The sequence below is a fragment of the Pipistrellus hanaki genome, assembly GCF_964339955.1.
Source record: "Pipistrellus hanaki genome assembly, chromosome: 7".
NCBI classification, from domain to species: Eukaryota; Metazoa; Chordata; class Mammalia; order Chiroptera; family Vespertilionidae; genus Pipistrellus; species Pipistrellus hanaki.
The window spans coordinates 35,858,313-35,920,434 of record NC_140509.1 but is presented as its reverse complement, the minus strand read 5'-3'; the positions used below and the strand labels follow the sequence as shown (position 1 = coordinate 35,920,434).

Genomic DNA, 62,122 nt, shown 5'->3' with positions numbered 1-62,122 from the left:
CTTTGATGTATTCTTTAGAGTTTTGTAGTTCCCATATACAGATCTTGTTTATAATTAATTTAGATTTATACTAAGTATTTAATTTCTTTAGATGCCATTGTAAATGGTATTGTTTTAAATTCCAAATTCCAATTGATCATTACTGGCAAAGCAATTAAGTCTTAAATATTACCTTTTTATCCTATAAACTTCCCATATTCACATATTAAACCATTAAGCAATAGTTAAATAGACTGGTAATCATTTACAAAGCATAGTTAAATTCAGAAAGGTGAATGAGGTGTGGGGAAATAAGCACACATTTATAAGCTTTGGTGGAATTGTGAATTAGCACATTTCTGGAGGGTAACCAGGAATAATGTATCAAATTTTTCAACTAAGACTTCATAATCCAAAAATTTCCCTTGTAGAAATTTATGCCAAGAAAATAATTAGACAAGTTCACAAAATTGTGTGTATATAAATATTACTAGTCAAATCAATATAATAGCTCAAATTAGAAATAATATAAATGCCTGTATTCTGTAGTATAGTGACCAAATAAGTAATGGTATATCCATGTAATGGAATATTAAGTAGTTGGTATTCTTATATTAAAAAGTGCTCTTGATTATTACTAAGTTTTTAAAAAGCAGACTATAGAATAGCATTATAAAAAGAACCATTTTTGTAAAGAAAAATGAGTTTATATAATCATCTGGAAAAATATTCTATTAAGAATGAAAGATGAGATTATGGGGAAATTTTCATTTCATTGTATTGTTTGTTACTTTTTAAAGTACTTATGAATTATTAGAAGAATCCATATCCCTTTTATATAATAAGGTAACAAAAAAGTAAACATCTTAAAAATTTAATGAAATATAACTTACCTAAAGTTTTCTTTTTCCATTCCCAAACAGTTATAGATCTTCTCCAAGCATTGGATGTGGCCAACATGCTAGAAATTATTCCTCAAATTGAGAAAGATAATAAAGAATATGGTCACACTTTTCACAGTGACCTGAAAGAAGAGATTATGATGCTCATGGCAAGGTACCAGCATCCATCAGAGCTTCAGGTGGAGCTCAATGATTATGCTGCAGATATCAAGTCTACTTATGAAAGTCAAAGATGCCAAATTGCTCCTGATTGGCCAGCCAACCCTCTGAACTGGATAGCTGTCCTCTTCTTGGGGGAGGGGAGAACCCAGGAAGCCTGGAAAATGTTGGGGCTTTTCAGGAAACACAAGAAGACCCCTAGTAAGGAGGTGCTGGATGAGTTTGTGGATAGTGCAAAAGCATCCAACAGCCCTGCCCAGGCTATTGAGACAGTGAAGCCGCAGAATGCCTTCAGCTTACCTATTTGTGAGGGTCTCACCCAGAGAACAATGGCTGACTTTACAATCAGTCTGGGACAAAAGGAAGCTCTGGGACACCTAACTATATTATAGGCCTGACAGTGGCAGTGACATTAGCGAAGGCAAATAAAAGTGGGCCAGTCAAGAGCAGCTATGGCTAGCATGAGGTGTTAATAATTAAAACCATGGTATGAATAAAATGAGAATATAGATTTGGTGAACTGTGAAACACAACCGATATAATACTGACTTACTTAAAAGTTAATTTCCTTATTTGATATCAACTAAAACTTCCATTCAGAGTTAATTGTTTAAACCAAAGCAGTAATAGCATTGTCAGTTCTTTGGATACGTACTGTGACATGCATAGCTCCTGATTTCAGCATAAGCTCTGCACACCTGCTGTCATCAGTGGAGTTTACCCTCCCCTGTTCAGAACTTTAGCTCTTGTTGGCTGATGACACTGGTACTTCTTTATCTTAGAGAAGGTGCCTACAGGAGGTTTTGATACCATTACATCACAGTTGATATTGATTGGGTCAATAGTATCCCAATATTATGGGTATTTACATGTGGGAAAAATATACATCTTAGAGTTGATTAAATGACAGCGGCAGTTTAGGTTACACAACTGGGGAAATGAAGACTGTAAATGAATATTGAATGAATGTAAATTCATTGTTTTGCAGATACTTTGGATACTTGTTTTTTATTTTGTTTTGTCACGATGTCTCGGGTAGATGGCTGTCACTCCAGGGAGAGAACATGTAGGTCTCCTTCCCTTTGTACAGACAGACTAGGTAGGTAGGTTTTGGTATTTGTAAACCACTTGGGAATTGAGTATTGGACTGATCGTCTCCGGGCTGGGTGATAGGGCTCCAGAGTGGGTAATTTCTAGGGCTCTAGTTCTTAGGCTATATGTAGATATCTATAAATGTCAATAAATGTACTATTCTTCCTGGTAGAGTATGAGATATGAGATGTATATTCCACTCTTGACATAGTTGTCATCACTTGTCTAGGATTTTCTTATATGTGACAGGCGCCCCCTAGTGAACAGTGGGACTTAGACTGGCCTCCTGTTTTAACAAATTCATATTTATTAAACAAGATGTTGTGTGTGACTGAGGGTGATGTTGGGATGTGTTCTTTGTAAAAAAACATGTGTTTCACAAAATAGACGTAGTAATCAACTCTACACAAAGTTCAAATTAATATGAACTTGGCTAGATCAATGATCTTTATCAACTCTTCAAATGTAGAGGCTTGGCTGAATTCTTTTTATGTCGTTACTAAAATCTGATAATTTGGGGTTGAGACTTGAGAAACCATAATTTTAATCCAAAATACTTAAATCTGGTAAGTATATTTGATAAACTATATTCTACTTGTTAATTTCAAGATGAGAACATTTAATGAAAACTGTGATTGTTTAAATGATACATCGTTACTTTAAAAAATATATATGCTATTGATTTTTTACAGAGAGGAAGGGAGAGGAATAGAGAGTTAGAAACATCGATCAGCTGCCTCCTGCACACCCCCTACTGGGGATGTGCCTGCAACCAAGGTACATGCCTTTGACCGAAATCAAACATGGGACCCTTCAGTCCGCTGGCCGATGCTGAGCCAAACTGGTTAGGGTTACATCGTTACTTTTTAATATATCTTATTGATTTTTTACAGAGAGGAAGGAAGAGGGATAGAGAGTTAGAAACATTGATGAGAGGGAAACATCGATCAGCTGCCCCCTGAATACTCCCTATTGGGGATGTGCCCACAACCAAGGTACATGCCCTTGACCAGTATTGAACTTGGGACCCTTGAGTCTGCCGGCCAACGCTCTATCCACTGAGCCAAACCAGCTAGGGCTACATCATTACTTGTATTTACTTTTTCACTCCCTAAAGCTCTTGCCACTTGTAACAGTCCATACTATGTTCTTATAAAAAGGGTTTAATTTTTACATCATCATTCTTATCATTATTTATAACACTGAGTTAGGTCCTCAATGAGGAACCCCAAATTCTTATCCTCTAACTTGCTTCTAATATAAAATAAAGCCAAATAATATGTAACTGGGTCAATTGGAAAATAAGTCAAATAAATATAAGAGAAAATATTCACATTATTTTAACAGTGTCGAAAGAACCGAAGCAATCACACACCTGACTCCGTGGTGTCTAAACCAACAATTAGAGAAAAGGTAAACAAGAAGCAGGTGGCATGTTTTAAATAACAAGTAGGTGAAAAGATGGTTGGACTATCTTCAAAGATCTTGGTTGATGCCAGAAATTATCAAGTTACTAACTGTACATAGTGTATTTTTACTACTTTCCAGAGGCAGATGATCATGTTGCCTCCCACCTTCTTCTTATCTAAACAATTTTTTAAAAAATAAAAAAAATTACTTCATCTTCTTTTGCCTAGATGGCCCTTTGTCTCCTGACCAGTCAATCCTTCCAGATTCACCTCATTTCTTTCAGGTCCAAGCTGACTTCTCTAACTTGAAGGCAGGTCCCTTTTTGTCCTCATTCTCCACTGTACTCCTAATGGCCTAATTTAGCACCATTATGCCTCTTTGATTACTATATATATATATATATATATATATATATATATATATATATATATATTTTTTTAAGAGCTCTACAGAACATGTGCAAGCCTTCATTCAAATTACAGCTGACCCTTGAACAACATGGGGGTCAAACCCACCTATTAACCCACGTCGTCCCTCCACCTGCACGGATTTCCCCCCCATGTTCGCGAGTAGCCAGATCTCCAAATGCATTCTCCCATCCCTACAGCTTCCCGGCTTTAGAGGGATAACGTGTGCCTGTCCCTGGTCACCAAGGCGGCCTGCACGCGCAGACAGGGGGTGAAGGAGACAGAAGAACCCAGGGGAAAGACAAGTCAATGACAGGCTAAAGGACCAAAGCACCTCGTCCGCCTGCCTCATCCTTCGCCACAGAACGCCCATGCTTCCTGGTCCTGTTTCCTAAGATGCAACCTGGGCGGATGCAAGGTCAGCCGTGGGAGGCGGCGCCCTCCTCCGCGGGCCCGATGATGATGCCAGGAGGGAGGGTGGCACCCGGAGGCGCAGGTGTCCTGCTCCGGCGCGACCCCGGAAGCAGGGGGGGGGGGGGAGGGAGAAGAGGGGTCGAGGGGGCGGGACGCGCCTGCGCATCCCTGGCTCCCGCGCCCCCCGCCCGCAGCACCCCTCCGCCCGGGGCCGGGCGCGGGCGGGAGGAGGGGCCGCCGGCCCCCGCCCCCCACGTGACGCGGCCGAGGACACTGGAGCGGCGGCGGCGGCGGCGGCGGCAGACTGGTGCAGCGCCCGGCGCTTACGGCTGGAGCTCCTCCTCCGCCTGCTGCTGCGCGGAGCCCCGCCGGTCCCCGCTCCTGCTCCCCGCCGCCGGCCGGTCCCCCCCGCCGCCGCCGCATCCCCGCCGCATCCTCGGCGCCCGGAGCAGGAGGAGGAGAGGACGCCGCGGAGCCGCCGCCGGTAGAGGGGACCCGGCCGCCGCCCGCCCGCTCGCTGCCTCGGCCGTCGCCGCCGGGGTCTGCCCTCCCTCGGGGTCTCCGCCGTCTCCTCCCCCCCGCCGCCCGGCCCGCCGCGATGGGGCTCCTGGATGCAGAGCCCGGCAGCGTCCTGAACGCGATGTCCACGGCGCTCAACGACACGGTGGAGTTCTACCGCTGGACCTGGTCCATCACAGGTAACGCCCGGCCCGGCCCGCCGGCCGCTGCCCGCGGCTGTAGGGATGCTGCTGCGGAGGAGGAGGAGGAGGAGGGAGAAGAGGCGCCGGGCGCGGGGACCGCGGGGGGCACTGGCTCCCCCGGCCCGAACGTTAGGGCCTCTCCCTCCCCGCGACGCCCGCACGGTTTCCCTCGGAGCTGCCGCCGCCTCCTCTCGCTTCTCGGATGCGGGAGCGGGCGGTTCGGACGGAGCCTGGGCTGCTCAGAGCTCGCTGTCGCAGGAACCGCCCTGCGCTCTGAGCCCACATCGCCAGATCTCCGCCGACGCCCCTAAACGATGCACAGGATTGCGTCCAACCTTCAGTAACAGTCCGTGCGGAGAGATGGCTGGGGGCGCGGGGGACTCCAAGGGTAGCTGTCTTTTTTTTTTTTTTTTTTTTTCTTCTTCTTCTTCTTCCGCCTCCTGGGTGCTTCGACACATCCTGCTAACCTGCTAATATTTTTGTCCAGCTCATTCCTCACCATGATAATCTGGGAAGAAAGATAAAAGAGCCATTGTTTGGCTCCTCGAGTCTCGAAGAATGTCAGTTTCTGAAGCTTTTCAGTAGCAAATACGTTCGAAGTGATTGTCCGTATTGGCTTTGCGCAGTGCAGTGCAGCCCGGGGGATGGGGATGCTACAGCACCCGGAAAGAATTGTCTTAGGAAGGGGGGGTCTCGACAGCAGCACCTAGAGGTTGTCCTAGAAGCCTACATGTGTACAGTTTTCTTAAAATCTGCAAACTTTCCCCTCTAGTTTTATTTGACAGGACATTGGATTGGTTGATACATGCAGGTCTTCTAGCAGAAGCAGTGGTGGTATTATTTTGACAGGCCACCATTTATTTTATCCAACTGTTCCAGTTGTTTTTGGCTTTAAGGCATTTAAAAGTTTTGAAGTGAGAAAATTAAGTTAACAGGATTTTATAAGTAATCTTAGGATTTAAATTTTATAGCCCTTTTGCAGTACCGCACTGCATCCCAGCAGGAGAGCAAATTTACATTCCACATTAGGACTTTGCCTCCCTAGAAACGAAAATGTATTCCTGTAGTTTTTTGTGTTGTTAAGAGTAAATGGGGGAGTGGTTACAGCACGAATACAGTACAATGTGTGGGATATATGCTGTAGAGAAAATGAGTTGCTGGAATTATTTCTGGTTGAGACAAATAATTCTTTGACATTGATGTAGCTTTAACTTCTTTGGAAAAGTGTGTTCTTTTTCAGAAGCTCTCAAGTTTGACACTGAGAAGTAAGCTATTTTAAATAGCCATTGCAATTGAAAATGGTTAAAAGACAGTTTTTAATGAGATTTTTCCCTTTAAAATTTTTCTTCTGTGTTCTGTTCACTGAGGTTATGCTCTGCCTGTAGGAGCTGGGAAAGATGTGTCCTTCCCTTCATCTCAGGAGTGATTTGAGTTATTTAGATATTGCATCAGGGTTTCCCATTACACAATTTTGTAAAGCTCTTTAGCAGGTAATTGCACTTGCATACTTTAGAGTTCAGACATTGTCAAGGTCCTCCAATCTCCATATAGTCCAGAGCCACACCCAGGAGTTCCCATTCCTGCCTGTCATTCCCTTCCCACCTCTTGAGTCTCAGAGGGAATTGAGAACAAGGATAGAATATATCTTTGTGTCATAGTTAAACCTTTTCTAATGATGCTTTTGGTAAAACATCACCAATGAAATAGGATAGGGTTATGCAGCTGCCTTATTTGAAAGCTTGCATGTCTCATGGAAGACATAAAATAATATAATATTGTGAGCTAAGACGGAGGAATGAGAGTAGCCACTGGGACACAGGTGACCTCTCACTGGCAGATGGAGGAAAGGTGCCCTGGCTATCCACTTACGAAACCTGAGACTGCTTCCTTGCTTTCTGTAATCAGCTACCTAGTGTGGGTAGATGGTATTTCTTAACTTAGAGGCTTACTGGGATGTAGCCTGCTCTGCCTTGCTGCTGTGTAAAGAGGAGTATTTTTCAGATTCAGGTGGATCAAACCTGAAGCCTGTGGTGTCCCATTTCCTTTCACGGCCTCTCCCCCTCTCTTCCATGCTCTCCAGGTACCTTTTCTTGGACTCATTAGCACTGATCCAATTCCAAGATGATCTCTTCTCACTATAATTTTATGAAAATCTGGGCGAAGGAGTTTGAGGGTAGAAAACCATTCTCTTAGATGAGGCTGAAGAGAAAGTTGATGAGTCTGAAGTTTGGGAAGGGGGAGAATAAAAATGGGTGGAGAGAAAGATGGCCTTGAGAAATAGTGGTGACTGTTGTGAAAGGACACAAATTACTCAGGGAGAGCAAGAAATGAGCCAGACTCTGTGCCTTTGCGTGCTGTCATCCCCAGAACTGGAGCTATATGCTTCTATCTTTCTGTGTTATTACTTAATTGAATATTTCTCTCCGCTGATGTTTCTATCTTCTAGAAATAACGTATCTATTTTGGACTGCTTATAACAGAAATAGTTACAGTTTTATATTTGATGATCTAAGATATTTTTGTTACAGTTTTATATTTGATGATCTAAGATATTTTTGTTCTAGGGCAAACAGTTTCTGCAAAAATACTAATTTGAGCTATTTTATCAAATGGTGCTATTTAATAAAACATGTCTAAAGCAATGTATAAAACTGGGCTTAACAGCACATATCTATCAGATACAGCACATGGCCCATAGCTTATCAATACAGAAGATGTTACTTTTACTATATCATTGATACTTCATATATTGAATTGAAACTTTGAAAGAGCTGTACATTTAGAAAAACAATAACTTTTTCCACTTCCTTTTTTTTAATAGCTTCAGATATTTTAAACAAGTAAACTAATCTTGGTTTATATTATATAGAGAAGTATAGATTGATGTGGGACTTTTTGCCAGTTGGTGGTATGAGAGTAGGAGGTACACTGATGTCATTGTATTTATTTTCTCTTCTATTACTTTATGAATATATTAAAATTATTAGGACTGGTATCCTTGACTCAAAGTGAAATCTAATCAAGAGATGTAAACTGATGAATCTAAACATTCCCGTCGGTAAATACCCAAAGTATTTACATCATTCAGTGTGTTCATTTATTATTTTAATAAATGTTTATTAGTAAACTTGTGTAACTGATATTTAGCAAAAAAAAAACAAAACAAAACAACCCCCCCCCCAAAAAAAAACAAACAAACTGAAGAATTAATAGCCAGCATCCCCACAATAAGGCCAAATGTCTCCTGAGCCACCATATTTCTTTTTAATTCCATGTTTTCAAACAGCTATTGTTCATGAAGTATGTATGCGTGTGTGTGTGTGTGTGTGTGTGTGTGTGTGTGTGTGTGGTTGACACTGCTCTCTGTTCAGAGATATAGTACCCAACATTTTGGTGAAATATTCATGTCTACTTGGGAGTTGAAGCTAGAGCATAAAAGACCAGCCTTGCGGGGTCCTTAAATTAACTTTGGAATGGGTAGAAGGGAGAGAATGATGAACAGTACAGAAGGAGGAAGAATGATGGTGAAGTTTGGAAGCTAGGCTTAAATAATCATTCATTCTTTCCACATGTGCAGGCACAGTACTGGGCCCTGAGGAGAGGATGAGAACACTTGATGATTGCCCCCATGCAGCTTAGGAAGTCTAGAGGATCAAGGCCATGGTCTGAGGGTAGTGTGATCTGTCAGGCTTACCTGGGGCCTAAGGAAAGTCAGAGAAGCCCTTCTCTACTCTTCTCCTACTTCTACCTTTATTGCAGTCTTGTGTTGCAACAAGAATATTAAAGCTCTGTTTCAGAATATGTTTCATCATGGGAAGTTGTTTTGGATGTTGTTGAAGAGGTACTGGGAACTGGCAGTGTGCTTAACGGTCAGTATATCATCTGGTTTGCCAAAACTGGGGGCTTGTAGGAGGGGATCTTTAACTCAACTCTAATAAGCTGTCATAGAGAAGCATGTGTCTTAAACATTGTTCAGTATATTTACACAGTTAATGTGTACATTTTTATGTATTGCTTAAAGTAGGTTTTGTTTGATTGGATTAGTCTTGGAACCTTGCCAGTCACCATTTTCAATGTTTCTCAGGAAAAGGCATTCCAAATGCTAGGCAGCCAATTAAAGACAAATAAGTGTAGCATTACCAGTTCCTAACATGGGATCTCCTGTGGTCAGTGTTTTCCATGAGGTTCTAGAGCAAGCATGTCAAACTCAAAGGCTAACCTGGGCCAAATCAACTAGGCATGTGGCCCGAGGCCCTCGAGTTTATATGCTTGTTCTAGAATCATCTCTCTCTCATAACCTCCCTGAAGCTTTCAAGAGGTCTGTGCAATTTTAAGGTTTTCTGGGGTTTTGTTTGTTTGGTTAGTTCCTGTTTTGTTTTGTTTTTTATTTATTTTTATTTATTTATTTATTATTTTTTTTATTTCACTCTAGTGTGGTTTTGTTCCTTTACCCAACAGCATACAACAGAAGTTCATTCACAGGTGGAATTCCGAGAGGATAAATGCAGATTCTAAAACTGTTGTCAGGACATAGTTTTATAGTTAGTTTCTTTGGCTTAGGGAGAAAGGTTTTAAGAATTACACAGATAATTACTCCAGACAATGCTTTTGTGATGTTAAGAGCCACAAAGAAGTTGGTATTTATATATATATATATATATATATATATATATATATATATATATATATGTATATGTATGTATGTATTTCAGAGAAGAAGGGCAAAGGAGAGAGGATAGAAACATAAATGATGAGAGAGAATCATTGATCAGCTGCCTCCGGCACACCCCACACTGGGGATGGAGCCTGCAACCCCAACATATGCCCGGACTTGGAATTGAACCATGACCTCCTGGTTCAAAGCTCGATGCTCAAACACTAGCTGTGCAGAAGTTGGTTATCCTTTAAAAACTCAATTTGCTTTAGTTTTTTTCTCAAGTCATCTGATATTGTCATTAATGAATGCTTTATTATTATTAACATAATTATTATTTTGGATTTAGATCATTTATTATTTTGAGTCACTTATTTTGAGTTAAACATGTGTTGAATAAAACACAGAAATGAGTTGTGTAAATAGAATTTGTCTTTTCTCATTTTGGATGGCTCTTTTTTATCCTTTTTCATTATCAGGACATTTCTCCTTAAGTCAAGGTGCTATTGTTTTATTTTTCATTGGAATGAGAATATTAAAATATATATTTTTAATCACGTGGGTTTGAGCTTTTATTAAAGAGAAGGGAAGAAATACCTGGCCTTTCAAAACCAGCTTCTAAATTTACTTTCTAACCTGGCCACTCAGTGTTTCTCTGCCCACAGACCCGTAGCTCTAGCCAATTTGGCGAGTTCATCCTTGAGTAAAATTTGTGCATGTCCAACTGCCCTTCCCCAGATTGCCTCTACAGATGGCCCTTTCCCTGAACCCAGCAGTTACCCTCCTTTACAAAGCCATTCTTGGCATGGTACCCTAGGCCTAGAGCCTTTATTGCTTTCTGTGATCCCATTTCCTTTAGCAATTACCCATGTACTTCCTCAGACCATCCTTTCTGTGATTTCACAATATTGAATTGTTAAAGTCATTATATTTACCTTTTCACTTTGTATTTTTCCTCCAAACACTAGGGAGTGACACATGTTAATTTCATATTTATTGAGAAGATGACCCCCTTAACCTAGCATAATTTCAGATAGTGAGATATTCCAGTTACTAATTAGGTTTTGGACCACACTAAGTCATAGAACACATTTTTAAATTATTTTGATCATAAGTTAGTCAGTTGATGTTGACTAAATTTAATGAAGGAATCAAACCATTAAATTGTTTATTAGCACTGAACAGTTATTTTCAAGAGATATAAAATCAGACATAATTCTTCTCTCTTCATTGCCTATGCAGCGTTGGGAAGTGTGTGGAAGTGTTTTTTGTCTCCTTTGCCCTTCTATAGTTGGAATAGAGAATAGAAAGAATATTTGACTGGGATTTAGATGATTTAGGCCAGTGGACGGCAAACACATTAGTCAACAGAGCCAAATATCAACAGTACCACGATTGAAATTTCTTCTGAGAGCTGAAAAGCGACTTCTGCGCATGGGCCATGAAGTTTAAATTGCACTGTATGTGCGTGCCCGCATGTGGTATTTTGTGGAAGAGCCACACTCAAGGGGCCAAAAAAACACATGTGGCTTGTGAACCACGGTTTGCCGACCGCTGACCTAGGCTTTAGTCCTAGATCTCCTGCTAATTAACTTTGAGAGTTTGGTCAAGTCTATTTGCTTTTCCTACCTCAACTTTTTTCATGTGTAAATAGAGAGAGTTGAATTAAATAATCTCTAAGGCTTACTCAGCTCTAAAATTCTGATATAGATGCAATTTTAAAAAATTCTTTAAATAGCCCAGCCCATGTGGCTCATTGATTGTGTGTCAACCTATAAACCAGGGGGTAACAGTTGGATTCCTGGTCAGGGCACATGCCTAGGTTGTGGGCTCGAACCCCAGTAGACACCATGCAGGAGGCAGCCAGATCAGTGATTCTCTCTCATCGTTGATGTTTCTCTCTTTCCCTCTCCTCTCCCTTCCTCTTTGAAAGCAATACAAGTATATTTTTAAAAATAAAATAAAATAAAATTCTTTAAATACATAAAGCAATTTCAGATAAACATATTGATCAATAATGCAAAAACCTCATTCTATGCAATAATTGCTATCTTTCCAAATAGTTATCAGTACTGCCCAAATAGAAGTAACATTTATATTTAGTCTTTTTTTACTTTCTCTGGTATTTAAGAAATAAGTAGAGGAACAGAAAAAACAAAGGAATAAGATATTTAAGCAACTGCATTGACATAGCACTGTTATAGCACATAGTACTGCTGTAATACTGTACCTATTTAATTATCTAAATATTGCTTGACTAACCAAGATTAACTATTTTGCCAAGAGTAATAGCAATAATATTAAAGAATAGGTTCATTATACATTATATATATAATGTATACAATCATACATTACATTTATTATGTAATATGCAACTGACGAGGATGCTTGTTACAGGGTCTTGGGCAAGTTATTCATGGTTCTTTGGGTCTCATATTTCTACCTAAATCATGAGAGGCTTGAACTTACTCTGATCCAGGGGATAACAATTTGATTCCTGGTAACAGTACATGATCTTTTAAGACCACTTTATTGAATCTTCAGAATATCTCTAATGCAGTGGCTTCTATAGTTGAAATTTAATCTTTATATTTTTTCTATAAAAATGTAAAATTTTATCATACATCATTCCAAAAGATTTCCAGTTATAGACACTTAATCTTTGAGAATTTCTAATTTATATTTGGAAGTGTGACATGAAATTTTTGTAAAAATGTGTAGGTCTAGGGCCAAACAAAATAAACTAAATGGCTTTGGTGTGATTTGTTATATTTTTTTTTTCACTAAATATTGTCATTTATTCTATTTTAATTAGTATCTAAGTCTTTTTTTCCTAATAAATCCTTATTGTTCAGATTATTACAGTTGTTCTTCTTTCCCCCCCCTATAGCTCTCCTCCACCCGGGTCCCACCCCACCCTCTGCTTTTATTCCTCCCCCCCCCCCAATCCTCATCCATAGGTATACGATTTTTGTCCACTTTCTTCCCATACCCCCCCACACACCTTTTCCCCCAAGAATTGTCAGTCCATTCCCTTTCTATGTCCCCAATCCTATTATATTCATCAATTTATTCTGTTCATCAGACTTTTTATTCACTTGATTTTAGATTCACTTGTTGATAGATATGTATTTGTTGTTCATAGTTTTTTGTCTTTACTTTTTTCTTCTTCTTCTTCTTCTTAAAGAATACCCTTCAGCATTTCATATAATACTGGTTTCGAGGTGATGAACTCCTTTAGCTTGTTCTTATCTGTGAAGCTCTTTATCTGACCTTCAATTCTAAATGATAGCTTTGCTAGGTAGAGTAATCTTGGTTGTAGGTTCTTTCTATTCATCACTTTGAATATTTCTTGCCACCCCTTCTGGCCTGCATAGTTTCTGTTGAGAAATCAGCTGACAGTCATATAGGTACTCCCTTGAAAGTAACTGTTTTTCTCTTGCTGCTTTTAACATTCTCTCTTTGTCTTTTGCTCTTGGCATTTTAATTATGATGTGTCTTGGTGTGGTCCTCTTTGGATTTCTTTTGTTTGTGGTTCTGTGCGCTTCCTGGACTTGTAAGTCTATTTCTTTCACTGGGTAGGAGAAGTTTTCTGTTATTATTTCTTCAAATAGGTTTTCAATATCTTGCTCTCTCTTTTCTTCTGGCACCCCTGAAATTCCGATGTTGGTACGCTTGAAGTTGTCCCAGAAATTCCTTACACTATCTTCATATTTTTGGATTCTTTATTCTTTTTTCTTTTCTGGTTGGGTGTTTTTTACTTCTTCATGTTTCAAATCTTTGACTTGATTCTTGGGATCCTCTATTCTGCTGTTGGACCTCTGTATATTATTCTTTATTTCAGTCAGTGTATGCTTAATTTCTAGTTTGTCCTTTTTCATATCCTCAAGGATCTCATTAAATTTATCCGCGGTTTCTTGAGTAACCTTATAACCGTGGTTTTGAACTCTATATCCAGTCATTGCTTTCCTCCATTTCTTTCATTTATGACCTGTTTCTTTGTCTCTGCATTTTGGCTGCTTCCCTGAGTTGATAGAATGGCTTTGTGTGTTAGGTGTCCCATAGGGCCCAATGGCTCAGCCTCCTTAATTACCTGAGGTGGACACTCTTGGTGCACACTTTTGTGGACTGTGTGCAAAGTCTTGTTGTAGTTAAGCCTTTATTGTTGGTATTACTGGGAGCAATTGACCTTCAGGCCAATTTTCTATGAGGATCAGTTGTGTCTGATGGGAGAACTTCTGTGCTAGAGACACCCTTATGGGGCAAGACTTGCTTTAGTGTGGCTTTGACACTCACTGAGTCTGCCCTTGAGTGTGTCTTTATGGATCTGAAGAGTTTAGTCTGGATAGTCTCTCTCTGACCACTGGGTATACTGGCTCTTGAATCTCCAAGGAGAGAGGCCACCCAGCAGAAGCTACAGAGAGATCTGCAGATTCCTTCTCTTTGTTTGTAGTTTGGAGATGCCCAGATGAGGCGCAGCTGTGAAGCAATGAAAGCTGCTGTTGAGCCTTGAGTCTTCTTTTGGAGGCTCTGGGGCTCTTTGACCCAGCTGCAGTATGTTAAGTTTCAGATTACAGAGGGCCAGGGCATTTATAAGCAAAAGCCTCTGTGCACAAATTGGTTGGGACGGATTCTCAGGGAATCACCAGGGTGGAGCAAACAGCAGTGGCTGACCGTCAGCCCTGCCTGAAGAAGTCCTGTGTCTTTGTGTCCCACAGCATCGAACAGGAATAATGATTGCTGCAAGCACCTCTGAGATAAAGCTGCCCTCCTGTTCTGGCACAATGCCAAACAGTCCAGTTTTCCCCCTATGAGTTTGGGTCCCCAGAATCTCACCTGGAATTGGAGTTCAGAACAGTCAGAAGCTTGTGTCTCCCTCCCGAATGAAAAAGATAACAGCGTACTCAGTTGCCAGCCCTTTCTGCGCCCCCAGAAAAGTCTCATTGTGCTTTTCTCTTTCCTTCTAGTTGTAGAATTTCCACTCAGTCAACCTTCCCATGGTTCTGAGTGATACCCATTTTGTCTTTTAGTTGTAGTTTTTAAGTGGTTGTGCAAGGCAGCAAGTTCAGGTGTTTACCTATGCCTCCATCTTGGTTTTTCCCTAGAATATAAGTCTTAGAATTTGAAAGTAAGCTTCTTTGTTTTCATTTTTATTTGTTTATTAACTGAAAACTTAGGCACAAGATATGTATTAAAGAATTTCATAGATTTTTAACATACACATGTTCATAGCAACATTATTCTTGATAGTCAGGAGATAAAAGCAACCCAAATGTTCAGTGATGGATGGATGGATAAACAAGACATGGTATATACATACAATGGGATATTAGCTAGCCTTATAAGGAAGGAAATTCTGGTATATGCTACAACATAAATGAACCTTTCTTCATTATGCTAAGTGAAAAAAGCCAAGCACAAGAAGACAAATTCTTATATGAGATCTTTACAGTAGTCAAATTCATAGAAACAGAAAAGGGCTAGGGGAGAGGAGGAGATGGGGAGTTGTTTAATGGTACAGAGTTTCAGTTTTGCAAGAAGAAAAAGTTCTGGAGATTGGTTGCACAGCAATGTGAGTATACTTAACATTATTGAACTATACACTTAAAAATGGCTAAGGTGTTAAATTGTAAATGTTTTTTTTATCACAATTAAAATAAATTTACCATATGTAATTAATATGATAGCACCTCTCGAAATTATCTTTATTTAGTGTTCAGTGATAAATAAGTTGATTCTTTTATTTTTTTCAGCTTTTAGTAAAAATGGCTTTATAAAAAGTGTGCATAGCTGTTGCCTTAGCAGAAGTCCTCTGGGGCTAGAGAGTAGCAGATAACAAGGAAGACAACCTTGCCTTTGTATTTTGCTTTCCAGTTTTACCAAGAACTTCACAACAACCTGGGAGGTAGACCTGGCAAGCATTGTTATTTCCATATGTGTGGAAATCATTGAGAGTCATAGAAGCTAAATAACTTACTGATGAACACTATGTTGGAGATGGGTCTAAACAGATCATTTTGTTACACTAGCTAAGCAGGAAAGCAAATATATATATATATATATATATATATATATATTTATTTATTTATTTATTTTTTTAATCCTCACTTGAGGAAATGTTTTTTATTGATTTTAGAGAGGGAGTGAGAGAAAGATTGTTTGCCTCCTGTATGTGCTCCAACCTAGGGGTCAACCTACAACCTAAGTATGTGCCCGGATCAGGAATTGAACTCAACATCCTTTGGTGTACTAGATGATACTCCAATCAACTGAGCCACCCAGCCAGGGCTATTTTACTTTATCTTAACTGCTATCTCATCTACAGAGTATCACTATTTAGAATACTAAATCTGAGCAAAGTCATTATACCACCAGAGATAATCTAAAGAAAGACATCTGAAATGCTCAAAGAGACTGTAAAGACTGTTGTATAAGATTAAATTAAAAAGTGGTATTTATTTATATAAATTTATATATTTACTAGAGTCCCGATGCACAAAATTTGTGCAAGAGTAGGTCTTCCTTCCCCCAGCTGCTGGCACGAGCTTCCCTCTGGCACCCGGGACCCAGGCTTCCATTGTAGCTCCCACTTTGTCTGGAAGGTTGTCTGAAAGGATGTCTAGTCTAATTAGCATCTTATGCTTTTATTATTATAGATATCATATCTATGAATATATTGTATAATTTATATATATACACTAATAAAAGAGAAACATGCAAATTGACCATCACTCTGCTACGCCCACCAACCAATGAGAGCAAGTAACCCAACAAAGATAGAGGCTAATTTGCATACATAGATGCAGCGTGAAGACTGAAGATAGCATAGAAGGAAGAAAAAGGGAAAGCAGAAAGCAGGGTGGTGGTGGCAGTGGGAGGGAAAGCATGGGGTGGGGGGCAGTGGCGGTGGGAGGGAAGTCCGCCTGAATCTTCCTGCAATGGGCCTCTAGTAAAATATAAAAAGTGGTATTTAGCTTGAGAAGATGAAGTTGATTTCCATATGGTGGGATAGCTAGAACCTTAAAAAATATATCAAAGTGAATTATGAAAGTGTTTGCCAAATTTTATAATATAAAAACTAGAAGCTATTGTTAATTAGTGAAAAGGAATAAATTTAGGATGTACGGTGGATGTTCAGTTTATAGAACTGTTAGCAAGAGAAGATTTGGGCCAAACTTTCCATTTAAATACATATACACACTCCAATTGTACCTTCAGTCTTTTATTGCTAGAGGAAAACACCATTTCAATCTTCTTAAAACCTTAAATTAGTATCAGTGAGAGCACGAAAGGGGATATATTTGGACTCTGAATTCCCAGATTAGCACAGGGAGGAAGTTTCATAAATTTCTGAAAATCTCAGCAATATGTGAGAGCTGAGTGAGAAGGAAATTATTTATCTGCATTCTATCTTGGCTCTCAGGATATGAGGCATTATTATTAGTATTCTTCTGTATCTAATATAATATACATCTTTCCCCCAGAACTCTTCTTGTACCACATCTCCTCCCACCTGGGTATTGTTTCCTCTTTCCCTAGGAACTGGCTTTTCTGAATATGCATTTAAAAAATATATTGGGGTAGCATTGGTTAATAATATGTTTCAAGTCTACAGTTCTATATTGCACCATCTGTACATTGCATTCTGTGCTCACCACCTACAGCCTAATCTTCATCCTCCCAATCCCTTCTCCTCTTGTCATTTTTTAAAGCCACACATTTATCTATAATCTGCACATGGTGAAACTCACTGCTACTTATTGAGCTTCCATTATAGTACCATATGGACTATAGAATGCATTTTATACACCTTATCTTATTTAATGTTCATAGAACCCCTGTAAGGTAGGTAGTATTTTACTATTCTATGATGAAGAAATAGACTTAAAACTACACAGTTGGAAAGTAACAGAGCTGGATTGAATCTTCTCCTTTGTGTGAGTGACTTTTTCATGCAGCGGTACAACCTCTCTATTCATACAACAAATACTGCTTTATTGCCCACTGATAATAGGGAACATTTATTGGATCTTACTGAGTTCCAGGCACTGTTTCCAATAATATATATATATATATATATATATATGTGTGTGTGTGTGTGTGTGTGTGTGTGTGTGTGTGTGTGTGTATATGTGTGTGTACATATATGTGTTATATATATTACACACACATATATATTATTATTATTATTATTAATATTATTATTATTATCATTACATTTAATTCTCATTTTCCTTTCACCTAGGTACTATTATTCTCATTTTCCAAGTGAGTAAACCAATTTTCCCTGGATTATTCATTTTGTACCTACTCTCTCAAATTAATGAATCATATAGTCACTCAACCTATCTGTGTTACTGTTTTTTTCTCCTGTACAGCCTCTGAATGCATCCTTATTTACCTGCTCTCTATGGGAAATCCTATAATTTCTTTCACTTTCTACTTTTATTCCGATCTCTGCTTAGGCAAACTTGGAACCAAAATTCTCTTTTACTCTGCTTTTTAACTTCTCCCTTCATTGTTTTAGGCTCTTCGGTGACCGTTAGAAACTGAGTTACATGAAACATTCTTTGCCCTCTTGTTCTAATCTCGTGCTGGACTCCTCTCAGACCATTTGTTCCCTCCTACTTCAGATACCGCAGTTTACCTTTGCCTTGTTGGTGACAATTTCTTCCTGTCTGCCCATCACACACTGACCTCTTTGTCATTTTGTAGCTCAGTTTCTGCCTGGACCACCTCTACATTCTGCCAAAGCTGCCCTTTCCTTAAATTCATCCAGGTGCTCTTCCAAGCACAAGCCCTCATCTCTTCCCTGTGAACGTAGGAGGTTAAAGCAGAATTTCCCTGCTCTTCACCTGACTCGGTAGGAAATTGATCTGACTCTCATTTATCCATTACTTTCAGAATCTCTAGAGTATATTTCAGGTTATTAAATGGAGCAGAAGTTATGTGAAGATCTTTTCTCCTCCATTTCTGCCCATTTTACCTCACCAGATGCACAAGCTCTTACTTGGCTTGGAGAATATATTAAGCATCATATTTTAGACTAGAACCTAGAAGAGTCCTTATGGTGTTATTTAGTTTATTCCTGTCATAGAGATAAGATATTTCTCAATCTCTTCTTGACAACAGTTATTTACATTTTTTATTAAAAATTTATTTTAACAAAGGACTGAGGCTGCTTATATATTACCAGTTATTGTTAGAGAGATGAAGGGGCCTCATGACATTATAGCAAATGGAGAAAGAAATGACTACCTTTTTAAGAAAAAGACTGTAGTTTGCCTTTGAGGTGCTTTTCAGTGCAGTGTCACATGGAGTAACTATTATTTTTGTGTAGTCTGTAAAGGAAAATGGATTTTTAATAATATCACTTACCTATCAATTATTAATAGCCAGGTGTAAAGAAAATGGAGTTGATTTGACACTGTTGGTTCTAACTTAAGGATGATGAATAGTTTCAGAGAATGTGTTGTATATACTTCTTAATGTCTTGAATACCAATATCTCTAGTTGGTTGTCAGACTTGTGTTTTGCTTTTGTTTATGGTAGGTGAAATAGACTTGCTAGAAGAGAAAGAAGTGGCTGATATCAGGTAGATTCTAGGAAAAATTAATCAAACTTTTATGATTTGGTTATATAATATATAAAGTAGGCCCATATTTCTTTATACATATATTTATTTCAGAGAGAGGAAGGGAGAGAGAGAAACATCAATGACAAGAAAGAATCATTGATTAGCTGCCTCTTGCACAATTCCTACTGAGGATCAAACTTGCAACCCGGCATATGCTCTGACTGGGAATCGAACCCTGACCTCCTGGTTCATAGGTCAATGCTCCACCACTGAGTAACACTGGCCAGGCAAGCTAGCAGTTCTTCTTAGACTTTAATATGTAAAATCAGTTGGAAACCATATTAAAATACAGATTCTGGCTTAGTAGGTCTAAAGTGAGACTTGAGATTCTGCTAGCAAGCTTCCAGAAGTTGCTTTCTGCTGTTGCATGGACCACACTTTGAACCAAAGGGTATATTCCTAATTTCTTTGATAATCTGCTGCTCGTATTACTATGGAAGAAGACAAATTTTAAAATGTTCTTCAGCTATTGATTATAAAATATACTTTAAAAAGCCAAATAGCCGAATCCGGTTTGGCTCAATGGATAGAGCGTCGGCTTGGGGACTAAAAGGTCCCGGGTTCGATTCCGGTCAAGGGCATGTACCTTGGTTGCGGGCATATCCCCAGTAGGGGGTGTGCAAGAGGCAGCTGATTGATGACTCTCTCTCATCGATGTTTCTAACTATCTCTCTCCCTTCCTTTCTGTACAAAATCAATAAAATATAATTAAAAGAAGTAAAAAAATAAAATAAAAATAAAAATAAAAAGCCAAATAATGGCATGAACTTTTATAGAAAATTTAGTTATGTGTTTTTTACCCCAACAGGGACTGTATATCTTTTAAATATACTTTACTGATTTCTTACAGAGAGGAAGAGAGAGGGATAGAGAGCCAGAAACATCGATGAGAGAGAATCATCGATCAGCTGCCTCTTGCATACCCCCTACTAGGGATGTGCCCGCAACCAAGGTATATGCCCTTGACCGGAATCGAACCGGGACCTTTCAGTCCGCAGGCTGACGCTCTATCCACTGAGCCAAATCGGTTTTGGTCGGACTGTATATTTTTTAGAATCATTTTGATCAGTAGCTGTTGCTCATTTTATCTGAATCAAAAGGGCAGTTTACAAAAGTCCTGAATGCCTATTCTCATAGAAGCAGTAGCTATAATAAAAATAATTTATTTTCTGGATACGTTGTGACCTTCATTCAGTCTGCTAGTCCTCAGCCATTTGCTTGGTGCATCCACTGTACAAGCTTTTGTGCCTGTAGAGAAAACATTTTATTAATTTTGGGGATGGGAGATGATGGCCAGCTTACACTAATTGGCGGAGAAAGTTAATGCGGACTGGTAGAAATCCTGAGTTCTAAAAGCTTTAAAAGATATTAGCCCTTCAAAAAAAGGAGGAGGTCTGTTAGAGATATTTAAGGAAGTTGCTTTATTATATGCACTGATCATTGGTTGTGAAAATTAATTATAGCTGTTTACATATAAATAGATGTTTCTAAAGAACTTGAGTTATTTCAAAACTATTGGATGGATTAGAATTATTTTATTATTTATTACATCTGGTTTACATTTTCTTTAAAACAAGGTGTGTTTTTTTAAAACAAACAAAGAAAACAACAACCAGCCTCTCTTGCCTGGCATGGCTTAGTGGTTGAGCATTGAGTTATGAACCAGGAGGTTGAGGTTCAATTCCTGGTCAGGGCATATGATTTGGTTATATAGTATAAATATTGCCCTTTCCATTCCTTTCTGAAATCAATAAAAAATATATTTTAAAAAACCCAAAACAGCCTTTTTAAGTAATTAAAAATTCAGAGTTAGAATTGCTAGGCATTTGCTCCTTTGAATAAATTATAAAATGTCCTGGTTTCTCAATTTAAACTTTTCCCTAATATTTAGTGTTGATGGTAATTTTTCTTTAATTTAGTTTAACTCCTCTTGGAAGAGTGGTTGGATTATTGTCAATAATAATGATTATTGCCAACATTTATGGAGCTCTTATTCTGTGTCAGACACTGTACATGGAGTATTTTATTTCTCCCAACAACCCCCCTTCTTATCCACAAGGCCAGAGAGACTAAGTAACTTGCTTAGATTTATTCAGCTGGTAAACAGGGGAGGTAGTATTCTAATGCTGATGGCCTGGCTGTGGAGTCCATACTCAGAATCTTGAGAATTCCTCTAGGTTAGGAAGAAAAGGCCTAGAAGATATCAATGGGCTTGACTTTTAATGAGAGGGGCTCAGATTGTTCCCGACATAAGATACCTTTGTGAAGATTTGGAATGGAGAGGGAAATGGGTGGCACAAAAGGAGTGACTTGGTGATATCCATGTTTACTAGGAACTTTAACATTTAATCATCAACTCTATGACATATTATTCTTCACTAAAAAGAAAAGGACAGTCGATTCTCCATCTGTAGTGTCTGTTGCCTACCCCATCATTTTGGAAAAATCTTACTCTCTTGGTCTCCATGATATTATTCTCTTCCTTCTTCTCTGGCTACTTTGATACCATTTGTTTCTCCCAGTCTTCCCATAAGTCTTCCCCAGGATTCATTCTTTGCTCCTTTTACTCTATGTACTCTTTTTGTTCTATGTGCTCTTCTTGTGACTTCAGACACTGGTGAGATTTTCATTGTCAGACACCTATGTGTCTGCAGCCCTGGCAGACCCCTGCTGCTGAGAGCTCATTGGATACTTCCTCCTACGTGCCACACAAGTACTTCAAACACAAGATGTTTAAAAGTTTACCTGATCATCTCCTTCCAGATCTACTCCTTTCCCTTTATGCTCTGTCCTGGATCATGTCTTCACCATCTGTGCCACCAGCCATTCCAGAAATCTGGGAGTAATCCTGAACTTTCAGTCTCACCTCTTATATCCATATCAGTCACCAAGTCTATAGATTTATTCTTGTAACTTTCTTATCTGCTCATCTTTTCTATCACCAGTGCAGCTTCCTGAATCAGGTTTCCATCATTTCTTGCAATTTAGTGTCTCTAAGTCTGGCTGCCCATCAGAATCACCAGGGGCTCTTTGAGTTATAGTGTTGGGTCCCACCCACAGAGATTTTGATTCAGTAGATCTGGGGTGGGGCCTAGGAATCTGTTTTTTTAACAAGCAGATGATTCTTATCAGACTCTCCCAGGTCTGATCTAACCTGTACATCCTCAGCAGTTTCCTGCTCTTTCTCCTTGTATAACCCCTACTTAGTCTTGTTTGGTTGCTAAAATAAGTGTTGTTGTTTTTTCCTTTTGGGCTATTTGTATATATGTTTTTCTCCTTCCCTATTTGCTCGACAAATTTCTCTTTTATTCTTCAGGAATAAACATTGTTTATTCTTTCCTGTCCTAACATTGTTCTTTAGACTAGCCTCTGATATTGTTTTCATTATCCTGCACAGCAACTGACTTTTCATGTCTGTCTTCTCCTCTAATAGATAATGAGTTTTGAGAGGTCAAGGAACAAGTAACCTGCCCCAAATCACTTAGATCAGAAGAGGTGGAGAGACTGAGTTGAAACTCTGTCCTATTTAACCTTAAAATCTCTGGGTTTTTAAGATACAAATCAGGTTAGGAATAAAAGCCTCTAGAGGAGTCATGGATACAGACAACAGTATGATGATTACCAGAGGGAAGGGGGCTGATGAAGGCAGGTGGAAGAGGGTAAGTGAGAGATAAACGGTGATGGAAGTAAACTACACTTTGGATGGTGAGCACACAATGTAATGGGCAGAGGACGTATTGTAGAATTGTATACTTTGAAACTACATAATTTTATTGACCAATGTAACCAATAAATTCAATTTAAAAAAACCTTTTGGTGGAGGGTTTTTTAAGGGAAGCTCCACTTTAGATAGATGATTTTTCTTCCCAGTTTTTATAAAGATATAATTTACACATAATAAAATTAACTCTAATTTGTGAGTTTTGACACATATACAGTTGAATAAACATTACATGGCTTTAATACAGATCAAATTGTATAATGTTTGTAAATAAATCAGTCCCACTTGGCATGAACTTTATGAAACAGTCACAATGTTCTAAATAGAAAGTATTTCCCAAGAAAAAAGGGTCTGGAAGGGTTAAAGTAATGTGTTTTGGTAATCCCCCCCACCTCAATTTTAAAAAATTGATGAGAGAGAGAGAGAGAGAGAGAGAGAGAGAGAGAGAGAGAGAGAGAGAGAAACATCAATGTGAGAAACATAGATGTGAGAGAAACATCGATGGGTTGCCTTCCATACATACCAAACCAGAGCTCCAACCCTCAACCTGGGTATGTGTCCCTGACTGGGAATCAAACCTGCCACCTTTTAGTGTATGGGATGACACTCTAATCCACTGAGCCACACTGGCCAGAGCATGTCCTGGTAATTCTTATTATTAAAATAAAGACTCTTGCTCATGAACTAGACTTGCTTTATTTAATATTTAGCTTTAGGTTGCTTAAATTTACTTTAAAACCAGGATAGGGAACTCATTACCAAAAAATAAAATTCTTTCTACTTACAGAGAGAAAGATCCAGTAGTTAGAATTTACTGAATTTAGGAAAAACTTAGTTCCCTAAAATTTCTCATTGGTTCTAATTCTATGCTCTGAAAATAGTAAATCTAGTCTTATTTTAGGTCCTTGGGTATGTGATGAAGTTTCTTTTTTTCCAGGCTAGACATCCTTCCACCCTCCCATCACTCCTGGTGTCATGGTCTCCAAAGCATTCGTGGTCCTAGGCCAGGTCTGCCAGATGCAGCATCTAGGAAAATGTGATACTTGGTTTCTTTGAGTATCTCTTGTTTGTTTGTGTGTTTTTTTCTGCTAAGAGAACTTATGTAGGTCTCTCATTTTCTTTCACTTGAATTCTATCTTAAAATATCATTTGTACCTATAATTTAGAAAGCAATTGGGAAATTTTCTCCCTTAAATTTTTTTCTTTTTATTAAGTTTATTGGGGTGACACTGGTTAACAAAATAGGTTTCAGATGCACAATTCTACAGCACATCATCTATACTGTATTATGTGTCCATGACCATTTATCCCCCCTACACCCTTCTCCACTTCCCTCCACCCTTCTCTCCTTCTGCACACTGTTGTCCATGTCTATGAGTTTTTTCTTTTTTTGCTCAGTATCTCAAAATGAACGGACATGGTGACTGAGTGGTGCTGCAATAGCTGGCAGGATACATGAGGCTATTGCCTTCTTGGGCAAGTCTCTTAAGCTCCCTGAATCTCATTTTTAAGATAAAGGGATGATTTCTAAATCTAAAGTTCTACACCTCTAGTTTAGATAAAGGTTTAACATGCAATGTGAAAGACTTGAAATTATTAGTAAACTAGAGGCCTGATGCATGAAAATAATGTAAGAGTAGGCCCTTGCAGCAGCAGCTGCCTCGTGGCCTGTGGGCTCCCCTTTGCCCCCACCTCCACTGGTCCTTTCAGAAGGTCATCCGGAAGGTCATTCCGGAAGGTCTCCTCTGTCCAGTCTAATTAGCACATTAGCTCTTTATTATATAGGATAAGCTCAAAATAAGAGCAAAATCACTAAGACACAAAGGCATACACATATTAATAAGCCTATTAATACTATAAGGTATCAAAATGAGCCAAACAATTTGACTAGTCAGTTTATATGTGAGCCATATAGACATCCTCCAAAAAAACTTTTCAAAGAGAGAATTTCCAAGAATGTTACATAAAAGTCATTTGAATCTTGATATTCCTTGATGGCAGAATTTGACTATAGTGGTGGCAGGAGGGACAGGCTTTTTTTTAAATTTTTTAAAAAATATATTTTTTATTGATTTTTTACAGAGAGGAAGAGATCGGGATAGAGAGCTAGAAACATCAATGAGAGAGAAACATTGACTAGCTGCCTCCTGCACACCCCCCACTGGGGATGTGCCTGAAACCAATGTATATGCCCTTAACTGGAATGGAACCTGGGACTTTTCAGTTCGTAGACTGACACTCTATCCACTGAGCCAAACCGGTTTCGGCATGGGACAGGGGTTTTTTTTTGTTTTTGTTTTTTTATAGAATTCCCCCTGCCACTAATAAATTCATGGTATTGGATCCCACCCATAACTGTGTAAGATTAGGATATTGACAACATACTAGAAAAATATATTCTTTTACTCTAATATGCATAATCTATATTTGGATTCAGTGTAACTTAAATGAATAGGGCAAATAATTTATAATTATGTTATTTAAACATTTGAGTTAATGAAAAACTGGATAATGTAATTTTTAAAATTTTATTTTTATTGTTGACACTATTACAGATGTCTCCCATTTTTCTCCCTCTTTGCCCACCTCCTCCCCTCTCCTTCACCAGACCTTTGTCTGTGGCCATGGGCTGTGTATAAATGTTCTTTGGCTAGTCTCTCTACCTTCTTGATAATTCATTATGTTTAGGTAATACAAATTATATAAAGCTTCAGTACTCATTATTTTCCTTGTCTGTTTTATTTCCTTACAATTTTTTGTTTGTTTTTTTGTTTGTTCAAGACTTGAGGGAACCTGTTGGTAATAATTAGTTTTCATGTCATTGTATAACACTATTGTGATGCACTCAGTCCTTCTTTTTTAGTGGAAAAGGGAACATATAGAAGAAGCATAGGGCATTTGAAAGTTGTTCAAGTACTAAATGAAATATTAATGCAAGTAAATTCAGAAGGACACAAATAACTGCAAAGATGGGAAATTTCATGGAAATATCATAGGATGGGAATTGTAAAGGCTGCTGTTCAGGTCGCTGACAGTTACTACAACTTTCATAATAGTCATTGGAAGTGGAATTTTTGAGAGCTGAAAGGACTAATTTGAGAAGGATCTGGTGTGAAATGTGCCTTTCTATAGGCAGAACACAGGGTTTGTTAAGTGGTTGCTGCATGAATGCATGACTTGGTTGGGCAAAGAAGTAAGTGCATTGCCTCTTTTCTCTTGGAGAAAGCACTAAAGACATTGAGCCTCACAGGGCACACTTGTACTCACTGATACCTGGTTGAGGTGTTGTTAACTTAAGGTTACAATTGTGTACCGACATAGAGGAGTATCTGGCAATAGCTGTGGGAAGGGGTGGTTGTACACTGAAGAAACCTTGAATATCAGTAACTGTACAGTTGGATTTCACTGAAGGGATAGAGAATAAAGGACTGATATGAAAAAAAAAATCCACTCTTTGTTTATTCATTAAATAAATATTTAGACTCCTTGATAGGCCTTGCAGTGTAAGAATGAAAGACCCAGCCCCTGCCTTCAGGGAGATTACATTTTAAAGGAAGGTGACTGAACAAGGTGATGAGTGCTCTAATGGCACAGAAACATGTGCAGGTACTCCGGCAGTGCAAAGTGGGTCCCTGGTCAGGGAAAACTGCCCATTTTCTTGATCTGCTTTTCCTCACCTTCAATTTCATTCTTCCTTCTAATTATTATTTTAAAAAGTAACAACTTTCAGAAGTTAAAAAAAACAACAAACACTTAAGGGATCTCCTGGTTTCTTGGTACTTAAAAGTTGGTCCATGGAATATTAGCATAGCCTCTAGTTGCAGCTTTCTAGAAAATGCAGGATCTTCCTAAAAATGGGCTGCATCCTAGCCTTACGGAGTCAGAGACTGCATTTTAGCATCTCCTCCCTCCCCAGGTGATTCTTTTTCTTCTTCTTTTTCATTCAAGTTAGAGAAGCACTAATCTAGTTTGCCCCTATATCCGGTTTTATAGATAAAGGACATGAAGACATTGTGCCCTATGCACATAGCAGAGCTGCCATGAAAACTCTGTTCACTGATGGAGTCTTGCATGATTTCTGTCATATCTATTAATTCTCATCTACACCCCTCCACCTTTTCTCTCTTCTATTGGCCTCTGTTAGTGCTTTATATTGTCAGATATTCAGCTTCTTACTTCTCTCTCTTATTATTAGTGTTCTCTTTAAAATTTTCTGTTGAATGAGAGAATAGTACAGGTTACTCACAGTATATATCAAAGAGAATACATTTTTATTTATTCTTGATTTCTGGAAATTTTGAGACCTATTTCTCTAATTTTTTATTTATTTTTTTAACTTATTGTTCAGAACATCCTGTGAAGACAGTAGGAATTCTTTATATGGATTAGAGTGAGCAATGATCTATGATGTTAGATTATTCCTTAAAGCAGTCCTTTTGCTATTTGTTTCAATCTCATGGAAAAAAAAATAGTACCTGCCTTCAAGTTTATGGATAAGAATAGCACACTACAGCAACTCCTTCTTTAGTCACCTGAAGGAGAGAGGCTCTAAGGTTTTCTATAATGTAGAAAAATAAACTTTTCTGTAATGTAGAAAAATAAAGATCTAAATAGATAAGTACTACCATGTTTTAAGGGAGCCTTTAGCATAGAAAGATATAAGCAAAGAAAGATAAAATGACAACATTAAGGAAAAGTGTACAATCACTGATAGGACCATAGTGACACAGTGTCTTCAAACAAAAAACCACTCCCCCTCCTCTGAGTGAGTTACTCTCTCTCCTGTCCTTTTAAGTGTTTTAGTTCATTTTAAGTCTGGAATACGTTTTGATTTAAGTGGTAAAACCATAATTTCCATGAATAGACAGATAATAGGCTTCCTAAAAGCTATGAAATAAAATCAGTTTTTCTTGTTCTCATATTTGTTTTTCTTCCAAGTCACTATTCTATCTTTATAGCAACTCTTATTTTGTAGAAACCATAATTATTAAATTACTTCCTGACTTTGGAGACTGTGATTAAATATTGTTCCACTTGTGTTTTATGTCTTGAATCTTATTTTCTTTTGATAGTATATAAAAACATTCATTTAGTTTTGAGTAAAATATTTTGAAATATAATGATCTAATATATAGTTTTATTAAAATGGACAGTTTAAAATACTGGACATTGTAATGAGCAAGTAAATTAAATTAATTTGGTTAGCTTTGGGAACTGGTTAAAAGGTAGAATTTTTTTTTTTTTTTTTTTTTTTTTTTACTATTTTAAAAGTATATAATATTCTGAAGATAAAACATAGAAATACTTTGCATTACCAAGAAGAAACTAGATATTAGTTTCACACCTTTTAAATGCTCTTTAAATTTTAGAAATATAAAATTTAATTTCAATATCTTCTTAAAATGTATTAGAAAATTAATTTTTGTTAACCGCATATTTCATTTTCATGCTTGTCTTAGAAATATTTTACTTCTTTTTTTTTTTAATATATTATATTGATTTTGTACAGAGAGGATGGGAGAGAGATAGTTAGAAACATCGATGAGTCATCGATCAGCTGCCTCTTGCACACCCCCTACTGGGGATATGCCCGCAATCAAGGTACATGCCCTTGACCGGAATCGAACCCAGGACCCTTCAGTCCCCAAGCCAACACTCTATCCACTGAGCCAAACCGGTCTCGGCAGAAATATTTTACTTTTGTTAGAACTATTGTAAAATTGATTCATGGATGTATATTTAAATAGTAAAGACACTTCATTCATTTTCAATGAAATAGTGTATTTTATATGTATATTTTTATACATCTGTAAGGTAAATGATTTATAACTTTAGAGAAAAGCTATAAATTGGTTATGTTTATGGGTAAAAAAATAGACTCATGTTCTCAAGGAAAATTTTAGAAAAATGTCTTGAATATGATGATTCCCATTTAAATAATTAATAGACTTGTAATGATCTCTAAGTTAATGTCTCAAATATAACTATATTTTTGTCTTCAGTATCCAGAAATAGCCCAGGAACTGGCTTTCATTGCTCCACCCCTCTTCAGTGTACTAATTCTTTCCTGTCTTAGACATAGGAGGATGCAGCTCCCAAACTGCACTGATAAATTTCACGTTTAATATGGAAGACATGTTTCTCCTTACAGTGTTTTTCTGTCTATGAAGTGTCTCATTGATTTCTCATCTAATCCCAAGAATTTTCTATATCTTTAGTGAGCTTTATGTCTTGTCTTTGTTCTCGAGGTTCTCTGTAAAACATAATGTGCGCCATATGTAACAAAACTTCATTTTCAAAAGCTGCTCACGAGACTCAGTCTTGTTTCTTTGGTTTTTATGTCATGTATTTTTGTTGGGACTCACAGGAGAACGATCTGTATTTGGTCAATTTAGGAAAACCAAGTTGAAACACAATTCCCCAAAAATTCATTTTATAAAACATTGTTTGATGAATTTTATGTTATTTTGTTCTCTCTGTAGATAAACGTGTGGAAAATTGGCCTCTAATGCAGTCTCCATGGCCTACGCTTTGTATAAGTACTCTTTACCTGCTGTTCGTGTGGCTGGGCCCAAAGTGGATGAAAGCCAGAGAACCTTTTCAGATGCGCTTAGTGCTCATACTCTATAATTTTGGGATGGTTTTGCTTAATCTTTTTATCTTCAGAGAGGTACGTTTACTAAATTCACTTTATAATTCCCCTGGGTTATTGGAAATTAAAAAAAGAGAATATGTAAAACCATCATTGTAGCATTGTACCACGAGGTAACTAAGTTACTCAAAAACATGTCAAGCTCAAAGGCTAACACGGGCCAAATAAGCGAGGCACGCGGCCCGTGGGCCACGAGTTTGACATGCTTGCTCTAAAAATAAATTTTATATTATTGACACTTCATTTTTGGATAACAAAAATATAAAACATACATAAGGTATTGGACAAGTGTTTAAAAGGAAATTTTGAAGTAGGCAGACTGGGTTCTAAAGTAAACCTTATGAGTTGTTCTGACATTGGAAATTAATTAACTTTTCTGAGACTCCTTTTCCCATTAAATGGGGAAAACACCTACCTTTTGGGTATCAAAGATAAAAGTGAAGTAACTTTTGCATAGAATTTAGTACGTATTAACTACTCAGTAAATAGTTGCACATATTTATTTATAATTCTTACTCAGCAGCTTCAGGTTCATGACTGATCAAACTATGCAGAAGTAAAATACCAATTTCAAATTAAATCCTATTATATAATATCATTGTAATTTGGATTGAAGGTAAAATGAGTTCACTGTTATACAACTATTGCTACTAATCATTGTATACTTTTCTGGGCACTAGCAAATTCTTTAATTGACAACTTAGGCTACGGAATCTCAACTTGGTAAAAAACTTTTTTACCTAATTGGTTAAATACAAACCATTTGAGATAAAAAATAAAAATCAGCCGAAACTGGTTTGGCTCAGCGGTAAAGCGTCGGTCTGCGGACTGAAAAGTCCCAGGTTCGATTCCGGTCAAGGGCATGTACATTGGTTGCGGGCACATCCCCGGTGGCGGCTGTGCAAGAGGCAGCTGGTCGATGTTTCTCTCTCATCGATGTTTCTAGCTCTCTCTCTCTCTTCCTCTCTGTAAGAAAATCAATAAAATATATTTAAAAAAAATAAAAATCAGTATAACTCTTAGATCTGAGGCATGGTCAATCAAAATTTCTCTTAATATTAAGAAGTAGATAGAATTAATGTCTTAGTCTAAAAGTGACATGTGATTTTTTTTTTTGCCAAAACCGGTTTGGCTCAATGGATAGAGCATCGGCTTAGGGACTGAAGAGTCCCGGGTTCGATTCCGGTCAAGGGCATGTACCTTGGTTGCGGGCATATCCCCAGTAGGGAGTGTGCAAGAGGCAGCTGATCGATGACTCTCTCTCATCGATGTTTCTAACTCTCTATCTCTCTCTCTGTACAAAATCAATAAAATATATTTAAAAAAAAATAAAAAAAAATAAAAGTGACATGTGATTTTTAATTTATTCTAAATTTCAGAATAAATTGAGACAGTAAATTGTAAAAATTCTAACACATTAAATGTTTAATGCATTTGAAATATTATAGGTAATATTACTTTTAAAAATAATTTCAAAGATTGCATATTGTATTTAGGACTCTTAAATGCTGTATCTATCAAAACTTGACTACAAATATTATTCCCTTTCTTCCCAGTTATTCACAGCATCCTACAGAGCAGGATATAGCTATATTTGCCAGAGTGTGGATTATTCTGATGATGTTAATGAAGTCAGGGTAAGTACATTAACTTTTAATCAGTCAAAGAGAATCTAATTTTATAGTCCCCAGTCTGTGAAAAACATACTTTTATATATAGTGCTAGAAATGTACTGGATTGTTTTGTGTCAATAAAGCTATTTTTTTAAAGTACATAATTTTAAAAATCTGTTTTCTTACCTACAGTGTTTTTCATTTGGTGTATGAGTGTGATTACATGATGGATTACTAGATTGCAGTACTTTAAAAAAAGTTCTATGCTTAATGTAAAAATTTTAGATGTTTGCTGTTTTTGGTCAAGAATAGAAATTCATAAAGAGATTCTAATTTTTTGTTAAGAAAGTTTGAGGAAAAACAAGTGTTTTATAAACTATGTAATGTTTAGTAAATTAAGTACAGCACAATTTGTATAGATATAAACTAGTTTTTATTATATTTGCAGAAAAATAAACCAATAGTAATAGAATGTTATCATATTTTACTTCCCAATAATCTACATTAATAAATTTACCATTTTACTCAAATGGAAAAAAACTATAGTTATTTTATTAAGTATTTATCAAACTGCTTGTGTTCTGTGGTTCATATTTAAAGATATAAATACATAAAACATGTAAGCATGTTAATACATTTTATGTTACATGTAATGTATGTAGTAATAGTGTGATATGTAGTAGCTTCCCTTGAAAACACTAACATTCTGGAATTGGGATTGGATAATATAAATATCAATATTCATCAAGATCCAAGATCACACTGCTTTAATGTACTTACCATGATATGTCCTTGCCTTCATTTCCTTATTAGAAGACTTATGTGCCGATGAAAAAAATCGGCACATAAATTGGCTGTCATAATTTGTTTTATTCCTTTAACCTGGGTACTGAATAGCAATATGCAGATAGTGTGAGGGGCACTGAAGACACGGAAAAGACAGGGGAACCCTGCTTTATGGAGTTGACATTCTTGTGAAGAGGGGGAGAGGCAAACAGTAGTCATGAAACAAATGGTTAGCAAGGAAATCAGACCTGTGGTGTGACTGAAAAGAATGCGGGGAGTAGTACTTTATTTAGATTTCTTGGCTAGGAAAAAAAATATTTTTCTGATAACCATATTGTGAGACAGTCTTCTCAGGAAGAAGAAAAGGAAAGTGTTTAACTTGCTTTCTTTTAGGACTGCACTTAGAAAAACCCTTGGGTAAAACAATGAACTAATATTTTTAGGATAAAGTTTTAAAATACTGCCCTGGTAATTGTGAAACTACAGTCCTGGCCTGCATAATCAGTCACTTCTTCAAAAAATTAGCTATTGTGAGACTGTAATCTAGGAGGAGGAAGAACCAGAGATTCTCAACAGATGGCATGTGACATTTTCCTCCCTGTCTCTTCTCCTCCTACTATTAGGTGTAGTAGAATAAATATTTTACTCAGTGACTTGTTTTTGTATTTGTTGTTATGTAGCCAAGAAGTATCACTTTTCACTTTAATGTAGCTATTCAAAGGTATCTAATACAGTTTACAAATAAAAGATAGGAATTATTTATTACTATTCATAAATTGCGGCTAATTTAGAGGCCCAGGTTTTTTTTGTTTTGTTTTGTTTTTTGCGGGGGTGGGGGGGTTGTGAGGATAAGACATTATATTTTTCCTTATAGATAAAGTTTACTATGCCAAAATGGTTACTTTATTTTAAGGTACTAACATAATAGTGAATGTTAAATATATGTGTTACTGTGAGTAGTTAACTATTTTAACCATATTATTACTCAAGCAAATTCAGTGAATAATTCTCAATCTGTAAATAAAAGGTTTTATTTTCTCTTTGGCCCACACTTTATGTAATTTTGTTTTTCAAAGGAAAAAACAAACAACCAAAATCCTGTGATATATCAACAGGTGCAGGGATAAAATGAGGAAGGGATCTATTACCTCAAAACATCCAAGCCTACGAATGAAAGTGTTAGACAGCGCCTGAACACACAAAGGTTTATCCAGTTATGTACTCCCTGGAGCACATATCATAAAAAGTACTTGACATAAAAAGTTGAGTTTAGGCTTCTATTATAATAGAACTCTTTAAAATGTTTTAAAACATATATTCAGAGGTCACCTCTCATGGATCCCTGGCTCTTTAATCTCAGCAGTAGAGTAATCTTTCTGTACCATCTGGTGTCTTAATTAGAGCCCCCCAAAGAAAAGACTTATCTATGTAAGCAGGGTCACATTAATGACCTAGGTCGGAAATGTTTGTTGTTTCTGTTTATTTATTTTAATCTACCATTTTAAAGATTTTACTGCCTAATGCAGACTTCTGTGATTAGGTACTTTGTTGTATGTGTTAAAGTGTGTGTGTGAGGGGAGGGGGGATGGTGGTGGGGAGGTAGAGAGAGACACACTAACAGAGACTGGTTGCTATCCATAAACGTACTTAAAGGAATATGAAGTATAATATAGACTAAGCATGAACAATTGAAGTGCAATGTACCTTTACAAAGTAAATACCTCAGTTTCTTTGCCAAATTCAAAAACGTAGCAATGTGAATGTATTTACTGCTCTTGGTACGACAGCAGTTTTGTACTATGTGGATCCAGCACATGAAATTTTTTCCATAAAGTTAGTACAGAGTGGAAATAGATTTGGACTCTTGTCTTTCTCATTTTCCCCCCATGGATAGATGCCTAGGTTTCACACCTACTTAAGTAAAAAGGATTTCATTTCTTGTACATTTTGTGTAGTGAAAATTATTTAGGACTTATGTACAATGAGTAGAAAACTATATGACGGTATCGGTAATATGCCTTTTCTTTCTTTATACAGATAGCTGCTGCTCTGTGGTGGTACTTCGTATCTAAAGGAATTGAGTATTTGGACACAGTGTTTTTTATCCTAAGGAAGAAAAACAACCAAGTCTCTTTTCTTCATGTATATCATCACTGTACAATGTTTACATTGTGGTGGATTGGAATTAAGTGGGTCGCAGGGGGACAAGGTGAGAATTTCCAGAAACATAACTGCATTTATTAAATTATGTAAATATGTTGAGTGGAAAGTAATGAAAACCTGGAAATTTGAGTTGGTCCATAATTTAACTTGCTTTCATGATTATTTCTGTATTAATTTCAATATAAAGAAATTTGGAGAAAGTAAAGCTTTAGCTTTTTGCCTGTGACTTCTTTAAAACTAAAGATTTGCCCTAGAGATGAGCATAAGATAATTATAAATGGAGAAAATAATATTTTGATGAGTAGTTCTAGTAGTTTTCATCCAAAGGATATCAAGAGATAGCTTCTCAGTCTATAGGCTCCATTCCAGTTCAAGCCAAGAGCTCACTCCTGCTCTAAAATATGCCTTAAATCAGCCTGTTGATTCTTACCCAAAGGAAATTATACAGACAGTCCTTGGGTTATGTTAGATTCGATGTACTTCGTTTCATGGTTACATCACCATCTCCCATCTACCTAATAAAAGAGTAACATGCTAATTGACCATACCTTCACAACGCCCACCAGCCAACCAGGAGTGAGTATGCAAAGATAGTGGGTTAATTTGCATACGCAGGCACAGAGCAGACAGGATAGGGTGGGATGCTTGTGTTGTCGCTATGGCGAAGACTCTAGAGTTCTGCACCATCCCAGCTGCTCCTGGCCTCTGGGCAGTGTGGGAAGGCAGAAAGGCGGTTCCAGGCCAGAGTGAAGGCGGTTCTCCCAGCCAGGGGAAGGAAGGCCCGTTCTTGCATGAATCTTCAATAGCTATTTTATTTATAAAAACGTTCCGTCATTTTGACATATGTACATGTGTGCTTTATGTGTTTTATTATTTACCACAAGTAAAGGTCAGGAATTAACTTTCTTTTGAAATTTTTTTTAATGTTTCACTTCATCACTGCTATGTATGTGCCCCATGTGAATGACATAGGTGCTTATGTAGGTGGGTTCCGAAAATCGAGTTACGTTGTGCCATAGGAACGGATCTCCAACATAACTCTAGGATCTACTGTATATTGCTTTGTTGATGTTAAATATAACCTGAATTCATAGTTTAGCTAAGATCTGCCTCTACCTTTTTAGATGCCTATAGATTGAAGATGATTTACATTCCTCTGATGAGGACCCATGGTACAAGTCATTATAGTACAGTTCACTTCACTATTTTCCATTTAAAATGATTTAGAAGCCTAAGAAATATTTTTGTAGGTATTTATATTGGCACATCTAAAGGCAATAATGAAACATTTGAAAATTTATTAAACCATTATATGTTGATTACAGTCCCCCCGCCCCCTGACAAGAATAATAGAATGAAAAATAATATAGGTAATTCTATATTGGGGCCCACTTGAAGTACTAGAGTACCCAACTTGAAAACTCACTATTTTGAAAATCCTTTGCATTTGAAGAACATCCATTTTTTATATGTTAAAAGCCTGAATGTAAACATTAAAAATATCTAGCATGATCTGAAGAGAAAGCTTTTCAATAATACTATTTTACAACTTTTATTCCTAATTTTTACTCAAGATTAAGTGTTAGGAAATAAAGTAGGCTCATTTGTTTTATACCCAAATAGTTTATTGGCCAATAAAATTTTCTGTACCTTGTAATTTCCTCTTTTTTAAAAGCATTTTTCGGAGCCCAGCTGAATTCCTTCATTCATGTGATTATGTACTCATACTATGGGCTAACTGCATTTGGCCCATGGATTCAGAAGTATCTTTGGTGGAAACGATACCTGACCATGTTGCAGATGGTAAGTTAAATGTTCTAAAGCTTCTTCTGGTACAACACTGAAAATGTTTGAGTTTATTGTAAAGTGCTGAGTGTAAAATTTTTGACAGTTTTCTATTACAAATTCAGCTCTGTGAGCCAGCTTTGGATGTTGAAGTAGCTTGGCTCTGAGCTACCTGTTCATATACTTATGGGTTATGGCCACTTGCTTTTTAAATGTCTTCAAAAGACTAGACTAGCTCTTGTCTAAGAGAGTATTCTTTACAAACAAATATCCGTGAAGTGGATGAGTAAAGATTCAAGCACACCACAAAGTACATAGACTCACATATGACTAGAAAAATAATGTAACTCTTTCTTAGGTGATTTTTTAAATATTTACTTAAAATATTATTATTTCTCTTCATCTTGCTTGCTGTTCCAATTTTCAGTAACAAATCCCATTTAGAATAAAAGTTGAAGAAAAAGCTTAGAGCCAAGAAAGGGTTTGAGTAAAGGACGGGACAAGGCCTGGAGAACTCCTTAATTCTCCAACACCAAGTCCTCGAGAGCAGCAGAGCTGGGTATTTTCAATCGCTAGTCCTTGGAGCAGACGGTTTTCAGCACATACCCCAGTACGGCTTCATATGGCATTTGGGTACTTCAGTGTAACATTCAGAGCTGGACACTAGCTCAGTAATGAAACTGGAAACCCAGACCAACTGGTAGTATGTTCAAGCCTTGGAATTTATTATAATTTGCTTTAATCATAGCATGCACACAATTTTATCAGTGAAATCACATTTGGAAATATTATCCATCTCTGCTTTAAGTTGCCAAACAGCTGGCTAACCAAACAGGAAACACAACTTTTGGGGAATGCTGGGTGTGAAGGATTCATTTGTAATTAAAATGCATACAGGAAGCTTCCTGTAGTTTTTGTGCAAGCTGTTTATACAGTTTGTGTAATTTATTTCTCTTAGTAATTAGTGAGTGGTCCCAAGAAAATGAAGAGATTACAAAAATCACATGAACTATTGATACCTATTTTGTTGGAGCCTGCATCTGACTCTCCTTTAGCGATGCCATACTCAATCACACCCACAGACACACCCTTTTTCGGTGATGCCAGTTCCAAGAACCATTGTGAAATCAAAAGTTCTTAAAATCTGGACTTGCCATGGAAAAAATTTTAAGTAGTTTATGTAAATATAAATTTGGGATTGACCTGGAATAAATTATTTTTAATAATATTTAATATAATAATACTGATAATGCTATCCTTAAAGAGAAACCGCAAAAGTCCATTCCAAATAGGATATTAAATTATGAAGGGTAGTGTATTTCCAGTTCTTACAACAGATAATCATGTAGGTTAATCTTGTAAAAACATAACACTGGTTAACTCCATGAATTCATAATTTTTGAGAACCTTTCATTTATTAATATATTAGAATTTAAACTGATTTGCCTCATCTTAATTAAAAGCAACCTTATTTTGGCTTTTCTCCTTTTAAAATCTCTTCAAGTTGAAAGTGATTCTCTCTTTTTGCACTATTTTCAACTACCTGCTAAATTTTACCAAAGATCTTAGCTTTTAAAGAATAGTGTTAATTCAAATGCCTATTACTTGTCTGCTATTTTGTAAGAAGTTCATTTTAAAACTATAGATATCAACTTGCTGACAATTTTGTGGAAAGAAAGCGGTCTAAAATGTGGGAACAACACAAAAATTGAAGAGCCTTCAATACTATTACTTTACTCTCTTAGGCCCTTGATATTCTCTCTCATTAGATAATATTATTCACTAGAGGCTCAGTGCATGAAATTGGTGCACTGGTAGGGTCCATAGTGGCTGCCAGGACCTCCCTTCCTTCCCCTGGCTGGCCCCCAGCCCCCGTTCGAACTCCCAGAAGAACTCCCTGTTGAGGGGACAGTTTGCATACTGCACTTTTATTATGTAGGATTATTTTCCAACAGATATTCATTGAGTCTAGATACTGCGCCAAAGACGCAGGAATCATCATAGCAAAACAGTGTCCTGCCCTTTGGAATTATATACTAGTGGAAAGATGGGTGATCCAGAAGTCAACTTTCCTTGATATCATTCTTATCAAGGAAAAAACCCCACACAAAACAAAAACCCTTTGGTGAATGGGATTGAAATGGCCAGCTGGGTAGAGGCACTTTAGTTCTAGTCATCAGGAAGCCTTACTGAGGAGACGGCATTTGCGCAGCTACCTAAATGAGCAAGAGCCAGAGAACTATCAAACTTTGGATAAGGTGGCAGAATTTGGGCCTGTCTTAGCTATCTAGTAGATTCCAAAGTTGTTTGCTATGCATTTGCTTCTGTTTTCCAGGTTCAATTCTTTGTGACCATTGGACACACAGCAATGTCTCTTTACACGGATTGCCCCTTCCCGAAGTGGATGCACTGGGCTCTGATTGCCTACACAATCAGCTTCATATTTCTCTTCCTCAACTTCTACATTCGGACATACAATGAGCCTAAAAAATCAAGCACTGGAAAAACAGCTGTGAATGGTATTTCAGCCAATGGTGTGAGCAAATCAGAAAAACTGGTAGAAAATGGAAAAACCCAGAAAAATGGAAAAGCAAAAGGAGAGTAAATTGAACTAGGTCTTAACTGTTGTTGACAGTGAGGAAGCTCCCATTTCAGATAAAATTTTAGGGAAAACAAGCAAATGAGGGATTGGGGTGGGGAGAAAAATGGCAAATGTGCTCCTGTGTATTAGTGACCTTTAGATTGAGTAAAGTGTTAACTATGATACCCAGATGTTTTATTTATGACGTTTTTATTTTAAACTTTTTTTTTTTTTTTATTAGCTTTCATGTCCAGACCAAAGCAATTGTTATGTGACTTTGGAGGTTCTCCCTCTATTCACATCGTTTGTTTACTGCATGAAATTTCTCATGTATCTTATATGCAGTCATTCTTTAGTCTGATGATCACAGAAACACAGTCTTTATGAGTTTTTTTTTTGTGTGTGTGGCTAAATTACTAATTGCCTACTGATTAAATCAGTTACTTTTTTACATTTGCTGGTCCAAAGCTAGAAATGCAGATACTTTAAAATTTGCACATTTGAATTTGCTGACTGGAATGATCGAATCTCTCCACCTCTGGTTTGAATATACCTTTTTGGTTATAATTAAAATCTGATGATCTCTGTAGACTTTTAGAGGGTTGATGATGATGGTGTCGGTGAAAATAAGAAAGAATTACAGTAAAATCCTGTCTGGCGACCTAGAGGGTCATCATGACTTGTGGCACAAATCACTGCGGGAAACAGTTTTTGTGAAAAGGCAGCCTTTTGATATTTCTATGACTATCAGAAATACATTATGAAAATTAAGATTATTGTCTGATTGGAATGTGAAACAACTCATGTCTTTATTGGTGACATCATAAATAGTTACATTAATGTGCTGTTAGGAGACAGTATGTTGATTTTTACCAGACTTCTAATGTTTTGATTTGCGGCTGTTAACCGATTTTTCATATGTGGAAATATACCTACCTCTTCTGTTGGAAAGAACATTTAAAATTAAATAAATTTTAATTTAAAAAAATCAAGGAGTCCTCTATTGTAGATCTTAATATTAACTATCCAGTCCATGAGTATTTTTTTTTTTTTACAAATGGGCATACACCAAATTTTTCTGTGAAACTATTCTTCTCTTTTAATGTGTTTAATTTTGGAGTGATATTTTTCTTGTGACAGATTTGCAAGATCTTATTTATTAACTAGACTAGTAGCCCTGCACACGAATCCTTGCACCAGTAGCTCTCTGCAAGGCTTGGCCAGTCCACGCCCCCTGCCCAGAGACCCATCTGCGGCCAGGCAGGCATTCCACTAGGCTGCTCACGCTGCCCGCTCTCAGCGGCCGCTCCCCCTCCCCTGGGACTGGGGGACTCTGGCAGGGCTGAGAGGACTGAGCTTTGCCATCTTGCGGCTATGGGTGCTGCCATCTTTATGATGGAGGGGCAGTTAATTTGCATATTACCCTTTTATTAGATAGGATATGAAGTGTAAACCCATTTTGGTGCAATATTCATGACTCCTTGGTGCTAAAAAATCATTAAATTCAGTGCTTGATTGTCACAAGGTGTTAATTGTTAAGACACAAAATGAATAAAAATGAGAGTAGTCAGAACTAGAAAGTTAAATTTTGCTGTTTACAAATGAAGTATTTCATGTAATATAAGTGAACAACTGGAAAGTCACTAATAAAAGTTGTACAGTGTCTTTATTACATAGGTCAAATTGTTAGGGGTGTTGCACAGGAATCATTATGGGAAGAGAAAATGAATCTTTCTAAGTATCTTAAGATGTCAAAACTGCATGTGCAGGTTGTATGCTGTTTGTGCAGACCAACTATTTCAGAATATTTGTAAACTATAAAATATTTATTGTGCATTAAAATTACACACTTTTCCCCCCAAAAGGTATGCAGTCATGAAAAAAATTATAGAAAATTTGCAACAAATATAGCAGTTTGGTCTAAGAGGATTCAGCACCTGTGTTTTTGCTGCTCAGTGTGTAATGACTAGAGATTTGTAAATCTTTGTGAACATTCTGTACTGGTTCCCCAGAGCTATTCATTCCCTGCTACCTGATTTCAGCACAATAAATATACTACTGCTGTGGGAAAACTGACATTTTGTTAATCAGTTTATTATAAGGTAAACTACTACATTGGTGTTTCTTCAATTCAGTTGTTCTAAATTCTGCCAATTTCTAATGCAGAAAATAAATGAAATTAGAACTTGGATGTCTATAATTTCTGATTAAAAAATTATGATAGCATAGTTTTACTTTAAAAATTAGTTGCTTTTGGATCCAGACACAAAACGTATTTTCTTCTAAATTAGTCTTACATTTGTCATTTCAATTGTAAGCTTTAACACTTTTAAATTCTGTGCACTTCTTTTTGTGCCAAAATTAAAATGGGTAGGGTGGGGGGAGGGCTCTTGTGTCCTTATTTGTAAATCATTTAGCTCTCACTGTACCTTATCATAGATGATTTTAAGATGTTATAAATATAACCTTTTCTAGTTGCTTTCATAATATCTCTACCATTAGACTAAGGTGCATGCTTCATACCTAAGTCATTGAAGGAGGATTGCATCCTATTTTTGGTAAAACTTTGTCTCTAACTACAGAAATGTTTTCTTACATAGAAAGCAGGAACTTTATTAAAAAATTTTAATGAGTAGAAATACCTGAAGCACATGGCAGTGCATTTTCCAATACAGTCGATGACTATAGCTCTTCTTTTTTCCCTTTTCTATGTTACTCTTGACTCTGTTTTGTTGATGGACACTGACTGATGACTAATTTCAGTATTAGCATTTTTAATTTAGTCATTCTCTCTTTCTTTCTTTACACACACTCTTTGGCTTTCAAAATGGATTATTATACTAGAGGCCCAGTGCATGAAAATTCACTCAGTCCAGCCTGCCCCCTCTCACAGTCTGGGAGCCCTCAGGTGTGGGAGGCGACCTGGTGATCAGGGGAAGGTGATGCACCCATCACACCTCTACTGCTGCCACTGCCGGCAGTGCAAGCCTTGGTTGGCCCTGGTTACCTGAGCCTTGGGCATCCCTGGGCAGCTGGGCAGTCACCATCCAAGGCTTGCCTGTGCCTTGGTCCTGCCCTGGGGGGCTGAGGGAACTGGGCGCTGCCATCTTGTGGCTGAGGGCACCACCATCTTTGAGGGCAGGGCAGTCAATTATCATATTACCTTCTTATTGGCTGTGGGCACTGCCATCTTTGCAATGGCGTGAGGGTCAATTAGCACATTCCCTCTTTATTATATAGAATTCGCATTTTAGAACATGGATTATTATATCACATTTTAGAACATGGAATCTTGCCATATTTTATAGTTTATTGGGAATATTTTAATTTACAAGTTTATTTCATATATGCAGCTCAGTTTCCCTATAAATAAGAAAGAACCTAGAAGTGGAAGTGTTTTTTGATGTCCTACCCATTTCATAAAATGACGATTTAGATATTGTGTATTGACTGTTGGCACTGAATTTTAACCTTCATTGAAATGTTACATCAAGCTGAGCTGTACGCTCTTGGCTCTTTCCTCTTCATAGCTTAATCCCAGCCAGCTGCATTCACAGCAGTCCCCCTGGAGAAAAAGATGCCTGCAGATGTATGGGATGTAAAGTGGGTGCTCAGTACAGACAAGGGGGATTTAGACTTTGGATCCTGCCGCATGGTCGATAGGTCTGCAGAGTTAGATGCCATGATGCTGAGCTCATACACAGGAGCTCAGCATCTTAGCAGTGGCCATAAAACCTGAGTACTGAGATCGGTCACCTACCACTCTGCAAGTAAGCAATTTTGATGCAGCAACCTTGGGGAACAAGTCCTTTATTTTGGAATACTTGTTTAATCTTAGGTATTTTATTTTATTTATTTATTTATTTATTTATTTATTTTTATTTATTTATTTATTTATTTATTATTTATTTTAAATATACTTTTATTGATTTCAGAGAAGGAAGAGGGAGAAAGAGAAACACCCATGATGAGAGAGAATCATGGTGGTCTGGCTACCTCTTGCAAGTCCCCCACTGGGGATGGAGCCCACAACCCAGGCATGTGCCCTTGACCAGAATTGAACCTGGGACCTTTCAGTTCACAGGCCAATGCTCAAACCATTGAGCCAAACTGGCTAGGGCTAATCTTAGGTATTTTAGGCAGATGATATCTAAACCAGAAGTAGAATTGTGAAAAGGATGAGAAATAGAAACAGATTTCTTGTTTCCAAACTCTACAAATCATGCAAGTATTCGAAGTTGGTTTTCCTAATATAAATATGAAGGGAAGGCACATATTAAAGGTTGGTTTTCCTAATATAAACACGAAAGGAAGGCACATATGATGTAACATTTTAATTTTATTATTTTTTAAAGTTTTAAAAATAGTAGGATTTAACATAACTCTATATTCCTGAAGAATTCAAAAATCTAAATTAAAAATTATCATTGACATATAGAACCACTACCATATGAAGATGGATTTTAGAATAAATCACCAAAAGAGCGTTGTGACCTATTGAAGAAGGTGGTCAAAGCTATCCTTAGATGGTTAACAGGAATTGTAGGGATAATCTTCATTACCCCTTGGAGCTCTTCTAAGCTTTCAGGTCTAGCTTTTGTTGTATCTTTTGAGAAATTATACTTTTTCCTCCTAGTTAAAAAACAAACAAGCAAAAAACAGCCCAGATCTTAGGTCTTTTATTTTTTCCTTCGTCTTTTTCATTTTACCACACGAAGTCATGTATACATGTCCACATGTAAACAAATTTTCTTTCATACCTTCATTCCTTTGAGATCCATCTGTTCTTAAATAGAAATTCAACTAGAATTTTATTTTTCCCATTCTGATTGGTGAGGTTTTCCCAGGGGAATGTGTCCTTAAAGTATTTCCTTTGAGAATAAATACATGCTGAAACATATCACCTGATACCTATCTACCTAATTATAATAATCCAATGAAGCTGTCAGAAGGTCACATTGTAATTGAACATGTACATAGAAACGATGTCCAAATTAAAAGCCATTCTTAAGTGAAAAACCTTGGAAGGTTTAAATAATTCAGCCATTTCTGAAGAGAGAGAATTGGAATTATTGGGTATTTCCTAATTAAACTACAAGAATTAAAAGAGTATTTTTTCACTCCATATGTATTTTTAACTACTGAGAGTTAAGAGTATTTTGTCAGTCCATATGCCCAGTTCATATACTCTATCGGTCCCAGGTGTCTCTGAAACCCTTTTTTTTTTTGTTATTTTAGAGAAGCCAGTTAGTTTGCTCTTTTTATGAGTTTAAAATTTTGTCCATGGGGAAAAAGGAAACATCCAGTTGAAATTCCTTTGTCATCCCTGATGCATTATATTTAACCGAGTTTCTCCTCCCTGTGAGGAGCTATCCTAGAACCAGTCTTTCAAGAACAGTGATTGCCTACCTATTTGGTAATGAGAGGGTGGGAAGATTATGAGTCTTGCCTGGTAGGAGCATTATGTGACATTCACACCTCACCTTTGAATGTGGCTTGTGTTCTGATTAATAAATCTGGAATCAAATTCAGCATTTACATTTTAATAAGCATGTTATATAGTTGGTGTTTATTATCTATACACATATAGTTGGATTTCAAATATTTTCTGAATTCAGTTCTCTAAAAATTTAATAAAGATGTTATATAGTCACAAAAGAATAAATAACTGCTCAATAAAGCTGTATTTATTCATCACATTTAAGTGTTCTCATTATGCTTGAATTATTATTGTTGTCATTATTACATACTTGCAACAGTGGTGTCTGGTTTCTTTTGTTTTGTTTGTTTGTTTTTTTTTTTCAGATAGAAAAGGCTTATGAGAGACAAAAGAGTAGCCAGATGAATTTGGGGAATAAATTTCTAAAACCTTCAGAGTGAGATTTGGAGTTCACATCCTAGAGTCTACCCTAAATATTAACCATTTCAGAAAACTCTCTGTGGGTTAGTGTGCTAGATACTTATTGGCTCTACAAATCCAATCTTAATCTCTTTTATACATTCTCCTTCCCTCCCTAGTATTACAGTGTCTGGAGGACTAAAAATGACATTTCTCAGATTCTCTCACAAATCTGGGTTCTGTCAGTCTGAGGCACTTAAGAAAATTTTGGAAGACAGGGAGGGAGGTGTGATCCTCTTATATAATGTGATTACATTATATAGTAATTATATACACAATATTAACTCATCTTTGAAATTCTTGATATAAGGGTTAGCAGCTGAACAACATGCTCCACTATCTTGACACAATTTTGTGAATGCAGTCAGCGGTCATGGTAATGGCAATCATGGCAGATGTGGTCATATGAATTTGAAGTCAAAGACTAGGGGTGGCTTCTGTCTTTCATTCTTCCAAGTTACCATAATCTTATAAGCATACAATTCTTTGCTGAAAGCTCTTTCTACTTGAAATACCTTGAGTGATATCTATTTTATGTGGTGAACCATACCTCACTAAGTACTCACTAAAATTTGATCAGGAAATAGACTAGCAAAGATAATACTATGGAATTGGGTATCTGACCTAGTTGAGTGATAATTTCATCACATGTGAGAAATGTGATACTGTTTTCCACACAGGATTTTCACCTATGGTAACCTAGAATGGAATATAGTAGTCCCTCCTAATTGGCAGGGGATGTGGTCCAAGAACCCCAGTAAATGCATGAAACCACACACAGTACCAAACCTTCTACAGACTGTTTTGTCCTATGCATACAGGCCTTTGACAAAGTGTAATTTATAAATTAGGCACCACAAGAGATTAACAACAACAATAATAAAATAGAACCATTATAACAATTTACTGTAATAAAATTTAAATTACATGAATGTTCTCTCCAATAATTTTTATATTTTGCAGTCCAATCCTATTCCTGAATCCCTGTAACCATTGCCATTCCTTACTGGCAATATGGCAATAAATAGCTGGGTATCACTTTCAGGGGATTCCTTGCTGAAGTCTTCCTATTAGCTCAATGCATTCTTGCTCAACACGTTGCCATCAATAGGAACCCATCTTTGTTCATCCTCCACTCACAAATTAATGCCTTTTCCATTATTTTTTAAAAATATATTTTATTGATTTTTTACAGAGAGGAAGAGAGAAGGATAGAGAGTTAGAAACACCGATGAGAGAGAATCAGCTGCCTCTTTCACACTCCCTACTGGGGATGTGCCCGCAACCAAAGTACATTCTCTTGCCGGAATCGAACCTGGGACCTTTCAGTCCACAGGCCGATGCTCTATCCACTGAGCCAAACTGATTTCGGCTGCCTTTTCCATTGTAACTAAGTTCTTATCATGCACGGTGGCTATAACTTTTGCCGTTGGAGGTGCAACAACAAAACCAGCATGAATTTATTTTTCCTTCATATTTTCACTGATAGAAGACTTGTTAGATCTCAGCAACTTCAGCATGATTTGTTCTCCCCTGAAGTCAAGAACTTTCACCCTTTTACTTAAATGAAATACTTTATGACTTCTCTTTGGCATATTTGAATTGCCAGCATCACTACTCTTGCACTTTGGGGTTATTAAGTAAAATAAAGATTAGCTGAACACAAGCACTCAGATACCATGGCAACGGACTGCATAACAGAGATGCTACTAAGTGAATAAAATGTGTACAGTGTGAAGACATTGGACAAAAGGATGATTCACGTTCAGGAAAGGAAGGAGTGAGACAGTGCAAGATTTCATCATGCTATTCAGAATGGTGAGTAATTTAAAATTTATCAATTGTTTATTTCTGGAATTTTTCACTTAATATTTTTGGAACATGGTTGACAACTGTTAACTGAGACTGCTGAAAGTGAGGTTATGGATAAGGGGAACTATGGTAGCTTTGAACCTAACTAAAGGTTAGAACAAGTGGCTGCTGCATGGTAATGTTGTGATGGAAATAAGTAAGATAAAGACTTGAGTGAGATGGGTACTTCTGATTGCCCTGCAGAGCTTACAGAAACAATATTAACTCATGTTTGAAATTCTTGGCTATCCTAAGAGGCCCTCTTATATATTCTAGCTACAGATCTGAAATGTCTTAAAACAAGATCCAGAGTTTGAGCCAAAGTATGTTGTAAAATTACAACTTCACAGCCTCAATGGTTTCCTAAGTGAAAATTGCGGTATTCTTTGGAAAAGGGTGGGATCCAAAGAATTGGAATGGGGACATCTGGGTAGATTTGAAATGAATCTGAGAACCTGAATCTGAAATTTCATTGAACATCCCTGGCCAGGAAAAGCAGCCCTCCTTCCCTGTTAGATGACATTAGTTCTTTGCTGCTTGAGGTCCTGTAATGACTTCACTCATGGAAGTTACCTTCCGATAGGATGCTGATCTTCCTTGCTTGCCTTCTACTCTTACAATGTCATCAGATCTGTAAAGAGAATTAGATCACAGCATGCCTGAGAGGAGATAGTTTAGATTTATAGAATTTGGCTAATTTTTACTTGTAGAAATGTGTAGGAATAGAGTCCAAGGGTGCTAACCAAAGCAGGAAGAAACATAACTTTATATTTACTAAAATCATTAATATTGGTCACTTCCCAGAAATTCTTAATTTGAGGACCTATTTCAACAGTGAGGAGTAGCTTTGATGACTTGTCAGTTGCTTAATGAAAATCTGGAATCATTGGTAGCCTAAATTCAATTGAAATATATGTTAGAAATTCATTGCAATAATGTGGAGGGGGGAATGCAAAGGCTTGGGGAATTAGCATGCTGGAGATGATTTATTGTTTACAACTCATTTAACCACCCCCTCACTGTGTTTGAGAAACAACATTGGTAAATGTATATTGGTAATTTGTCCTTGAAAAACTCTAGTGCATATTTCTTTTGTAGTCTGGGTATTCTAGAGGGATTTTCCTCTATTTTCTTTGGGACCCACGGATTAAACTAACAATAGACAGGTTACTAGAAAGAAGTTTATAAATTGGATTGATGTTAATATTTTTAATTTCACATGCTTGGGGGATTCAGGAGGGAAAAAACCCTGAAGATCTCCGAAGAAGTGGTTAGATTTAGGGGCTTATATACCATTTTAACAAAAGGCAATAAATTGTGGAGGAATAACTAGACCAAGGAAAGCACTGGGCTTCTAGGGCTGGTAAATTGTGGGAAAGTGGCTGGGAAGCATATGAGGGTAACTAATGGCAGGTAAGGTTTTTTCACAGCATGTGTTTATCCAGACTCATTGCAGTATCATCTCTGCTTCTAGTGATAGGAGTTGGTCTCCCTTTCTTGATACAAGGGGAAAGTATGCCCTGCTGTGAGGAAGACAGAGAGAGGGCAGAGGGCTTTTCTGTGTCACCTTTTTCTCAGTTGCCTTCAGCTCAAAATAATTCTTATTGTCATATTGGCATCTTTTGGGGTGACATGTTCTGATGCTCTTTGGAATGCTGAGGGAGGAGGGTGCTGTCTCTGAAATGGTTCCCGGACTTCAGTAGGAGTGATGGTATTGCAGAGTGCTAGAGGCCACCTGGCAGTGCTGAAATGCCAGAAACAAAGGACATGGTTACAGTAATGAGCAGCAGTCAGAGTGGTTATTAGAATAGCTCAGTCCATGAGTATTTATGGTGGTGGTTAATTTATTATGATGTCCCTAGGACTGAAATAGATAGGCAACCTACTGAACTTGATATGTGTGTATGATTCTTAAGTTAATGAACACAGGCCTGGCTTGAGTCACCACAATAGGGAGGCCCAGTCCCTCACCAATATCTATCCCTGAGTCAGTTCATAGACCAGAGCTTCTTAAATAGAGGAATGTTGGGTTCCCACAAGGAAATCCCCTGTGACGATGTCACAAAGATATACTATGAATTCTCCTCCAAAAGGGGAGGGAAATAAACAGACTTTGGGGGGATTACTGGGACACTGATCTGATGCTGCTCAGTAGGTACCCAAATTGCTACCCAGTTTCCCCGAAAATAAGACAGTATCTTATATTAATTTTTGCTCCCAAAGATGCGCTAGGTCTTATTTTCAGGGGATGTCTTATTTTTCCATGAAGAAGAATATGGTACACATTTATTGTTAAATGAAAATAAAGGAAATTTATTACCTGTATACGGTAAGGTAGTAGGGTAGTTGTCAACACAAACCAGACAAACTGTGAATCCTACAGTATCAAGAATTTACTTATTTATTCAATGACAATCATGTCATCATCTTCTGGAACATCATCATAACGATCCAATTCCTGAATTTCCTGGTGAATTTCTTGTGACTCCATTTCTTTCAGAATCAGTGGACCAAATCTCTCATGTTTAGCCTAGGAGGGCCTTATTTTCGGGGGGATGCCTTATATTTCACTCAGAAGGAAACGTGTAAGTAGGTCTTATTTTCGGAAGATGTCTTATTTTCGGGGAAACACGGTACTATGACCCCCTTAAAAAATGGACGCTATAGAGGCCAGATGATAAATGCAGTTTTGGCCTGAGTCCATCACACAGTGGGACCAGGGTCCCCAAGCCTACCCTCTCCATTTTATGCATGTTGATAGAGTTGGATTAGACATACTCAGCTTCTGGCTGAATCTCCACATTGGTTCCTTTTGTCATGGAAAGAGGGATAATGCGGTATGAAGTCAAAGCTCCTAAAATATTCCCTCCTTGAAACAGTGGACCAAAAGTAATGCCACATTTCTGGGTGAATATCAGAAGTTCATGCCAGTATCAAAGGCATGAAAGATTCAGAGCTGATGAGAATGTATCATATGCCTATTTAACTCTGCTGTTTGACATGAGCAGAAATAGGTGAGTCTTGGAAGATGACACTGGATTGTTATTTACTTAATCATGTAACTTCAAGTTAATGGCTGTTCCAGGTGTCAATTATCTGAAGCAAAAAATACAGTATAATCTTGGCATCTGACTGTCAGCTACCAATCTGTTAAACATTCTCCCCCTCTTTTACAATAAAGAGATAATAGAATTAGTTTCTTTCACCTGTATTCCTTCACAGTCTTACTTCAGGACAATGCCGATTTTCCAGTATTTGTTAATATTCTAGGAAACTTACTTGTTTCATCATGCCATAAAACATTGGTTTGGTCCATCCTACTGATTGGATGTGGTGTGTAGGAGGTAGCAAGTACCATAGATTCCATGGTAAGGAACATGTGTATCAAAGAGTGGGAGAGGGGGAAAAAATTATGTAAGTTCCAGGGCTGTGACATGAATAAAATTTTTGGCAGTCCAGTGGTCTGTAGCAGGTTGAGATTTTTTGTTCTCTTTGGTGGAAGACAATTGCTACACTTTGTCACCATCTCTATTAAAGAGATGAATGATTAGTAAGTCTCCCTGAACTTTTAAAACGACATACGTACATTTGAGGGTGTTTCTTTGACCCACATATCAAGTAAACCCATAAGGCTGCCCATCTGAATGGGGACATAGTAAGAGAAGGCTTTGTTACTACTATGGAGTGCAACTTGAAAATATCTTTAAATTTAAAAATATGTCTTTTGCCTGGTCAGCATGGCTTAGTGGTTGAGAGTCGATCTATAAACCAGGAGGTCCTGGTTTAATTCTTGTTCAGGGCATATGCCTGGATTTCGGGCTTGATCCCCAATAGTGGGCATGCAGGAGGCAGCTGATTTATTTTTCTTTATTGATTAAGGTATTATATATGTGAGGTTATCCCTCCCAATTGCCCACCCAATCCCCACACATGCCCTCACTCTCCTGGTGTCTGTGTCCATTGGTTAGGCTTATATGCATGCATACAAGTCCTTTGATTGATCTTTCTTCCTTACCCCCATCCTTCCTTACATTCCCTCCAAGGTTTGACAGTCTGATAGATGCTTCTCTGTCTCTGATCTGTTCTTATTCATCAGTTTATGTTGTTCATTATATTCCACAAATTAGTGAGATCATGTGATATTTATCTTTCTCTGACTGGCTAATTTCGCATAGCACATTTTAATGATTCTCTTTCATCAGTGCTGTTTCTATCTCTCCCTCTCCCTCTCTAAAATCAATAAAAATATATTTAAAAAACATAAAATTAAAATATGTCTTTTTTTTAATGAAGGAAAATTTTCTTCTATTTTCCTCTATAATTTATTCCCCTTTTATCTTCTCTAGTAGTCAATCACATTTTAAATTTCTTTTTCTTTCTCTTTTTCCTTTTTTATTTTTAAAGTATTACATATAGTAGTACATATGGGGATCAAGCTCAAAATCCAGGCATATGCCCTGACTCAGTGAAGGTTTTCTTTTTTCCCCATTGACCTTTCTCCAGCCTACCCTACCCCCTGTTGCATGCCCTAATCCCACCCCCCTCCAGTGTCTGTGTCCATTGGTTGTGCTATATGCATGCAAATAAGTCCTTTGGTTGATCTCTTCCGCCCCCCTCCCCAACACTCCCCAGCCTTCCAGCTGTAATTTAACAGTCTGTTCGGTGCTTTACTGCTTCTGTATCTATCTTTTTTGTTCATCAGATTATAATGCTCTTTATTTTCCATAAATGAGTGAGATCATGTGTATTTTTCTTTCATTGCCTGGCTTATTTCACTTACCATAATGCTCTCCAGGTTCATCCATGCTGCTGCAAATGGTAAGAATTTTTTCTTTTTTATAGCAGCGTAGTATTCCATTTTGTATATGTCCCATAGTTTTCTAATCCACTCATCTGCTGATGGGCATTTAGTCTGTTTCCAAATCTTAGTTATTGTAAATTGTGCTGCTATGAACATAGGGGTGCGTATATCCTTTCTGATGGGTGTTTTTAGTTTCTTGGGATATATTCCGGGAAGTAGGATTACTGGGTCAAACAGCAGTTCCATTTTTAGTTTTTTGAGGAAACTCCATACTGTTTTCAACAGTGGCTGCACCAGTCTTCATTCCCACCAGTTGTGTACAAGGGTTCCAGCACTTGTCATTTGTTGGTTTGTTGATGATTGCCATTCTGACAGGTGTGAGATGATACTACATTGTTGTTTTGATTTGTATCTCTCGGCTAACTAGTGACTTTGAGCATGTTTTCATATGTCTTTTGGCCATCATTCTGTCTTCTTTTGAAAGATTCTATTTAGGTCTGTTGCCCATTTTTTGTTGTTGTTGTTGGATCATTTATCTTCCTTTTATTAAGTTGTATAAGTTCTCTGTAGATGTTGGAGATTAAACCTTTATCAGTGATAACATTTACAAATATGTTCTATGCAGTGGGTTGTTGTTTTGTTGATGGTTTCTTTTACTGAGCAAAAGCTTTTTATTTTAACGTAAATTTCTAAGAACATTATATTCTCTGATTATTTATTTTCCCCATAGCATCTTATTTTTGTTTTGCAAGTATAATATATTCTCAAATATTTCTAACATTCTTAATTAGGGAATTTTTCAAAATTATTTTTGTTCCCGAATTACCTTTGTGTTGGGTCAAATGTTTAGTATATCTGTCTGGGTCTTTCAGTCTCAGAGCTGGGTGATCCATACTTGCCATTCATACTTGAACTTGACACAGACAAAGGCTGCTTTGGAGAGATGTGCTCATGGCAGAGGGTGTTGTCTGCTAAGCTGTACTTCACTGTGAGCAGGCAAGAACCTGGCTGCCACACTGGGGGCCTCTCAAAGCCAGAATGTGGATGAGAAGGACTGTAATTTGAGGCACCAACACCTTACTATCTGCCTTAGTTCTCATCATAATTTTTTCCCCCAAGAGAACTTCCCTTGTTTCAGTGAGGGTGTAAGAAGTAAAGGTTAGTGCTGTAATGCTATGAATTTTGTGCTTGAGAGTCATAGAAGGTAATGTTCCATAGACAGGCTTTCCAATCCCTCCCCCCTTTTTTTTCAGCTCAACTTCTCATGTCCAGCCTCCACCAGTGTGGCATTTTTTGGGGGTTATGGAGAGAGAGGAGGCTCCCTCCTCCATAGTAGCTACCTCTGCACCTGACTCAGTGATGGCTTTCTCTAGTCTGTCTGCTTCTAGTAAAATGTCTAACCACCTGCTTTCCATCTCCCAGAAAATTATTGAAATATCCCACCTGTTCTGGTCTCTTCATATTTTCTCTGTTATTATAGGGTTAGACATTTTACTAATCTTTTACTATATTTTAAATAAAGCGCTGAGGAAAATAGAAAATATATAGGGGAGCTTGCTCTCCCATTTTGAATCAGAGGTCACTGTAATATATCTAAAAAAGAAAAAGTTCTTGAAAGTATTCTTAAAACTTTGTCACTGTATAACCTTAAACCAATTCCTTAATCTTTCTGGATCTGTTTCTTTATCTGTAAAATGGAGAGAATATCTAACTCAAATAGTATATGAGAATTAAACAGGAAAATGTATAGAGGCATACATTGTCTTGTTGTGCTTCGCTTTATTGTTCTTCACAGATGTGATTTTTACAAATTGAAGGCAAGACCCTCCACCAGTTAAAAGATAACAATTCACTTTAGTGCTTTGGTCTGGAACCCCCCCTGCAATATCTCTGAGGAATACCTGTGCAAAGTTTTTAGTACAGGGCCTAGCTCATAGATATGCCTTAATAGGAATTATTTGAATTTTTTCTTGGCATCTCCTTAAAAGTTCATTATTTCTTAGATCTGATAAAAATTCTCTTATATATTTTTTTAATTTTTTAAAATTGATTTCAGAGAGGAAGGGAAAGGGAGAGAGAGAAACATCAATGATGAGAGATGTTTGATTGGCTGCCTTCTGCATGCTCTTTACTGGGGATTGAGCCCCCAAACCCAGGCATGTGCCCTTGACTGGAACCAAACTCGGGATCCTTTATCTGCAGGCCACTGCTCTATCCACTGAGCCAAACCAGGTAGGGCTCTCTTATATTTTTATTCTTATTTTGCGGCAATAATAGGGAGAGTTAGGTCGTTTTCAGGGTTGTTATTCTTTCCATGGTCATAAAAAGAAATATAATTAATACCCAAGCTTTTTCTCTTTTCTTTTCTTTTTTTAAAATATATTTTTATTGATTTTGTACAGAGAGGAAGGGAGAGAGATAGAGAGTTAGAAACACCGATAAGAGAGAGTCATTGATCAGCTGCCTCTTGCACACCTCCTACTGGGGATATGCCCACAACCAAGGTATATGCCCTTGACCGGAATCGAACCCGGGACCTTTCAGTCCCCAAGCCGACGCTCTATCCATTGAGCCAAACCGGTTTTGGCCCAAGCTGTTTTTCTGATTACAAGTGATTAATAATCACTTTTAATATTCATCTTCAAAAAAACTAACTTCCCCTCAGAGAAACAAACTATTCATTACTATTTAAGACAATTTATAATTTTCTTCTTGTTTTTCTATTCACAGCTTAAATCCTATTTCTAAAATGGTTTTGCTATAAGCAAAAAATTATAGAGTCTTTCTTGTGAATTGATTGTATTAACATTAACAATAAACCATAGTACAATGGTATATTGATTGCTTAGTAAAGGACTCAGTACACTTACTTATATAGCGTAGCCAGCATATTATGGTTCATTACAAACTAGTCACAATGATGATCTGAATTTGGAGGCCTTGTGGAAAAATATTTTTAATGAGATGCAAATAATAAAATCTTCACTGCAGAGGAAAACTTTCCATTTAAAGAGTTATTGGCATAGTCATTGTATCTCTGCTGTCCCGATATTGTTGATTGTGGATTAATATACTAAAATTTTAATTCAAGCAAAGAAAATCACTAAAGAAAATGGCATGATTTCTTAATCAGGTACTAAAGGACTTCAAAGTTTATTTAATAGCATAATAAATTTTTAAAACATTTCTATATTAGCTTTTATTGTTTTATATTGGGAATTAATTTGCAATTGTTATAAGACAGAGCTAGAATGCTCTGCTGGAATAGCAGGAGAGATAATCAGATTAAGGGCTCATGATTGAGCATTGTGACAATAATAGTATTCCATCCTATATGCTAGTATGTACCACATCTTTATCCAATTATCTATCAAAGGACATGTTTCCATGTCTTGACCACCGTGGATAATGCTGCCAACAAAACATATACTAGTTTTGTTGGCAGCATTATTCAGATATACTAGTACGCACAGAGAGGTGCATACTAGTATATCTTTGCAAATACATGAACTTGAGTTTTGGGGGTATATACAAAGGACAGAGATTGCTGTGTCGTATAGAAGCTCTATTCTTAATTTTTTGAGGAATCGCCACACTGCTTTCCATGGTGTTTGTACCAGTCGACATTCCCACCAGTAATTAATTATTGAATACTATTCAACCATAAAAAGATGAAATACTGCTATTTGTGACAACATGGTTGGACCTTGAGAATATTATGCTAAGCGAAATAAATCAGTCAGATAAAGCTAAGAACCATATGATTTCACTCATTTACTAGTATAGGAAATAAAACTGAAACTCACAGACACAGACAAAAGGGAAAGGAGATGGGGGTAGTAAAGGGTTAAGGGGGCCAAATATATGGTGATGGAAATGATTTGACTTTGGATAGTGGGCACACAATGCAATGTACAGATTATGTATCATAGAAATCTACACTTAAAACCTATATAACCTTATTAACCAACTAGAGGCCCAGTGCAGGAATTCATGCATGGGTGGTATCCAGCCGGCCTGGCCCCAAATGAAGTCAATTGGGGCCAGGCTAGCCAGAGGGAGGGGACACGGAAGGTTGGCCAACCGGCCCCGCCCCCAGTTGAACTCGCAGTCAAACTCCTGGTCAGCTTGCATATTAGGCTTTTATTATATAGAATATAACCCCAATAAATTTAATAAAAAATAAAACAAAGGTTAAAATTGTAACAATTTATGCAAACTTTACCCTTTTATATTTGGCTTTTGAGTCAGAGATTTCTTAATCATAACTATCCTATATAATAAGGAGCTAATATGCTAATGGTGGTGATGCACTCATGCTATAATGACTGTTCAACAGGAAATTGCATGCTTGTTGGGGCGGAGCCACCAATGCACATGCTCCAGACACAGAGCAGAAGCAGGGAGGTGCCCAGAAGAGGCGGGACCATCCCATGGTGGGGTGAACGGGGGTGAATGCCCGTAACATCCCCCTCACCAGTCTTTCGCCACCCACTGCTTGCACTCAGAGTACCCTGCTGCCCAAAACTCTGCAGCAGGCATGAGGCTTCCGTGCTGTCCTCTGGTGCCATGACAGGGCAGAGCAGCTGCATTACTCTGATGGGGAAGAAGTGGGGAGGTGCCCAGAGGAGGCAGAACCACCTCGAGGTGAATCTTGGGACTGAGGGTGGGGCTTGAGGCAGCCAGAGAAGGCCGGAGAGGTCGGGGGCGGGGCAGGTCCGCTCCAGGTCTGGGTGGAGAGGTTAGGGTGTCAAGGCTGGACAGCAGGCGGGTGTGTGTGTGGGGGGGGGGGGGGGAGGGGGGGCGGCGGGGAAGGAAGGGGTGATTTTTGCATGCAGGGCCTCAAGTAATTTATATAACCATTTGGAAGACAATAGTGGGAACAAGACATTTTCTTGTCAAGAAATAGTGTGCTTATGTCAGAACCTAGATAATATAAAGAGAGCTTTGTCTATCATTTTTATGGTAATTATACTTTTATACTCTCAGATTACTGTTGAATATATTCATTTGACAAATATTTAATGGATCCTTTCTAGGTACCAATTATTGTGTTAGCCTCAGGGAGATAATAATATACATTCCAAGCTGGTGCACCAGTGACTTGTAAACAAGGCAAAGAAACAAATAATTATAATATAAAAGGTGCTAAAATTGAGGTGTAGACAAAGATGAGAGAAGGGGGGCGTTAGAACCACTTCACAAAAGTTTGCTTCTAGTTTGTAAATAGCTTTTTGGAATAATAATTTTGTGCCTAGGCATTCATAGATTTGCATTTAACATTTATAGCAGCCAATGCCATCTTAGATGTGACACTAATTAGAAGCTAATTGAAATAAACAAAGCATACTACTTCTCCACACACTGAAGAATTCATTGACTGAAATGTGTGCTATGGAAACATGAATTTGAGGAGTTATTTAATTTAAAAATCACCTTATTTTGACTATGTATATAAAAATAACCAGCATACAAACTAGAAAAATTTGACTAGATTCTTACAGCCAGCCGGAGCCTGAGCAAGAATCCAAATTTCCTCTTTCCTGGTCTGCACTGTCATCTTTAGCAATTAGAAGCCATTAGTGTATGTGAAAAAGATAAATAAAATAGTAAACTCAAAGAAGTAGGTAATTTGTTGCCTTGTTTTATATTTACTGGGAATGAGGTTATGGTTTAGTATAAGAACATAGTACAATAACCCCCCCCCCCCCCAAAAAAAAAAAACAACCCCAACCATTTAGAAACAAGTACAGGGAATTTTTACCACTCCTTAAAAATAACTAGGATTATATTACATAAATTAATAATTTATTTCTGCAATAATTTATGTGGGTAGAAATAAGATTGCTGATGTGGTGCTGGAGAGTACACCAAATTTTAATCCATCTATTTAATGTGTAGTTATGGTAACATGGCCAAATGCCATCATATCATTAGAGCAGAGATTTTCAATTGGTGCACTGCAAGAATTTTAGAAACATGAAATTCCTGATGCTTTAGTCAGGGGCACTGACCTCAGGGGCACTTCCCTGAGGTTGCTAAATAAAAAAAGGACAGTAGCCTACACACCATAACCAGTCGGTGTGATATAATTTTGATAATACCTATTTTTTGTCAGATCGGCAAAAAATATAACATTTTGTGGTGTGCTGCAGAATTTTAGTAATTAGTGTATGTGTGCCATGAGATGAAAAAGGTTGAAAATCACTGCACTTAGAAGAAACTTCATTATAAGTGGTAATGAACATTAAGGGATTCTTAAACCTGTTAAAAATAAAAGCTAGTTGAGACTGAGGTAAGCCAGGTCATGTTGTAATTATTAATTTATGCAATAGTAACTAATTAGGTGTTTATTACCCATTAAAAATGATGACAGAATTTGCCTTGCTAAACAAGTTCAAATTCATTGCTACTAGTGTAAGTTGCTGCTATGGGAATGTTCCCTGAGGCACACACATAGTGTTATTACCCAAGCGCTGAACATCTGTATCCATAGACTCCCAGTTATTGTTAGGTTGTTTAAAAATTTTGTTGATCATTCATTTGTTGGTCCTCCAGCTGAGACAATAGGTATTAAGCCTCATGCCTACTCACAGGGCCTATGGAACTTATAGTTCATCTAGAATAAAAAGTCATACTTGAAATTTCATCATCAAGTAAGTCAATAATACTTACTAAAGGCTTTCGGAGTTCTCACTGGAGGTGCCAGTTCCATAGCTGACATCCCCATTACAATGGAAGCAGGAACCCACGGAGATCCAAACCAATACTGGCAGCTCTAATGATTTAGAGCAAGACCACCAAAGATCAGGTCGAAGGCTGAGTCCTGGGGACAATGAGGCATAGAGGAGACAGGCCAATGGGAGATAAATACCTCCCAAGTTATGAGCCTCCAAGCCTCTTATAGATGGTAAGTTATTTTTAAAAATACATATATTTTTATTACTGATTTTAGAGAGGAAGGGAGAGGGAGAGAGATAGAAACGTCAATGATGAGAAAGAATCATTGGTTGCCTCCTACACTCCCCACATTGGGGACCAAGCCTGCAACCAGGGCATGTGCCTTGACTGGGAATTGAACTGTGACCTTCTGATCCCATAGGTTGAAGCTCAACCACTGAGCCATGCCAGCCAGGCAATGGCAAGTACTTGAAGGACTAAACAATATCTTATTTGACTTGGAATAGATACTTTAAGACATACTAAGGTTTGGCAACTACAGGCATTTAAAAATGGCTGCTGTGATTTGTTTAGTAGTGGTTAAAGTCATTGATGTACAATTCATCCCAGGAGTAAATGATCGCTTGGACTGTATCCATGGACTAAAAGAAAAATAAGTGTTCCATTTTCAGAAAGCTTCAGATCTTGGGGGGAAAAAAATCAATATTACTTGATATATCATGAATAGTTGGTAAAGATTAACTTGTATTATTACCTCATTGATTGAATACCTGCAAAGGCCCTTTCAAAAATGCCTCTCTACTCTGCCTATCCCATCAATTTCAAAATTTTCCCATAATTTATCAGCATTTTATTTTATAAATATCCTCAATCAAATAAAATTTCTTTAGATTAAATATTTGTTGTACATTTCCCTCAGAAAAGATGCTGTCTTAGGAAGTAGGTGAAATTCAAACATACTGACTCAGGCATATTTGGCTGAAAGTAAGAAAAAAAAATCACAATTAATAGTTGCATAAAAAAATAGCTTAACTTTTGTTTCTTACATAATCGGAAGTATAGAAGCATAGAGTATAGATTTGATATAGTAGCCATTTTTAGTAGCTTGAAGAATTTACATAATTCTTTAAATAATTATCCTTTTTTCCCCTACTGATTCTATCTTTATTTAAATTTTGGCATTTTGTTCATCATTTATTTTTTGAATTGTGATTTTAAAAAAATACTGCATTAAAATATTAATCTTTATTACTTTTTTGTATCTTAAATTTTATTACTTTTCTGTATCTTAAATTTTGTTCTTGAGGCAAAGGCCTCACTTGCCTTATCCTGGTCTTGGTTCTGTCTATTCCAATCTCTATAATAATCCTTATAAAACATGTACTTCATTTTCACTTTTTCAATCTATTCCTTGAATTACTTCTTAATTTCCTGAAGCTTCAGAACAAGAGAAGATATTTTAAAAACAAAAACAAATAAATTGGAGTTTATGTTTTCAATTATTGGAAATGATAGTAGAAGGGCCCACCCCTCTTTACGTTGTTAGGAACTTGTGTGTCATGATATGTATCTACATGGAACAGGGGACTAGTTACTAAAAGCATGGGTCTTGGCCCTGGTTTTTACTCTTTCTGAGTCAGTGAGTAAATCGAAAACCCTCTCTTTATTGGCCTCAGTTTCTTCACCCCTAAAACAAAGGTGGTAAAATCTGCCCTGCTTACCTTCAGAGTTGCTAAAGATCTAATGGCTCAGTGGATAGAGTGTCAGCCTGCGGACTGAAGGGTCCCAGGTTCGATTCCGGTCAGGGGCACATGCCGGGCTTGCAGGCTTGATCCCCAGCAGCAGGCAGCCGATAGACGAGTCTCATCATTGATGTTTTTATCTCTCTCTCCCTTTCCCTTCCTCTCTGAAATCAATAAAAATATACCTAAAACAAAACAAAACAAAACAAAAAAACCCTAATGAGATCAAGAGCATGAAAAGGCCTTTTAGACTGTAAAGGTCTGAAAGAGCTTGTAAGCTGTGGAGCACCCCTTGAGGATCACTGAGGACAGTGTGAGAGTGAACAACTAAGAAGCAGAGTCATAGAATGTGGGCCATAATCCAGGCCCAGCGCTCCCGTTCGGACAGTGGGGGGAAGTGAGCATCTTGGGCAGAGACATAGTGACAAAGATGGGGCAGGACACAGGCTTTCTGAGCCTAGTCCAGGTGCTGAGCTTTTTCCTCTTACTCTAAGGATGATCCCAAAGACAGCAGAGACCAGGTAAAATCAAGTCCTTCTGGAAAAGGAGAGACAGATCCTTGACCTTAGTGAGAGAGAGCACAGGGCACACCGGGAGAAGACAGAGACTGAGACCATTTGTTTCTGAGGTGTGGAGAATTTCCACAGCGACTGGCAAAACTGGCTCCCCTTGTGAGGTGTGGCCACACAGGCAAACCACGGTGACCTCCACTCACCGGGTTTTTCAACCTGGTTGGTTTTTGCCTGTGGTGCGTAGACAGTAGCTTAACAAAGAGGCAAAGACGAAAACAGGAAAACCATGATGTAAGAATTAGTCATTTATGTTTACAAATAAACCATCTCTGAAAATTGCACTAAAATGATAAAGGCTCTTACAATAATAATTCATTTCAGAAACTGAAGAAAATCTCCTGGAAAAGGATCCACTTGAGGCAGGGGGTGGGAATGGAGGTTGGTGGGAATAAACAAAATTCCCTCTCTAAATTTCTTCATTCTCATGAAATTAAAAATTTTGCTAAGCTCCACCCAATTCCTCATTGCTGCCCCTGACTCATCAACCTAATTATTAGCTTTTACATACTAAGTACCACATGCCCTCTCTAATGGCATAACCAGCTAGACAATGTTTATTGACCTTAGTCTTAAGTGGCAAAAAAAATTATGAAAGGTAAGAATACGTGAACCAAAACTTGGTTTACTTATTTTTATTTCACAACACATAAATAAATGATTTAAAAATCAAAGATAAATGACATCGTATCATAAAAATGAGCCATGATTTCCATGGGAACAAAATTTTCTGCATCTTCTCGCAGCTGTTTCTAAAACGTCCTCGTTCCTTGAAAGTATACCATGCCCAAAGCACTCCGGCTCTTTTCTGGTTAGCATAAACATTTCGCTTGTTTTGGCTGGACTCGACCCAAAAGGCAAATGCAATTCCAGCGACCTGTTTGAAGTTATTATGCTAAGCCTCCAGCAAAATTGCTACATCACCTCAGCAATGTCAAATTTCCTAAAGCCCGGCTACTCCTCACGAAAATATTAGTAATCCCACGTGAATTGTTTGGTCACAGGTTAATAGCCACCGTTCTTCATTCCGGGAAAGGGTGGGTGCACCACATCGGAAGGGAAGTGTTAGGATCTCACTCCTGCGATGAATGGCTCGTATTCTTTTTGAAACTTAAATGAAGAAGTGTGTTCAGCTTTTAGTCATCAGATGGGAATTTTTAAAGGTGCTAATATTGCAGGAAACACTCACACAAGACTATTGTAATAGTAATATTTTCTGAGCAGGTGGATTCATAGGGTTGCTATGGTATCATATAAAGCATGGATAGAAGATTGCCTAATGAACTGAAACTGGTTTGGCTCAGTGGTAGAGCATCGGTCTGCGGACTGAAAGATCCCGGGTTCGATTCCGGTCAAGGGCATGTACCTGGTTGCAGGCACATCCCCAGTAGGGGGTGTGCAGGAGGCAGCTGGTCAATGTTTCTCAGTAGGGGGTGTGCAGGAGGCAGCTGGTCAATGTTTCTCTCTCATTGACGTTTCTAGCTCTCTATCTCTCTCCCTTCCCCTCTGTAAAAAAAATTAATAAAATATATTTTAAAAAAAAGAAGATTGCCTAATGAAATGGACAACCTTCTTTATTTCCTCAGAGCTTGAGAATCTAATACAAGAAAATTATCACTCTGTGAAAGAAGTAAAGACACAATACAGTGGGTTTGATGGTAGTAATCTTTAGGTGCCCAAATGAGAAAGAAAGGAAGATCAAACAAACTAGGTGAAACTGAAAGATAATCCTGGTCACCCAGTCTAATGCTGGGTTTAAATGTATTGTTTAGCTTCTCCATTCATCCGAATCAGGAATATTATCGCTTAGGAGGAATATGGAATCGTACCTTCTATGACCTCCCTCCTGTCCTTCCCATATCTACCTTTCCCATTTCTTGAGCCTAACATTCAAACCCCACACACCTGTTGCTAAAGGGAATA

At 37.6% G+C, this 62,122-nt stretch overlaps 1 protein-coding gene across 1 annotated transcript; it reads left to right on the top strand.

Moving 5' to 3' along the window:
- Positions 1-4,583: 4,583 nt before the first annotated feature.
- ELOVL4 (ELOVL fatty acid elongase 4) lies at positions 4,584-42,538 on the top strand. The gene is made up of 6 exons (XM_084889491.1): positions 4,584-5,061; positions 29,559-29,746; positions 31,285-31,365; positions 34,165-34,336; positions 35,966-36,093; positions 38,411-42,538. Exons 1-6 carry the CDS (start codon positions 4,962-4,964, stop codon positions 38,678-38,680), a joined length of 939 nt encoding a protein of 312 aa, XP_084745617.1. The 5' UTR covers positions 4,584-4,961; the 3' UTR covers positions 38,681-42,538.
- The last annotated feature ends 19,584 nt before the right edge of the window (positions 42,539-62,122 follow it).

Bases quoted from the DNA above. Each gene is read 5' to 3' on its own strand.
- ELOVL4 (XM_084889491.1), top strand. From the start codon at position 4,962: ATGGGGCTCCTGGATGCAGAGCCCGGCAGCGTCCTGAACGCGATGTCC. The intron at 5,062-29,558 runs GTAACGCCCGGC...TTCTCTCTGTAG, and splicing joins CTGGACCTGGTCCATCACAG to ATAAACGTGTGGAAAATTGG. The intron at 34,337-35,965 runs GTGAGAATTTCC...CTTTTTTAAAAG, and splicing joins GTGGGTCGCAGGGGGACAAG to CATTTTTCGGAGCCCAGCTG.